Consider the following 71,611-nt stretch of genomic DNA (forward strand, 5'->3'; position numbering starts at 1 on the left):
ATTAGTCGCTCAAAGCTCCATTCCATTGACTATATCCTACCATAAGCTTGCACATCTTCTTAATCTCCACCGCTATGGGACTATGTTATATGCAAAGAATCATGAGGACTTTATATGGGTTGTAATGAAGGCTTAAGGTATGGGTGTGGAAAGTTCTAGGAAAGTGATGCTCAAAAGGAAAAGGGAAGGTCTTTTTTTTTTTTCAAACACCCTTGACAACAATTACCAATCCTCACACACATTTTAATTTCACTTCATTTTCTCTTTCTCATGAGCTACTTCATAACTCCTCAATTACAAACTCCAATTTCCTTTTTATTACGCACTAAAGACATAAATCACAATCTTTTGGTTTTTTATTTTCTTTTGTTTTCTCTTTTTTTTTCCAGTAAGGATTTAACAAATTATCTACAAGAGGAAATCGATAGGAGTTTAAAAGAAAATAATAACTATGAGGAGTTGAACTCAATGCAATCAAACATCACAAACACCACATAATATCTTTAATGTCCACTATAACTTCATCAATATAGCTTCACAATCCCCTAGTTAGGACAAGGTAAAGGGCCAAAGATGTAGTTAATCAAGAGAAACAGGCTAGGCTCAGAGGGGTGACAAAAGGGAAATAATCAATATGGGTGGCAATTGGTTATGTAGCTCAGAAATAACAGATGCCCCAATCATATTCAATGCACAAACAAGTCAATGCGATCTCAAGGAGTATCAATGCAAGTTCTAGAGAATAATAGCCAAGGAAGAGCATCACACATGAAAAGAAATACTAAAAAGATGTTAGTCTATTAGGCTCAAAATAACCTCACTAGGTATATATATTTGGCTAACAAGTATAGTCAAGTCTCCCTTGGGAGGATCAAATTGTCTTACCACAAACCATTCAAATCACAACGAGCAAGGAGAGATCAAAAATAGTTTTGAGTTATTCAAATCATGCTTAAATTTCACATAGAGATGAGCCTAGAACCAAGCTTAGTGTGTACTATCAGCAGAGATCAATCCTACATGCAACCTAAAATGCAACTTAATGATGAAACTATATGCAAAGACGGAAAATAAAAATGCCTAAATGATGAATATGTACAGATGATGTGGTAAATCCCTCCCCCAAGCTAAATGGCACAGTGTCCTCAATGTGCAAGAAGGAAAAGCATGCAAGGAGAATGGATAGAGGGAACTCATGGATCATAAGGAACGTCATGCATGGTATGATCACTGGAGCTGCCCGGCGTCCATCCTTGTGAGATGTGCCATGCGCGAAGATTGCGAAGTACCTCGGGAACATCACCAAAGGTGGCCTGGAAAGCCTGGTGCTGAGAAGTCATCACATCTACAGAGCTCTGCATAGCAGCAACAGAATCAGAGTGAGACTGATGGAGCAGCTGAATCTCGGTACGAAGGCTCCCAATATCTCCACGAAGCGCATCAAGCTGGTGAGCATAGCGGAGGACGGGAGGCTCGTCAGCCTGAGTATATGACTTGGGAGCATGGCTAGGCTCCCCGCTCTGGTCCTCAGCAGGGATCTAAGAGAAATCAGGAGCAAAAAGCCAATTCTCCGGGTCGTAGATGACGGTGCGCTTCGGGTTTGGAAGGTAAGCATAAGGGCGTTGCCCAACCTTCCAAACATACCTCTCTGCAGTGACCTCAGTGGCAATCCAACCCATAGTCTTGAAAGCCTTCAGATCAAGGCGTGTGCTACCTGGGATGACCTGGTGACCTGTCAAGCGAACGACGGGGATTGAACCCGCGCGTGGTGGTCAATAGGAAAAGAAGAAGCAATCACAGATATCATACCACCAATAGGAATGTCAACGCGGGATCGAGTAACCTCATCCAAGTGGTCCATAAGCCACATAGAGGGGTTCAAAAATCTAGCCCCATCCACAAGACACCACAAAATATAAAACTCGTGCGAAGTGACAACCCCAGCACTATCGCCCCTGGCAAAAATGGTCAATGACAGAAATCGATGTGCGGTGCGCAGGCCGGAGCTAACAACCCAGAGGCCTTAGCCCGCTGCGGAGAATAAACCACCTGACCGGTGATGAGGTTCCAAAAGGTGTTATCGTCATATCTCTCAAAGCGGCCGAAATGGGGGCCGTGAGATCCCTCGGTAGGCCAACCAAAAATAGCATTGAGTTATTTTCGGTTTAGGTGGCGAGACTCGTTCATGAGTTGGAAAGTAATGGAACAAGGGTTTTTGGTGTTAGAGCGGACGACCTCTAGGGTAGAAAGGAATTCGAGGGTGATGCGTTTGTAGAATAGGGCATGCATGTTGAGGAATTGGTGCCAACCTACAGAGTAGAAGAGTTGTTGAAGGTCACCATCGATGCCTAATTCAGTGGCTACGTGAGGGTTGTAGAAACGAGTAGGGCGGAGGCGACGACCGCTAAGGATACGAAAGCGCTCAAGGTGAGTCTCACATGTGAATTGGTATTCCTAGGGTGTCTAAAGGAGGTGGGTTAAGTGCGGGTGGAGGGGGTGGGTCACGGGCATTGCGGAGATGGGAAGAGGAAGTGCGTCGGGAAGGGTTCGATCTAGATGGTCTAGGAGGCATGATTATCACAAAGAGACAATCAACAATAGCACAACACAATCACCCAAGGGAAAATCCAACCATATAATCCACAAACCAACACAACAAGGTCTAATATTAAGCAAGAAATCGATAAAGTATAGGTAACAAGCAAGTAATCAACCCACAAAATAATGCCAAACAAAGAGTGCTGTTGACCCTTGAGTTTTGAAGATGACCTAACCACAAAAGACATAGTATATTTTATTTATGTTATTGCAAGGTAATTCATGCTCGAGCTAAGAGAATACTTGATTGAAGATTAAAGCGGAGAATTAATCAAGATCGAAGTAAAGTTCGAGAAATGAAGAATCAAGCATGGAATGAAGATTAGAATACATTAGGGTATTTATTAATCTTCTTGTTAAGGTTGAGTAATAGCTTTATTAAAGTTCGTGGTGAATTCTCAAAGGAACTTGGTTCTGTTCCCATGAAAGGAACAGACCTGGCACTATAGGAACAAGGCTTAGGAACAAGACTTAATAATTAGGGAACAAGACTTTAAAACTAATTTAGGAACTTCTAAGTAACTAATATTGTGCGCCTAAGGTATTTGTGTGCCCAATATAGTTGTTAGAGTTTTTAGGGATAATTTGACTAAGATCCATAATTTTAGGAAGTTATTTGAGTTTGTTAGGAAAAGATTTTAAATAGATTTTCTGATTTTAAAATATCTGATTTTCAAATCTTATTTTTTAAAATATATATTTATCTTTATATTTTATTTAAAAGATTTAGTTTTCGAAAAATATATTATTTCCGGTTTTTAAGAGTTTCGGATTTTTCGAAATAAAAAATCTGTTTTCCGGTTTTTGTAAAAAGATTTCGAAAAAGATTTTTCCTAAAAATTAGCTAAAGGATTTTTATTTATTTATTTCCTAAATTCTAGCTTACACGCCTAAAGTGATTTACTGCTTCAAGTTTATGGAGTTAGTGGATTTAGTGGCATAAGTTAATTATTCTCCAAGTATTTTAATTAAATTAAAATAGATTAATTATTCTCCAAGTTTTGCAAAACCACGTTATTTGTTACTGCTTCTATGAAGTGAAGTAATGGGTTAGTGGATGATGCACATGACTTAGAATAAATAATTTAATTTAATTAATTAATTAGAAATCATGGAGAACATGTGATAATGGTCTAAGTTAGTGGAAATCATGTCTTGTCTTAAATGTCTATAAATAGGCGCCTAATTCACTTGAGAAAAATTGTGTCTGACTTAGTTAATTTGTCTTAAGTTATCTAAAGTGTCAGTGCCTTTCCTTAAGAGAATTCATACTTACATTAATCGAGTTTTATTACTCTTCCATTGTTTTACAAAGTGTATTTTCGGGAAAAAGGGTTTGAGTGAACTCTTGTAAGTGGAGAAGCTTTGAGTGAAGCAAGAGAAAGAAAGAGAAAGAGAAAGGAACTTCGAGTGAAGTTTGAGAAAAACGTCATTTGTTGCGAACTGTCTTTGGGAACTTGAGTTGAGTGACTTAAGTTAAGAATCGAGAGAAAAGTAATAGGTTGTAATCAGAGTTGTTTTGGCCTATTAAGTGGAAAGTTGTTTAAAATCCTTGTGGTCGAGGTTGTTTCTTCCTACTAGGCCTAGGAAGTTTTTCCTCGTAAAATCTCTCGTGTTCCCATTGTTTGTCCCAAGTTACTTTTAATTCCGCAAAAAGTAGTGCTTATTCTCTCACTATAATTCACCCCCCTCTTTATAGTGCTCTATTATACAACAATTGGTATCAGGCGGAACTCTAATATTCAGGAAACCCTGTTGAGTTCAAGATCTTGAAAAATATGAATACTAGAGAGAAACTGGAAGAAGGGTACTCTACGCAGAGGCCACCAATGTTCAATGGTAAGTTTTACACTTATTGGAAGAACAGAATGGAGATCTTTATCAAAGCCGACAACTACCAGGTATGGAGAGTCATAGAGGTAGGTGATTTTGAAGTCACTACCACTAATGACAAGAATGAGGTAATTCCTAAATCTATATCTGATTTTGATAAAGCTGATTTCGAAAAGATGGAAATTAATGCTCTTGCTATAAAATTGCTTCATTGTGTCTTGGTCCTCATGAACACAATCGTGTCATGGGATGTAAAACCGCAAAACAAATTTGGGATCTTCTTGAAGTCACTCATGAAGGTACGAGTGAAGTTAAGAGATCAAAAATAGATCTTTTGATGAACCAATATGAACTTTTTCAAATGAAATCAAAAGAGTCTATCCAAGATATGTTTACACGCTTTACTAATATAATTATGAACTAACATCTCTTGGTAAAGTGATTACATCTGAGGAACAGGTACGAAAGGTCCTAAGGAGCCTTCCTAGGGATCGTTGGATGGCTAAGGTAACTGCCTTACAGGAAACAAAGGACTTTACTAAGTTCAATTTGGAACAACTTGCTGTTCCCTCATGACTCATGAATTGCAATTGGACAATGAAAATGGAGATATGTCCAAGCAAAAGTCGATTGCCTTAAAAGCTGATGAAAGTGAAGGCTCAGAAACAGATGAAGAAGAATCTGCTCTCATGGTTCGAAAATTCAAAAGAATGTTTAGGAACATAGAAGAGGTGACTACAAAGGTAAGAATAAGAAATATTCTAACAAACTTGTTTGTCATAAGTGTGGCATTCTGAGCACTTCATCAAGGATTGTCCCCAATGGGAACAAGAAAAAGGCAAAGGAAGGAACAGAGCAGAGATAGGAACAAAGAATACAAAAATCCTATACTCGATCTGACATGAAGAAAGCTATGGTTGCTGCATGGGAGACTCTGACTCTGAGGAAGAAGATGATCCTCAACCAAATGAAGACTGCAAACTTCTGTCTTATGGCTCTTGACAATTCCGAATCTGATGAAGAGATTGAATCTCTTGAGGTTGAGTGAGGGGAACAACACATGGTACCTAGACAGTGGTTGTTCTAAGCATATGACTGGAGATAAATCAAGATTTCTCTCACTCAGCTACAATGGTGGAAGTGTGACTTTGTGACAACAAGAAAGGTAACATATTGCCATGGGCAAAGTTGGTAATCATCGTCACATTCCATAGAAAATGTGTTTCTAGTTGATGATTAAAGCATAACTTATTAAGTATATCCCAATTCTGTGATAGAGGAACGTGTGAAGTTAATAGTGAAAAATGTTTGATAGTCAACAATAGCACCAAGGATATCATTTTGGAAGGAACAAGGAAAGGGAACACATATGTTGTGGATCTCAACCTTGTTCCCAAAAACAAATTCACATGCCTCAGTGTTATTGATGATGACTTTCTTATGGCACAAGCGTCTAGGTCATGCTAGCTTTCCTTGCTTGACAAACTGCGTTCTAAAGAACTAGTTTTAGGTCTACTCTACTAAGTTTCATTTAGATCATGTGTGGATGCATGCGCAAAAGGCAGCATGTTAGGTCCTCTTTCAAGTCCAAAAATTGTGAGTACCACAAGACCTCTAGAGTTACTACATATGGATTTATGTGGACCTATGAGAATACAAAGTAGAAGTGGAAAGAAATATGTGCTAGTAATTGTAGATGACTTTTCTAGATTTACTTGGGTTATTTTTCTTTCTAGCAAGGACGAGACTTATGATGAGTTCCTTGTCTTTGCCAGAAAAGTACAAATTTGATGGTCACAAATTACTACACCTTAGATCCGACCATGGTAAGAGGTTTGAAAATTATAATTCGATGACTTTAGCAGAGACAATGGATTAGATCACAATTTCTCCCTAGAGCACCTCAACAAAATGGCGTTGTTGAAAGGAAGAATAGAACACTAGAAGAGATGGCTAGGACTATGTTGATAGCTAGTGGACTTTCCTAAAACTTTGGGCAGAAGCTGTGAATACTGCTTGTCACATTATAAATCGAGCCATGGTAAGACCTTTATTAAATAAAACGCCTATGAGTTGTACTTTGGTAAAAAGCCCAATATTACATATTTCAGAACATTTGGATGTAAATGTTTTGTTCATAATAATGGGAAACAAAATATTGGAAAATTTGATGCTAGAAGTGAAGAAGCCATATTCTTAGGATATGCTTCTAGTAGCAAGGCTTATAGAGTGTATAATAAAAGGTATGTGTGTAGAAGAAAGTGTGCATGTTATTTTTGATGAAACAGATAAATTTGATGCAAGCACACAGGTTGAAGATGACTTCGAAATAGGATGACAAAAGACCTCAGTCTTATTGATGAGACTTTGGAAGACGAAGTCATGGGAACAAAGCCAAGGGAACAACATTCTGTTCCTGTTCCCAATGAGGAAGAAGAAGAACTAAGTGATGATACACTAGTGAATGATTCCACTATTGTTGAACCTGGTTCCCAAGTACAGGAAAATGAAGATGATCAAGGAAACCAAGTTTCCATCCAGGATTCCAACCAAAACCTTGGAAAACTCATCGTTCCCATCCTGTGGAACTAATAATCAGTGACATAAATAAGGGACTCAAACGAGATCTCAATTGAAAAACTTTTGTGCTTTTCATGCTTTTCTTTCTATGTTGGAACCTAGGAATCATGAAAAAGCTCTCACTGATGCTGATTGGATCGTAGCAATGCAGGATGAACTTCATTCAATTTGAAAGAACAAAGTTTGGCACTTGAACCTAAGCCTAAACATAACAAGGTTATTGGTTTGAAGTGGGTGTTTCGAAACAAATTAGATGAGTTTGGAACTATCATAAGAAACAAGGCCAGTGTAGGATTAGGTGCAAGGTTTCAAGCCAATCCAAAGGAATCTCATCTCACAGCTGTGAAGAGAATCCTAAGATACCTCAAGGGAACAGATGATTTAAGCCTATTCTATTCGAGGAGTGATACCTTTGAATTGAAAGGATTTGCGATGCTGACTATGCAGGAGATCTGGTCAATAGAAAGAGTACATCAGGTATGGTTCAGTTCCTTAGTCATAGTTTAGTTTCTTGGAGCACCAAGAAGCAAAACACAGTTGCTTTATCTACAGCAGAGGCTGAATATGTTGCAGCAGCAGCATGTTGTTCCCAAATGCTATGGATAAAACAACAACTACGTGACTATGGAATCTACTTTGAATGTGTTCCCATCTATTGTGATAATACTAGTGCTATTAGTATTTCTAAAGATCCCGTACACATTCAAGAGTCAAACACATCCATATTAGGCATCACTTTCTGAAAGATAATGTTGAAAAGGGTCTTATTAAAATGGAATTCTGTGAGACTGAACGTCAAATTGCAGATATCTTGACAAAACCCTTAAATAGAGATAGGTTTGAGAAATTGAGACTGAACTTGGCTTAATTAAATTGAAATGATTGCTACATTATTCCCCTTTGTGTTAATTCTTTGGCATTATGTCTGATGTGCATTTTTGATGTTTTTATTTGCTTAAATACATCACAATTCTTATATGATTATTTCATATGTATAAGTAAAAATGTCTGAAAACTGCTCACCAATGTCCAATAATATTCCCCTTATTGTTCATAGGACAATTCTATGCCTTAAGTGATAACAAAGGATTAAAAGAATTAATGGAGTTCCAAAGTAGCAAAATTTCATTGTTCCCATTCACTGTTCCCAAACGCTGTTCCCAATTCCCAGCGTATTAGAGTTAGATTTTATTTCAAAATTCGAAAAACCAAAAATATTGTGTTCAGATTTTATTTCCTAAAAAATCTGATTTTTCCTTATATCTCTCAAGTTAGTTGAAGATATTTTTTTGATTTTTTTTTAAACACGTGTAAATACACGGTTTTATGTTATTCTTTCCTTAAATCAAAACAAATTTTTTTTCCTTCCTTCTCATAAAACCGAAAATTACTCCACAAAATATGACTACCAAAAACACTCATCACTCTCTCTCCTCCCACAAAGCCGAAAAACCCTCTCCTTCATCCTCTAAAATTGAATCACCAACACCCATGGATATTTCTCCAAATTCTTCATCAAGAATTCTAAGGAAAAGGAAGAAACAAGAAGAATCGGTTGAAATGGAGGTTGAAGAAGCTCATGCAACTAGTGAGGGGGAATCAGATGTTCCCGAGAGAGGAACAACTCGTGTTGTTCGGAAAAATTCCACGGCACTAGGTATGTGCATGGACTTTTTATTGATGTTTCTTGGTGCAAAAGATAAACTTTCGTCAATTACTTAATATGATTAAGTTTCAAGGTTGGGAAAATCTTTTTGTGAAATGTTATGGAAATAGTTTGATTCCAAATTGATGGAGAATTTTGTGAAAACTTTTCCATGGATGAAGAAGGAAATTGTTCCACCTTGGTGAAAGGAACTCAAATTGATTTTAATGCTAAAATTTGGGTAAACTGCTTGGTGTTCCCGTGAGAGGAACAGATGTTATTTCAAGAAACAACGTGGTTCTATCCATTTTCGGACATTTCCTTTGATCAATTGATTGTTAAGTATGGAGTCAAAAGGAAAAACATTTCTTGACATAATCTTCTTTCCCCTTATCACAAAATTTTTTTCACATCCTCAAGAAAGCTTTATTCCTCGCTTTCCAAACGTGCTCAAGTTAGCATGTTGGATTTAATTTACATTCATTGTCTTGCTTCTCACAAACACATAAACTTTCCTTCGTTAATGATTCAACATTTGAGTCATTGCATTGAAAATGGATTTGTTGTTGGCTATGGAGCCTTAGTAACCGAAATTCTACTTAAGTTTAAAGTGAAAATTTCGGGAACTCAGTAATAAGTGTGTCCACGGGAAATATGTTGAATGTGCGTGCCTTGAATAACTTAAATGTTTGTGTTGTGAATGGAGAAGTTATTAAGGGCCGTGCTAATCTTGATGATGATGAGGATGATGATGATGTGGATGATGAAGTGGAAGAAGAAGAAGAAGAAAGAAGTTGAAGAGAAGAAAATCGAAAAGAAAAAGAAAAAGAAAAATCAAAAAGAAAAGAAAATTGAAAAAGAAAAAGAAGAAACTAAAAGAAAGGGAAGAAGGTGGTTGATGAGGTGGTGAAACCGGTTATGAAGAGCACTAGAGCTAGTCAAAGGGTTCAAAATATGAAAGTGCTTAATTTTCCTATTCTTGATGCCGAAGAAAGTTGTGAGGAAGATGAAGTAAAGGTGATTGATAGGGAAGATTATGAATCTAACCTACCTCCTTCTAGGGAACCGACTCCTGTTCCCATGGAAACAATCCTCCTTTTCCTCCATCTCCACAAAAATCTGCCTCACCCTCTACCCTAGCACCACAAGATGATCTATCCCTCCCTCTACCTCAAAACCCTCTGTTCTGTTCCTAAAGCTAAGGAAACAGTTGGTGTTCCCATTCTAGAGGAACAACCTGCTGTTCCCAAACCAAAGGAACAAACCGAAACCAAGCCTTCTCAAGCTCCCTCGACTTCTCAAAATCCTACCATTGGTTCTACATATACTCTAGCTCATGCTAGAAGGTTGGATTCTTTGTTTTCCTTGGTTATGGGTCATTCGGAAGCAATGATGGAGTTTGCTACGGAAGCTAAGGATTTAAATGGGTTGGTAAAAGGGGTTATGAGCAAAGTTGACAAAGCCTTGGATGGACAACAAGAAAATGCTCGGCTTGGTGAACTTTCTTCCTCATTCAAGCTATGAACTCAAGATTGTTGAAGTTGGAAGAATTGTGCTCAAGGGAAATGATACAATTGGCCGAAAATCATCAAGAAGTGATGGCAAAGCTTCATGATGTGGTGGAAGAAGTAGAACAACCTCCCTCTCCTAAAACATAAACTTTCTCATTTAGCTTGTTTTATTTTGTGTGGGAACATAATTTTTGTCTTTTTTTTTTTTATCCTTCTCCTTTAATCATGCTACAATGGAACTTCTTGGTTTGCTTAATTCTAAGTTTGATCTTTTTGCATGTGTGCGTCTAAATGAATGGCTAATATTCTTGGATTGCGGTTTTTGAGAGTTGAATGCTTTATTTGCTTATACTAACCAACTTATTTCTTACAAGTATGGTGGTGTGATGTGTTTAGTGAATATAATTCATCTTTTGAAATCGTGGACTATGTTTTTGAAGATGCCAAAGGGGGAAAGATAAGGCAAATCAGAGTAAATTTTTTTTTGTCATGAATTATGTTCTCATATTTCGACTTTACAAAATAAAATAACGAGTCTATAATATTAATTTAACTTGGTTACATACTTTGTTAAAATTATTTTATATGACTTATATGTATTATTTTTAGTATATGCCTTTTGTTTGCCATCTTCAAAAAGGGGGAAATTGTTGACCCTTGAGTTTTGAAGATGACCTAACCACAAAAGACATAGTATATTTTATTTATGTTTTTGCAAGGTAATTCATGCTCGAGCTAAGAGAATACTTGATTGAAGATTAAAGCGGAGAATTAATCAAGATCGAAGTAAAGATGTTCGAGAAATGAAGAATCAAGCATGGAATGAAGATTAGAATACATTAGGGTATTTATTAATCTTCTTGTTAAGGTTGAGTAATAGCTTTATTAAGTTCGTGGTGAATTCTCAAAGGAACTTGGTTCTGTTCCCATGAAAGGAACAGACCTGGCACTATAGGAACAAGGCTTAGGAACAAGACTTAATAATTAGGGAACAAGACTTTAAAACTAATTTAGGAACTTCTAAGTGACTAATATAGTTGTTAGAGTTTTTAGGGATAATTTGACTAAGATCCATAATTTTAGGAAGTTAGTTTAAGTTTGTTAGGAAAAGATTTTAAATAGATTTTCTGATTTTAAAATAACTGATTTTCAAATCTTATCTTTTTAAAATATATATTTTATCTTTTATATTTTATTTAAAAGATTTAGTTTTCGAAAATATATTATTTCCGGTTTTTAAAGTTTCGGATTTTTCGAAATAAAAACTGTTTTCCGGTTTTTAAAAAGATTTTGAAAAAGATTTTTCCTAAAAATAGCTAAAGGATTTTATTTATTTATTTCCTAAATTCTAGCTTACACGCCTAAAGTATTTACTGCTTCAAGTTTATGGAGTTAGTGGATTTAGTGGCTAAGTTAATTATCCTCCAAGTATTTAATTAAATTAAATAGATTAATTATTCTCCAAGTTTGCAAAACCACGTATTTGTTACTGCTTCTATGAAGTGAAGTAATGGTTAGTGGATGATGACATGACTTAGAATAAATAATTTAATTTAATTAATTAATTAGAAATCATGGAGAACATGTGATAATGGCTAAGTTAGTGGAAATCATGTCTTGTCTTAAATGTCTATAAATAGGCGCCTAATTACTTGAGAAAAATTGTGTCTGACTTAGTTAATTTGTCTTAAGTTATCTAAAGTGTCAGTGCCTTTCCTTAAGAGAATTCATACTTACATTAATCGAGTTTTATTACTCTTCCATTGTTTTACAAAGTGTATTTTGAGAAAAAGGGTTTGAGTGAACTCTTGTAAGTGTGAGAAAGCTTTGAGTGAAGCAAGAGAAAGAGAAAGAGAAGAGAAAGGAACTTCGAGTGAAGTTTGAGAGAAAACGTCAGTTGTTGGGAACTGTCGTTGGGAACTTGAGTTGAGTGACTTAAGTTGAGAATCGAGAGAAAAGTAATAGGTTGTAATCAGAGTTGTTTTGGCCTATTATAGTGGAAAGTTGTTTAAAATCCCTTGTGGTCGAGGTTGTTTCTTCCTACTAGGCCTAGGAAGTTTTTCCTCGTAAAATCTCTCGTGTTCCCATTGTTTGTTCCCAAGTTTACTTTTAATTCCGCAAAAAGTAGTGCTTATTCTCTCACTATAATTCACCCCCCCCCTCTTATAGTGCTCATATTATACAACAAGTGCAATGAATTTCAAAGAGAAAAATAAAAAACACTAAAAGATGGAGAAGAGAGTGGAAAGATTATACCAAACTTGAGGTGGGTGTCTAATACCCACAATGAATCCGTTTTTGACTTCCAAAAACCTTAGAAATGCTTCCTTGCTACCCAAATTGCTTCAATTTCGAGCCACAACAAAACCCCCAATGTGATTTCAAGGTTAGGGTTTTCAGAATTTTAGGTGAGATAGAGGGGAAAAAGAAAAAGGGAGAGGAAAAGAAGGCCGGCGAAAAGGTGTCGGTGAGGGAGTGACGGTGGGCGAAAAATGCCGGTGAGGATGCCGGAAAGTTGGGGGAAAGGTGAGTGATTGTGAAGGTGGTGGAGTGAGAGAGCTAGGAGAAGTGAGGGGGGTCGAAAATTTTGAGGGGGGATGAAAGAGAAATCCCGTGAAAAGGGGGTTAATGAAGTCTGCCGTCAGGTCGCACGGGCGTGCAGACCTGCAGAAAATTCGTCCCAAACAGTTTGTCTCGAGCGCACGGTCGGGCGAAGTTTCGCTGGGTCGTGCTCTCTGTCGCTGGGTCGTGCAATTTTTCGCTCGGGCGTGCAGATCTGCCAAAAGAAACTGCCAAACCGTCTGTTTCGATGGCACGGTTGAGCGAAAAATTGCTCGGACGTGCACGCTTTTGCTCGGGCGTGCGCGCTGGGTGAAGGGCGTTCCCAACCCATCTGTGTCGACTGCACGACCGAGTGGATTCTCGCTTAGGCATGTGACCTGCTAGCAGACGATCATTGACACCATTCAAAAAACTTGTGCTCTCTTTTTTTTTTTTTTTTTGATGAACTAAAAAGAAAAATGAAATAGGAAATAGAATAGAAAAGATAGAAAATTGGGTTGCCTCCCAATAAGCGCTAGTTTTTAAGGTCATTAGCTCGACCTCCTCAATAATCACTCAAATGAAGGAATGGAGAGTATGATGTCAACTCTCTCAGCAATAGGAGCACCAGCTCGATAGTGCTTCAATATGTGGCCATTTACCTTGAAAGTGCCATCTTGGCGATTCCAAAGCTCCATTGAACCATAAGGAAAATCCTTACAAACTTTGAATGGACCTGACCACCGGGAACGAAGTTTACCAGGAAATAGCTTCAGTCAAGAATTAAAAAGAAGAACCAAATCCCCTTCCTTGAACTCTCTTCGCACAATGCCTTTATCATGCCATCTCTTAGTTTTCTCCTTGTACAATCTAGAACTCTCATAAGCATCAAGACGAAGCTCATCAAGCTCAGTAAGTTGAAGGAGTCTCTTCTCACCCATCGTTTGAGAGTCGAATTAAGGCTTTTAATAGCCCAGAATGCACGATGCTCTAACTCAACAGGAAGATGACACGATTTCCCATAAACAAGACGATAAGGGGTGGTGCATATAGGGGTCTTGAATGCTGTCCTGTAAGCCCATAATGCATCATCAAGTTTAGCAGCCCAATGTTTCCGCATTCTCGCAACCGTCTTCTATAAGATAGTTTTGATCTCACGATTGGAAAGCTCCACTTGGCCACTAGTTTATGGGTGATATGAAAGTCCCACCCTATGATGCACACCATACTTCTTAAGCATAGCTTAAAATTTATTCTCCAGAAAATGCTTACCTCCATCACTAATCAAAACCCGTGTAATGCCAAAGCGAGGAAAAATAGTTTTCGTGAAGAATCTACAAAACACACGAGCATCATTAGTGGGAGAAGCAAGATCCTCCACCCATTTGGAGACATAATCCACATCAACCAAAATATATTTGTTCCCATAAGAAGAAGGGAACGGACCCATGAAATCTACACCCCACACATCAAATATCTCCACATCAAGGATAATGTTGAGAGGCATCTCATTCCGACGGGAAATATTTCCCGTCCTTTGAAAGCGATCACAGGAGTGCACATAATAATGAACATCCTTGAACAAGGTAGGCCAATAAAAACCACATTGAAGAATTTTCGTTGTAGTTTTATTAGTACTAGCATGGCCTCCAAAAGGTAAATCATGACAATGAGATATAATAGGGGATACCTCATTTCCAGGAATACATCTTCTAATCACACTATCTGCACAAGACTTGTAATGGAAGGGATCATCCCAAAAGTACCCCCTCACATCCTTAAGGAATTTCTTCTTTTGTTGAGACGAATATCCATGAGGAATAGTGTCACTAGCCAAATAGTTGGCTATATCAGCATACCATGGGATCTCTGAAGTGGCTAGAGCTAGGAGTTGCTCATCAGGAAAAGCATCATCAATTGGAAGAGCCGCATCACCCTCAGCATCCATAATAATTCGAGAAAGGTGATCTGCAACAACATTCTCAGCGCCTTTCTTGTCTCGAATCTCCAAGTCAAACTCTTGTAACAACAAGATCCACCGAATCAAGCGGGGCTTAGCATCTTTCTTGCTCATCAAATACTTAAAAGCCGCACGATCAGTGTGAATTATCACCTTCGACCCCACCAAATAAGATCGAAATTTCTCCATCGCATATACCACTGCTAACAATTCCTTCTCAGTTGTGGCATAGTTCATCTGGGCCGGATTAAGAGTTTTGCTTGTATAGTAGATGGCATGAAGTTTGCCATCCTCCCTCTGACCTAAGATTGCTCCCACTGCATAGTCATTAGCATCACACATAATCTCAAAAGGGATATTCCAGTCAGGCAATTGAATTACAGGAGCAGAAATAAGAGCTGCTTTTAACCTATGAAAAGCCTCAGTACAAGCATCAGTAAACACAAAGGGGACATCTTTGCCTAAAAGCCCCGTTAGAGGTCGAGCAATTTTCGAAAAATCTTTTATAAAGCGGCTATAAAATCCCACATGACCAAGAAAACTCCTTACTCCTTTGACAGAGTTAGGAGGTGGTAAACGCTCAATGACCTCTATCTTTGCCTTGTCGACTTCAATGCCCCGATGAGAAACAATATGACCCAAAACGACTCCTTGTTGCACCATGAAATGACATTTTTCCCAGTTGAGAATCAAATAAACTTCTTGGCATCTATGGAGCACCTTTTGTAAATTAGCAAGGCAAACATCAAAAGATGTTCCATAGACGGAGAAGTCATCCATAAACACTTTCATAGAGTTCTCAATAAGACTGGTGAAAATTGCCATCATGCAACGCTGAAAAGTGGCAGGAGCATTACATAATCCAAATGGCATCCTTCGATATGCAAAGGTGCCATAAGGACATGTAAAAGTAGTCAACCATAAGCAAATAAGCAAATAACAACAACAAAATGATAGTCAACCATTCTTGAAACACACGGGCACACACTTGCACAATATAATAATCACATTCTAAATTGAAAACATTAATCAACAAGCCTAAACATAATTCTAAATTGATGATAAATGGTACTCTTCATGGGTAATTTGCTTCGAAGAGGAGGCTTAGTCTGGGAGATCCTATCTCTCCCTTACTGTTTGTCATATGTATGAAGTATCTCTCCAGGATATTGATGAAGGTGTGTGATTTTAGGGCTTTTCAGTATCAATTAAGATGTAAAGCTCTAAAATTTACTCACATAGCATTTGGTGATGATATTATCCTCTATTGTGGAGGTGAGTTTCAGTCAATCTATATGCTACTCCAGGCTTTCAAGCTATTCTCTCGCTCATCAGGCTTGTGTATGAACGAAAAGAAGTCTAATTTTTACACTGCAAATGTAGAGGGCCAGTAATTCAGAGAATCAAGGAGGTTTCAGGATTCAATCATAGTAGTATGCCTTTTAAGTACCTGGGGGTTCCTATTTGTGCTAGAAGAATAGGTGTTGCTGAGTATGAAAGCCTTCTTGCGAAGATGTGTGCTTGAATCAAGTTGTGGAGCAGTAGAAATATATCATATGCAGGCAAAATCCAATTGATTAATTCTGTATTAATGAGTATCCATATATATTGGGTTCAAGTATTCATGATCCCTAATACAATTCTTAAAGACATAGAGAAGGTGTGCAGGGCCTTCCTATGGTCAGGTTCCTATTTCAGTTCAACTCCAGGGAACATCAAATGGGAGTAGGTTTGTAATCCAAAGTCAGCTGGAGGTCTTGGATTCAGATGCATCAAGGAGTGGAACAAAGCAGCTTTAGCTAAGTATGTGTGGGCTATTGCTACAAAGCAAGATAACTTGTGGATTAAGTGGGTGCATGCAGTGTATGTGAAACATCAGGAGTGGTGGGGTTACATTCCCCCAAAGAATAGTTCACGGTATTGGAAACAGATTTGCAGTGTTAAAGATGTAATGAAAGAGCATTATTTTGAGGCTGAGTTGCAAAGTATGATTCAATTCAAGGTGAAAGATGTATATAGCAAGATCGTAGGGGTGAAGGAAAAAGTTTATTGGGATAGAGCTATCTGGAACATATTGGCAATCCCAAAACATAGAGTCATAAGCTGGCTTGCTATTCATGAGAGGATTAAGACTGCTGACAGATTAATTAGGCCAAATGGGAATCATTTCAGATATGTAGTGCAAATTATGTTGTGCTCATCTTGAGAGCCATCAATATCCGTCCTTTCAGTGTTCATATGTAAGGAAGATACTGAATTATGTGCATGATTGGCTGAGTATTAAGACTTCACAGGTTCAATTAGCTACACTGTTGCTATTCCTGAATAGAAGAAGCACAAAGTCTAGATTGCAGAAGCAAGTACAGGCTGCTGTGATTACTACTACTATCTAATTTGTATGGTGGGCAAGGAATGAGGTAGAGTGAAATATGGTGGTATGGAGACCTTAGAAAATTTCTAAAAAGATCCAGAAATGTATAGTTATGAGAATTTCCAATATTTTACCTAGGAAGATATCTAGTAAAGATATTAATTGGTGGAAAAATGTAAAGAACAAATCTGTATAGCTTGTATAGCTGAATAGTTGTTGCTAGCTTAGTTTGGAGGAGTCCAACCTAGTTGGTTTGCTCCCCAAGGCTAGTTTTTGGTTGTAATGGAGTTTTGTTTAATATACTAATCTTACTTGGCAAAAAAAATAATTCTAACAATTAAATCTTTTTCTTAAAACTAATGCGACGGCTAGCGTTCTCAGATAAGTACTAGTTACCTAGAACGTCGGAAAAAGTTGTAGCAACAAGTCACTAGGCGTTTTCTTCTTCAACATTGAAAAATCTAATTTCGTGTTGTTTTGTTCCGACCATAATTCCCGGCGATCCAAAACTCGGATCCAATATCGTTCAGGTTAAAGTGAAGACCTAGATGTGCACAATGTACCGTCAGAATTTTAGAACGATCCAACTCTTAAATCTTTGTATATGGTCATTTTTTATAGGTGTGACAAGAAAAATCGAGATCAACTTTTGTCTTCTTTTTATCATCAGATTTTTTTCAAGGGAAAACAAGAAGTTTTATAGGATTAATGATAGAATTAATGATGGTAAAGGGTGCCTTTAGGAGCTTCAAGCTCTTCACTTTCCTTCCCCATACATGCTTATTGTCGACCAGCCATGATTTACTAAGTGGATGATCGATTTCATCACTTGGGTCGCTCCGAAAAGACTCCAATATCGACATGTAACAAAACCGCATCCTAATGCACAATAATAAAAATAAACATAATACTATATTAAACAAATAACATAAATTAATTAATGTTGTAAAATATAAACATGAAAAATATAATATACACATTTTCAGTTTAATTAGTTCGTTATAGATATTTATTAAGGTTGTTAGAATGTTTGCTGATTCAGTTTAATTAGTTTCTTTTAGCTTCCTATAGGCATTTCTCTCTGTGTATACATACTTCGTTCATTCTATTACTTCTCTTTGGATCATTTTACATCATAAATAAAAGTTTCCTATTTCTTTCTCTCTTGACTATCTTCTTCAGCATCTCATCTTTCATCCTGAACTTTAATTTACGCTTAATTTCTTCCGCTACTTTCTATGTTGTTCGCTGAACTTCCATTTCCAATGAATCACTAAAACTTGAAATTTCTTGAATTTCAACATTTTATTTGTGAGAGATTTTCATCTTCTGGGTTTCTTGCAAATTGCAATCTGGAGATTTCCTGAAAGTGCTGTACAGTTACAATTATCCGCAGGTAATTTCTTGATTATCAAGCGTGGAATCTATCGTCGTAATTTTCTTGAAATTAGCCTTTAACGTAACTTTGTTATATATATTAAGCGAGTTAAACTTGTTGTATACTCCGATCCATAAACAGAGAAAAAAGATGATCACAGAAGCACCAGCATTATCATGTCGATATGACAGTGAGCCCTGGAGTTTTGCAGAAAACAAGCAGTTTGAAGCATGTATAGCAGAAGGTTATTTCGACATCAAGGACGAGTCGACTCGGTGGTCTCTAATCGCTCGTAAACTCGGAGGAAAGAGGACCGTAGCAGATATTGTAAATCACTACAATGAACTTGTCTATGACGTCGAGTTGATTGAAACCGGCCGAGTTCCGCTCCCGAGTTACACTAACTCGTATAAATCGGACGATGACGAGGTTGCTTCATCAACGCCATCGCCAAGAACAATGAGGAAAAATTATTCTATATGGACCGAAGATGAACATAGGTACGTACTACTTACTAGTTACTACTTACTACAACCCAAATAAATAAGAATATTATAACTGAGAAATATATGTATATACTCTCAAGAATCCAATTAATGCATGTAGTATGAAATAAGAATGTGGATTGGTCTTCATATGAATAAAGATATTAAGTATTATTAATGTTGATGTTGTACGTTTAGGCATTCTTTTGGGGTTGAAATCAGATTTCTTAAATCTAGTTTCAATTTACTTAAATTAGGTCACATAAACAGGTAGTACCTAATTAATGCAAATATTTGCCAAATTTTAATCTGTGTGAATTCAAAAGTGTACTTTTTGAACTTGATGAGTTCAGTGAGTTTTTTTTTTAAAAAAATAAACATCACAAAGCATATACTTTCTCCATTTTAAAATAAATTAAACACTTATTATTTTAGGTCGTTTCAAAATAAATGATACCGATCAAGTCATATCTATACAAATATATTAAAAGGCGTGCGAAAACAAGAAACCGTGTCACGTGGCGCTCTCCCTAGGGAGTTTTAGTTCATGTAATCCATGTACAATAAAAAAATTAAGAAATTACATAGTATAGGGTTTGATCCCGAAACCTCAATTACATATACTAAAGTTCTAATCACTAGGTTAAGTTGTATTTAGTGTTATTATTATAACGTATTATATTAATAAATGAATTTTTTTCTTACCCGGGGCATAACCCGAAGTTAATAACTGGTATAGTATAATACCATGTCATGTATAAATTTTGTCTATCTATTCAAAGAAGCATCATGTCAGAATTAATCTGAAAATCGTATGTAATATTTTGTTATATAGGTTGTTTTTGGTTGGCTTGAAAATATATAAAAAGGGTGATTTGAAAAGCATTTCAAGAAACTTGGTGCCAACAAGGTCAACACATCAAATTGCTAGCCATGCTCAAAAGTTTGTTATTTCTCGCAATCAAGCATCAAATGGCAAGAAACTTAACAGATCAAGCCTCCATAATATTACTGAAAATGATGATGAAGCTTTGCAAAAGCTCCACCAAAAAGGTCTACTTCCCACTTATATATTTGACGAGCTTCGGTCAAAGTCTCACGTCCAGCAACCACCAAGAAAAATAGCAAAAGTAGCACATAATAATGAACAAGTTGGCTATTACACTTCTCAAAGCCAATTTCAGTCGGTGCCTCCACTGCCATCCTCACCACCGTCATTGCCTCCACTGCCGTCGCTACCAGTACCACGATCATCGACACTGCCGCTACGGCCTTGGCCTCACTAATCTGTCAATGGTGGGTGTATTCTTAGGATTTCCAGATCAATCAGGTTATATTATTCATTGGTTAACCAATGATGATAAGATATAGAAGTATGAATATATGATGAAAAAGACAAGTGTTTCTATTTTAATGCTGAAGAGGGGTTTATTCTTAAATGTCCAAGAGTTAGTCTCCAGAAATTCATTATCTGAAAGCTTTCATGCCATGAGTTAGAATCTGAGTTAGAACCATTAAAGTGAGAGTTCATAGGATTACGTATAACATAAATGAATTCTACCAAATTTTGTAATATTGCTGAATACAAAGTAGTAATGTTACAGCTGTAGTTTATTTGTTTCTTTTAATGATCCTAGGCTGCTTCTGTGACAACCACTTGTGTGGGATAGTTTTTGTCCTTTGTACACATACTCCTAGGTTTTTTAGGTGCTGATGTATATATATACCTAAGATGTTTGTTTGCGCCATTTTCATCACAAAATCAGTGAGAAAACATTGAGTGAAATTCAAAAGAAACTGGAAGCAAGTTACTTGTTGTCCAAGAGAGAAAATTTGAGTCTTTAAAATTCTTTATGGTTTCAGAGCATGAATTTTAATTCCTGATCCTTGTTTTGAGTGTTTTAAAGACTCTTGTCTTAAAAAAAATCATTTAACGTTTTTTGTCTTTGAAATGGCTGGTGCTGGAACCCACAACAACAAAGACAACAATTTAAATCCAAACAAAGATGCCCTCTTTGTTGCTGTTAATGAAAATGCTGCAACGCCTTTAGGAGGAATAATCTATAATGGTGGAAATTTTCTAAATTGAAATAGGAGTATCAGGATAGCACTTGGTGCTAAAAACAAACTAGGTTTTCTTGAAGGGAAACACAAGAAACCTACTACAGGAGCTGATGAAATTCAGAAGTGGACAGGGTGCGATTATATGGTGAGATCATGGAATCTTGCCACCATGAAACCTGAAATTGCAAGTAGTCTTGTTAGTATGCTGTCTACTAGCAGATTGTGGGAAGAAATAGTTGAGAGGTATCGACAGACAAATGCCCCTCAACTATATCAATTGAAGAGAGAACTATGGGATCTTAAGCAAGATAACTTGAGTGTGAGTGAATACTATTGTAGACTCAAGGAACTATAAGAACATATAGCTGAGTTGGAAGATGTTCCAGAATGTACCTGTGGGGCCATGGGGAAGTGTACCTGTGATCTGCATGTTAAAGTCTCTCAAAGAGATTTAGATAACAAACTGATGAAGTTTTAGAATGGGTTGAATGATGTGTATGAACAAACAGACAAACTTTCTTAGATGGATCCCTTGATGCCTATGAACAAGGCTTATAACCTTGTTATGCAAGTTAAGAAGCAGAAGCAACTTGCTTCTCAGATGAGTCTTGGAGTTGAGATGAGTGCCTTCACAGTCAACAGACACAGTCATAGCCTTGGACCTCTTCAAAACTTTCAAAAGAAAGACTACAAAAAATTGAAGATGCAAGAATACAAGAAAATGAAGATGGAAAAGGAATTAAAAAAAATGCAGCCATTGTGGAATGAAAGGACATGTAAAGGAGGAATGCTTTGAAATCAATGGGTATCCAGAATGGTTCAAGCAACCCAAGGGAAAGATGTGGTACAGGGAAGCTGCTAACATGTCTAGGCATGAGGAAGAAGTTGTAGGAAACACCCCTCTGAATCATGCCTCACAAAGACAAGGAAACATTGGTAAGCTTAACAAAAATGTGGTTTCTTCTTTTGTTCAAGAACTAATGAAATTGATCGGAGATAAGCAGAGTGGAGAGGGAACAAGTTCCAGCAACTTTGTAGGTAAAGTTACAGCAAATATTGCTAGCTATGTTCATGATGATATGAAATCAGACACTTGGCTCATAGACTCAGGAGCAAGTGATCACATTACTGAGAGTAGAAAACTTCTAATAAAAAAAAATGTAAATGGTAATGTAAAATGGGAGATGTTAGGTTGAATGAAGGAATCATGTTGTATGATGTTTTGTACATTAATGATTTTAAACACAACTTACTTTACGTGAGCAAGTTATTCAAACAATCTGACAAGGAACTTGTTTTTGACAAGGATGGATGCTCATTACAGGACCATATCACTAAGAAGGGTGTGGAACTTCGAAAGAGTGAGAATGATTTATACAATTCGATAGAAGGAAGGTCTGCTGACATGAAGAAGGATACTCTAGGAAGACAAGAGAAAGGAAATGCAAATGCTTGTAATAAAGTTGGAAAACTGAATCTTATTCATGCTAGATTGGTTCATGTATATGTGTCTAAGATGCAACATTTACAAATTTTGTAAGTGTGATGAATTGAATGAGTACTTCTGTGTTACATGTTCTGTTGTAAAGCATCATAGACAACCTTTTGTGCCTAGTAAGTTTGTTACTAGCAACATATTTGACTTGATTCATGTGGACTTATGGGGTCCCTACAGGGTTAAGACTATAATAGGTGCTAGTCACTTCTTGACCATTGTGGATGATTTTAGTAGAGCAACTTGGACACATCTCTTGTCCAACAAAGAACAAGTGAGAGCAACCTTAACAAGTTTTCTTTGCTATGTTGAGAATCACTTTAATACCAAAGTTCAAACTTTGAGGAGTGACAATGGGACTGAAATATTTAAGTGTGAATGTAGTGAGATTCTTGTTAAAAGAGGTATCATTCACCAGAGAAGTATTGCAGGTGTACCTCAGCGAAATGCCAGGGTGGAAAGTAAGCATAGATATCTTCAAGATACAACTAGAGCTATTAAGCTCCATGCTGGGTTGCCTGCTTACCTATGGGGTAAGGGCATCCTAGCAGCCAGTCACCTCATCAATCTCCTTCCCAGTAGAGTAATAAACTGGGAAACACCCTACAAGAAATTAATGAAGAAAGAAGTTGATTATGATCACTTGAGAGTTATTGGGTGTCTATGTTATGCAATCCCCAATAAGAAACCCTCTGACAAGTTTGTTGCCAAAAGTATCATATGCATTCTAATGGGGTATCCACACAACCAAAAAGGGTATAAACTCTTAGACTTGCAAAAAAAAAAGTATTTGTGAGCAAACATGTGGTTTTTAAAGAACACGTCTTCCCTTTTATTCTAAAAAAAGAAAATGATGATTTTATTAATGTCTTGAGACATGATGCATTGTTTAACAATGAAGATTTTGCTCGTGAATATGACACTACGGATGAGATAACTGAGCAGGAACAATTACACACATATGTTGTAGAAGAAACAGGTACAATAAGAGATACAAAACATATTCCTTGTGATAATGAACCTCTAAACCTGGAAACAATAAGATCTCACAGGGGGAGTGCACTCCCAAGAATTGTTGATCTGCTAGGGACAAGAAGAAATGAACAAGATGTCAATTTAATTATAATTACTCTAGTTGATTCTTCTTATTATTCAGCAGATTACTTGGCTTCTCTTAGCAATGTACAGAAGGCCAGGGAGCCTAGCCATTATGGAGAAGGCTGTCAAGATCAAGGTTGGGTGAAAGCCATGGATTCAGAAATCAAGGCACTAGTAGATAATGACACATGGGAAATGGTGGACCTGCCACATGATAAGAAGGCAATAGACAACAAATGGGACAATAAGATTAAATTACCCCTGAAGGCAATGTGGATAAGCCAACACTGGTGGCAGGATGTGATAGACAAGTGGAAGGAAAAGACTACAAACACACTTTTTCTCATGTTGCTAAATTTGCACGTGTAAGAATAATACTTATTGCTCTTGCTACTGCTTTAAAGTGGCCCTTGCACCAGTTAGACATCAATAATGCCTTTCTATATGAGCATTTAGAAGAAGAAGAAGAATACATGAAGCCTCCTAAAGGGTTTCAAGGTGGGAAGGAAGGACAGACATGCAAACTCAAAAAAAGTCTGTATGGCCTCAAACAGGCATCTAGACAGTGGAACCTTGAGCTTACTCAACACTTTCTTCCTCATGGTTACACTCAATGTAAACGAGATTATTCTATGTTTACCAAGAAGATTTCAGGAAAGCAAACAATCATCTTGGTATATGTAGATGATTTACTTATTAGTGGAGATGATCATGTTGAGATTCAACAGATTAAAAACAATCTTCACAAATGCTTTTACCATCAAAGATCTTGGAGCAATTAGATATTTCTTAGGCATTGAAGTGTCTAGAAATTCCAAGGGAACCATATTGGAACAAAGAAAGTTCATTCTAGATATTCTCAGGACTGGGATGGAATGTTGCAAGCCTACCAAGTTTCCCTTTCCTAAGGGAATTAAATTGTCTATTGAGACAAGAGACTTGATTGAAGATCTAGAGTCCTACAGAATTATCATTCGGAAATTACTTTATCTCCATTTAACAAGACCTAATATTTCATATAGTGTGCAGCAGTTAAGTCAATTCATGTCTGCTCCTAGAAAACCACACTTTCAAGCCGATATCCATGTTGTGAAATACTTAGTTGGGACGCTAGATTGAGGTTAGGTCTTTATTATTTAGTTAATCAACCACTACAACTCACAACTTTTTGTGACTCTGATTGGGGAAGTTGTGCCTTCAGTCCCTTATTGGCTATCGTATCTTCTTGGACAATTCTCTTGTATCTTGGAAAACCAAGAAGCAGAAAATTGTATCTAAGTCCTCAACTGAAGCAGAATACAGGTGTATTTCTCAAACTACAGTGAAATAGTCTGGATACATGGGCTTTTGGAGGATCTCTTCTTTACCATCTCTCAACCCATTGATTTCTTCTGTGACAACAAATCAGCTAACCATCTTCCATATAATCCAATCATTCATGAAAGAACCAAACATTTGAAGGTAGACTTTCACTATGTTCGAGATCATATTCAAAATGATTTTCTCAAGGTTCTTCACATTTCCTTTATTTAACTTGCTGATCTTATGACTAAGTCTTTGAGTGAACAGCAAAACAATCATCTCTCATCCAAGCTGGTGGGGAATAGTGTCCTCTGCTCCATCTTGAGAGGGGGGGTATCAAGAATATGGTTGTTATGCAAATTTTGTAATATTGATGAATACAAGTGGTAATGTTACAACTATAGTTTATTTGTTTCTTTTAGTGATCCTAGGCTGATTATGTAAGGACCACTTGTGTGGGATAATTCTTGTTCTTTTGTACACATATTCCTAGGTTTGTTAGGTGTTGATGATATATATACTTAGAATGTTTGTGTGCGCCATTTTCATCACAAAATCAGTGAGAAAAGATTGAGTGAAATACAAAAGAAACTGGAAGATAGTTACTGCTGTCCAAAAGAGAAAATTTGAGTCTTTAAAATTCTTTACTAGTTTGTAACTAGAATCTCTTCTACGACCTTCATTTCACCATATCAACCTTATAATTATTTACAGAGGATAGTTATTTTCACCTTTATAACTTATTAGCCTTGAACTGAACTTATAGACCATGAACTTAATGTATCCGAACTGATATAGTAGTTGTGAATTGAACTTTGGTAGCCATAATTAGCCCTCAGCCTAACTAAATTTTCCATAACGAGTGAAAATAAAGCCTAAACCTTATGCAACTGAACATACATCGAAGTCCAATTTGAGTATTTGACAAGCTTTTTCCATGATTTTTCATCTTCTTGAGGCTGTTGAGGCTACCAAACATCTCTAGTGTAAACATATAAGTCAAGTCCTCGAAGCAATCATTAAACTTTAGTGAGAATATGTGCTGGTTAGTTGCAGGCTGCACATGAGTAAGTGCAGCCCGTACGTTCTTTTCGGAAACCTAATGCATGATCACCAATTCACCAGTTATCACCAATAATAAACGATGCTTCAGTCAGAGAAAGGGCTGCTGGTTATCTAAAAGTCCTCTTCTCGATAGCCCTGCATTCAAGCAAAACATTTGATGAGTGCCAAAACTTGGCTTATCTTGACACCAAATATAAGAAATAGTTTGAATAAATTTCTACCAACTCTAGCATCTAATAAGGTCATAGGATCCTCAGATTCACCGTTGTTACTGTTGTTAGGGTTGCTTGCTGACTGTGGTAAAGGCCAGGCCATATCTTAATCATGAGCATAATTTTTTTCCAGTAACTGTCTGCTGGTGAATTTGCTGCGAAATGTCTACCTTCTGTTCAAGAATCATGATATTCAGGTGTCAGGTTATCCACATCTGACTAAGGTTGTGTTCTTTCCACCTTATTTCAGGTGCTTATTACTTATTAAAATTGACACACAACATATGAAACAAGAAAATTTTAAATCAGACGAAATCAAAACTTCTTAGTCAGTTTACTTATTAGAAAATGTCTAAGATTTTGTATTAGTGAAATATATACAAATTGAATATTTGAAATATACTCACAAATCTAACAAAATTTGACATTATAGCTTTTTAATCTTATAAATTAGCATACAACGATGGGCTAAGTTCAATCGAACCAGAAGACAGACTAGATCTGTTGAAAAGATGCAACCTCACAGTGCTCACAGTGTTCCTAATCACAGAACATAATTCGCTCCCATGATCTCCTATCCTTTATGCTTTAACAATTTTAGCATTATTAGTCTTTTGTCTCCTAGTGTCCATGATCATGTATTTTGTCTTGTTGTATGAGTCATGATCTCTTCTCCCTAGGTTGATACTATATATATATCACCTAGGTCAGGTTGTAACTTTTTAAGCCGTTTTGAATGAAGTGAAAGGAGGCAGTATATGGTGAGCTAAAATTCTGCAGAATTGATCCACATTTTCATGGTATCAGAGCTGAGGTTAATTACTGCAAGAATCAGCACCTACCTTTTTCTAAGGTCTCCTTTCTTTCTTTCTTTCTTTCTTTTTCTCTTCTCTCTTCCTTTCATCATCTCTTCAATGGCAAAGCTATCAGACATACAAAACCCCCTTTATCTTCATCCTTCTGATAACCAAAACACCATTGCAATCAGCAAGCTGAGTGGTTCAAACAATTACAGAGAGTGGAGAAGGTCCATGGAAATTGTCCTGGCCTCAAAAAGGAAGCTTGGGTTTGTAACTGGAGCTGTGGCTAGAGATGCAACTGATACAGAAAAGGGAGAACAATGGGACACATGTAATCACATGGTGATCTCTTGGATTATGGCTTCAGTAAGTGATTCCATTAAGAGATCTATACTCTTTATGAACACTGCTAGAGAGATCTGGGCTCATCTGGAAGTGAGATTTTCTCAGACCAATGGAGCAAGGAAATACAAGCTCAATAGAGATGTCTATGAGTTTAAGCAGAATGGGCAAGGAATTGCTGATTACTACACTGGCATAAAGGGAATATGGGAAGAGATTGAGGGATTGAACCTTCTTCCAGCCATAACCACAATGACCACTGAAGTTAATGCCTTTGTAGAAGCCTTGAACAGGCAAAAGGAAGAACTCCAGCTCTTCCAATTCCTGAATGGATTGGATGAAGACTATTCTGCCCAAAGAAGCCAAATCCTGCTCCAATCCCCTCTTCCTAGTGTGGAAATAGCCTGTGGAATGCTGCAGCAAGAAGAATCTCAGTGAGATACTCTGAAGATAGTAAAGAGTGAGATGGAACCAATTGCTATGTACAGCAAAGGGCAAGAATTGTCAGGAAAACTCAGTTTCTCTCTTTAGATTTTCTCTCCACGTACATTGTATGGTGGTGGCTATGGCAAGATCATCTAGAGGTGCGGGAAGGAATGGAGGTAATGCTGGTGGTATGAGGAAATCTGGTCCTAGTCTTGACACTCCAAATAGGAAAACGAAGACATTGGATGCAATATTGGGAATCACACCATTGGAGATTGATAATGAAACAGAGATTATTCAAGAGGAAATACTTTCACCTCGAACTTCGTTGAGAGAATTACAGAATCAATCTGAATCGAGAGTGAATTTTTCAGATTGGATAGAATCAATCCATAAGTCCAAAGAAAGTATGTCTGGAGAACAGAGGAGCAGGATTCAATTTGGAGGTAATGATCCTATTCCGATTCTCTTTGATGAAACAGTAGGTAATCAGAATGCTGAATTGATTAAAATTGGAATTGAAGACATACAATCTGAGATAGATTACTGGAATTCAGCATTATACTGTTATGTTGATGGTGCGAATCCACCTGATCATGTAATGGAAGGTTACATAAGGAGAATTTGGAGAGATATGGGAGTAGATAAGGTTGCGATGGTGAAACCTGGAATATTTGTGGTTCGATTTCGTTCAGTAGAGAAGAGAGACAAGGTTTTAAATGGAGGTATTCCTTTCTTTGATCATAAACCAGTGATGTTGAAAGCCTGGAATCCTGAAGTTGATATTCAGAGAGAGGAGCTTAGAACACTGCCAATTTGGATCCAGTTGAAGCTGGACTTTAAATATTGGGGTGAACAATGTATTTTTAAAATTGCAAAATCTCTTGGTAACCAATCAAGCTTGATCAGGCTACAATTAAGCGAGAAAAATTGCAATATGCGAGAATGTTGATTGAAGTTCAGTTGAATCAACTATTCCCTGAGAAGATTGAGTTTATCAATGAAGTAGATAATGTTATGGAGGTAGAGGTGACTTATGAATGGAAACCAGTTACATGCTCATCATGTAATGGTCTGGGACATACTAAGGAGGAGTGTAGGAAGCCTGAGGTTAAGAAGAAGCAAGTGTGGCGTGCAAAGGGGCAATTAAATGGTGTTGATAGATCTGTAAGAACTGGAATAGTGAAAGAGGTGAATTAGGTGGTAACTCAGGAGGCAAATGAATTCACAAATGTGGTCAAAAGCACAAAAGCCCAAACAGCTGTTACTAGCCAGATTCCTTTGCAGAATGGGTTTGAGATCCTAGCAGAGGAAGAGGACACTATGGTGGAAGGCAGGGAGGAACAAGGAATGCAATGTGAAGAGGCGGAAGGTGGAAGTCCTTCCAATAGGGATGGATAGTATAATAAGCTGGAATGTGAGGGGTGCTAACAGTCCTGCTAAACAAAAAGAGATCAAGAAGTTCTTGAGCTCAAGGAAAGTAGGACTTGTTAGCCTCCTTGAAACAAAGGTAAAGACAAGTAACATGGGAAGTCTTTACTTAAATCTATTTCATGGATGGTGTTTCACATCCAATTCAGCTCTGCATAAGGGAGGAAGAATTGTGATTGCTTGGAACCTGGTAGTTTTACCTTAGACATAATAGTTATGACTAGTCAGTTGGTACATTGTAGAATTCTGAATAGACAGGGGTCAAAGGAATTTTATTGTACTTTTGTGTATGCTTTTAATGATGGCAATGGAAGAAGAGAAGCTTGGAAGGACTTGGAGGACCTGGCTAAGGACATTACTGGCCCTTGGTTATTAACAGGTGACTTTAACTGTGTAATGAATGTGAATGAGAGGATTGGATCTGTGGTGAGGCACCAGGAGATTGCAGATCTTTGTAGTTGTATGAATGTGTGTGGTATGCAGGATATGGTTAGCACTGGTTGCTTATTCACTTGGAATAATAAGCAACAGGGAGAAAGTAGAGTCTATAGTAAACTGGATAGGGTTATGATCAATCAGGAATGGATAAACCAATTTCAGCACTCAGCAGCTCAATTCTTACCTGAAGGCTTATTTGATCATTGTCCAGTTGAAATAAATGTTTATCCTCAGTTGCAGATGGGAAGAAGGCCTTTTAAATATTTCCATATGTGGAGTTTTTCTAGGAAATTTGAAGAAATTGTTACAGAAGCTTGGAGTAGTCATCAGGTGGGGACTCCTATGTATCAGGTGGTGAAGAAGCTCAAGAAGGTTAAGGAGGCTCTCAAACAGTTAAATAAGGCTGGCTTTGATGAGATCCAAAGTAAGGAGCTGGTTGCTCTTACTGAATACAAAACATTACAAGACCAGTTACATCAGAAGCCTGGTGATGTTGATTAGCTGATAAAGAAAGAATTGCTGGCCATGAGTACAGTAGAGTGCATAAACAATACATGGCTTTTTTGGCTCAAAAAGCTAAATTAGCTTGGTGCATAGGTGGAGATGAGAACAGTGCACTTTCATCAGTCAATTAAAGCTAGAAGGATGCAAAATACAGTTTATGCTATACATGATGAGCAAGGGGTCTGGCAAGATGATGTGAAAGGTGTAAATGAGAGTTTTCTAAGGTTCTACCAAAATCTTCTAGGTAGAGCTATGGCTGATAGAATTCCGGTGAAGAAAGAAGTAATAGAGATGGGACCAAGGTTAACAGCAGACCATATTGCTATCCTTGAAGCTGAGTATACAAGAGAAGAGGTGAAAACAGCTATGTTCTCAATAGAGGGGAATAAAGCGCCAGGCCCTGATGGGTTTGGAGCTCATTTTTTCAAGGATGCATGGCACATAGTTGGAGCTGAGGTAACACATGCTATACTGAATTACCTCCAAACAGGTAAATTGTTAACAGAGGAAATACAACTATATTAACCTTGATTCCAAAAGTAAGCTGTCCAAGTAGTGTGGCTGAATTTCGACCTATAGCTTGCTGTAATGTGTTGTATAAATGCATCACTAAGGTGCTGTGCAATAGATTGAAAGTTGTATTACCTGACATTATTGCAGAGAACCAAGGTGCATTTGTTCAGCAAAGATATATCATACATAATATTATGATATGTCAAGACCTTGTGAGATTCTATGGAAGAAAGAGTATTAAGCCTAGTTGTCTAATGAAATTAGACATGAAAAAGGCCTATGATACTATAGATTGGGATTTTTTACAAGAGATGATGATTGAGTTGGGCTTTCCTAGGATGTTTATACAGCTGGTAATGAACTGTGTTAGAACACCTAGGTTTTCTCTGATGATTAATGGAAGTGTTCATGGTTTCTTTGCATCTAAAAGGGGGCTAAGGCAGGGAGATCCTATTTCTCCTCTATTGTTTGTCATCTGCATGGAGTATTTATCAAGGATTATGATGAAGCTCAGTGAATCAAGAGCATTTCAGTTTCATCCTAGATGCAAAACACTTAAACTGACTCATCTAGCATTTGCTGATGATATCATTTTGTGTTGTGGTGGTGAGTTTCAGTCTATATATAAGATGCTGCAGGCTTTTAAATTGTTCTCTCAATCTTCTGGGTTGTGTGTGAATGAGAATAAATCTGACTTCTACACAGCAAATGTTGATGAAATAGTAATTCAAAGAATTAAAGAAGTTCAGGGTTCAATCATAGTAGGTTACCCTTCAAGTATTTGGGGGTTCCTATTTGTGCTAGAAGGGTGAATGTAGCTGAATGTGAAGTGCTGCTAGCCAAGATGTGTGCAAGGATTAAAATGTGGAGTAGCAGGAACATCTCTTATGCTGGGAGAGTACAGTTGATAAACTCAGTGCTTCTTAGTCTTCATATCTACTGGGCACAAGTCTTTATGTTGCCTCAGACTGTGTTAAGGGATATTGAGAAGATTTGTCGAGCATTTTTATGGTATGGAAATTACTTTAGCACTGTCCCAGGTAGCATTCAGTGGGAGAAGGTGTGTAGACCTAAGATGTCAGGGGGCCTTGGATTCAGGAGGATCAAGGACTGGAACAAGGCAGCACTTGCAAAATATGTCTGGGCAATAACAACTAAGCAAGATAGCTTGTGGGTCAAGTGGGTGCATGCGGTGTATATCAAAGAGGACAGTTGGTGGGGTTATATCCCACCAAAGAACTGCTCTTGGTATTGGAAGCAAATCTGTAATGTTAAAGAGACCATGAAGCTTCACTATAATGAAGATGAGATGAAGAACATGACACAGTTCAAGATAAAAGAGGTGTATAACAAAATTACAGAAGAAGAGGAGAGAGTGCACTGGGATAAGATGATTTGGAATAGGCTAGCAGTGCCTAAACACAGAATGATCAACTGGCTTGCAATTCAGGGCAGACTCAAAACAGCTGATAGATTATGTATGATGGGGGTTATAACTGATGATCAATGTAAACTATGCTGTGAACACAAAGAGAGTCATCAACACCTATTTTTCCAATGTTCCTATGTAAAGAGAATCATGAAGTCTGTGTTTGAATGGCTGGGTTTTAAAAGTAGGCAGGATCAATTGATGAGACTAATGATGATAATGAACAGCAGAAGTGGAAAGTCCAGAGTAGTGAAGCAAATACATGCTGCAGTTATCACAGCTAGTGTCTACTATATTTGGTGGGCAAGAAATGAAGTTCAATGGAACATGATTGTCTGGAGACCTGAAAAGGTATATAGAATCATCAGAGAGTGTATAGTTATGCGTATTACAAGTGTATTGCCTAGAAAGATTTCTAGCAAAGATATAGATTGGTGGGAAAATGTAAAGAGGAAACTGTAATATGTATAGCTTTTAGCAAAAGTTTGTAGCTTTCCTTTTGTGGAGGAGTCCAACCTAGTTGGTTTGCTCCCTAAGGTTTAGCTGTTGGTGTAAAAAGTTTTTTGGTGATTAATACTACTTACTCTTACTTAGCAAAAAAAAAAAAGCAAAGGGCAAGAAAATGGTTGCACAGTGTGTGGAAGAAAGAACCATGCTGCTGAAAGCTACTGGAGAGTGATTGGATTTCCAAAAACACATCCAAAATACAAGAAGCAACTGGGGAAGAGCAGGGAAAAAGAAGGTGGAACTTTTGTGAGGGGATTTCAAAGGAACAAAATGGCTGCAAATGCTCAAACTCAGGAAGAAAGTGTGGCTCTAACTGCTGTTCAACTGGAGAAACTTCTGAAGTTGATCCCTTCAGAGACCTCAAGCTCAAAATCTGCAAAACCTGGGTATGACACTGAGGAAGAAATAGACATGAACAGCTTTGCAGGTATGATGTCTTGTCATAATACCTCTAGTTATACAAAGGGGTGGATGGTGGACTCTGGAGCCTCGGACCACATGGTGGCTGAGTTTGATAAACTTGAGAACCCTAGGGAATTCCCAACTCACACTAAAATAAACCTACCTAATGGTAATACAGCCAAGATAACACATGTAGGGAATGTGAAGATTGGAAACAACATAACCTTGAAAAATGTGATGTTTGTGCCTGAATTTAAACATAACCTCATGTCAGTGAACAAGCTAATCAAAGATAATGATTGTGGAGTGAAGTTTCTGTCTGAAATGTGTTTAATTCAGGACTGTGCAACTCAGAAAACTAGAGCTGTGGGAAGAGCTCACCAGGGTCTGTATTACCTTGAAGAGAGCAATGCTGGCAAGGAGTGTGAGAAGCAAGGATCTGTGAACAAAGAAAAGACAAGTATGTCTGTAAACAGTAGCAAATGTAGTGTTGAAAACAATGATAATGGTTTGAAAGTGTGTAATCTTTGGCACAATAGACTTGGGCATGCTCCCATGGAAAAGATACACAAAACTGGATGTTTACCTGTTGCTTGTTATGATAAAACTGTTGTGTGCTTAACTTGTCCTATGGCCAGATTTACAAAACTTCCTTATTATAGTAGTAAATCATGTGCTAGCTCCAGGTTTGAGTTGATACATTTGGATATTTGGGGCCCTTACAGGGTAGAAACAAAGGGGAAATACAGGTACTTCCTTACTATAGTGGATGACCACTCCAGGGCCACTTGGGTTCAACTCCTAAGGGCTAAATCTGATGCTTACCTGGCTATAAGAAGGTTTGTGTTATTTGTTAAAACTCAATTCAATGCTACTGTGAAAGCCATAAGATCTGACAATGCATTGGAATTCAGTGATGGTGAGTGTTTGAAATTTTTTGGAGATTTGGGAATCAATCACCAAACCTCTTGTGTGGACAGGCCACAACAGAATGGTCGAGTAGAAAGGAGGCACAGGAATGTGCTAGAAATGGCTAGAGCATTAAGATTTCAGGCAAGGCTTCCATTGAGTTTTTGGGGACATTGTGTGTTGACTGCAACCTATATAATCAATAGGCTGCCATCTCTGTGCTATAGGACATCTCACTCCATATGAGAGAATTTATAACAGGAAACCTGATTACTTTAATATGAGGGCATTTGGGTGTCTTGCCATAGCCTACAACCCTAAACTGAATCATGACAAATTTCAACCCAGGGGCCTTCCCTGCATCTTTTTAGGCTATCCACATGGAAAAAAGGGATACACAGTGATGAGTCTAACCACTAGTCACACTTTTGTCACCAGGGATGTCAAATTTCATGAGGATGTGTACCCTTACAACAAACAAAGTTCTTACACACCTCTCAGGGAACCTCTACCAATTCCTATGCCTCAAAACACACCAACCACAAACACCTACCCTACCTCTGTTGCCTATGAGTCTTATGAAGTAACAGCTGATAGTGAACCAAAACCTACTGTTAGGACACCCCCAAATTCTCATAGCTCTCCTCAAACCTCACCTACTCAGCCATTAACTTCACATGCCTCACCTTAACCTCTTAGAAAAACTACAAGAACTAAAAGGCTTCCCACATGGCTCACTGATTATGAGCACCCCCTGCCATCACCAGAAAACATTTCTCAACCAGAAGATGTCACCAACCTGGTTAATACTCCTGTTCAACCTCAATTTCATGCCTTCCTGTCTCAAGTGACTCACCATCAAGACCCCATTCACTTCAAAGATGCAGTTCAACACCTGCCTTGGGTTCATGCAATGAATGAAGAAATCAATGCTCTAGAACAAAACCACACATGGCAGCTTCAATACTTACCCCCTGGAAAGAAGGCTATTGGGTGTAAGTGGTTATACAAAACCAAGTTTACTCCCACTGGTGAAGTAGACAGACACAAGGCTCGTCTTGTGATCTTGGGTTGCAAACAAGCCTATGGCATAGACTACAGTGAGACCTTTGCACCTGTAGCAAAAATGACCACTGTTAGGTCATTACTGGTTGTTGCTGCTATGGAAGGATGGGAAGTGTTCCACACTACAACAAAATGCTTTATTTACGACCAAAAATTACGACCACACGCGTTTCTGGTCGTAAATAATGAGCAATAACATCCAGATCTGCTAACTGGTCGTAATAGAATAAATTATCTACGACGAGGCAGAATTCTAGTCGTAAAAGCTAATATCTCGTCGCAAAAAAATGAACAATTACAACCACACGGATTTCTCGTCGTAAATGATAAGAAATAACAACCAGATTCGTTAAGTCGTCGTAATTATAACAAATTATTTGCGACGAGACGGAAATCTCGTCGTAAAAACAGAGAAACTTGAAAATTCACTGAAAAACTTAAGCGGGATTTTTCCCGGGTTATACTTCAATTTTTCTATCTATTTCTTTTTTTTCGCCCAAAACAAAAGCTACCTTATCTTTCTCTCTCCACCTTCACTCCCTATTTTTTCACTTTATCCCTCATGTTCATCATCTTTCTCTCTCTTCTCATTCCTCTTCACTGTTCGTAGCATATTTCTTCAAACCCAAAAAATTTCCTCAAATTTTCTATGCCTTTGTTTTTCGTATTTCATTCGATTTTTTCTTCGAAAATTTCGATTTTTTCTGGAATTTTGTGGGTTTGAATTTGAAATTTGGTCCGCTTATTTTTGGAATTCTTGTTCTAAATCTCAATGTTTTTAGTCGCAATTTGAATTTTCCAGGTTGAATCTCAAAGTTTCAAACCAAACAAATTCAATTTTTGGGTTTGAAACTCAAGATTTGAAGATGTTGGTGTTCTTCCTTCAATAGCAGCGATTTTTGTTTGATTTGCTCTAATTCGGGTGAATTTTCGTTCGTTTTGGGTACAAATTTGTTCGATTTTTCGTTTTTTTTTGGGGTCTGTTTTGGGCCAATTTTGGGGCCGATTGTGTGGGCTGATTTTTGGAGATTTGGGTCGATTTGTGGGTGATTTTTTTGTCATTTTTTTGGTGGATGTTGTGGGTGATTTGTTGGTCGATTTATGGGTGGTTTCTGGGAGATCAATTTTGCTGTCTTCCAGATTTTTTTTTCCAGATTTTGTGGTCCTAATTTTTCTTTATTTTAATTTGTAGATAAATATGATAATGAAGACGGAGATGAAGTTTGAACGATGAAGATGCTGATGATGAAGGTGAAGATGAATGATGATGAGTGATGGAGATGCTGATGAACGATGATGAGTGTTGCAGATGCTGATGAACGATGATGATTGATGTTATTCTTTTTTGTAATTATTTACATATTATTAATAAAAATATTTATTATTTTGTTTGTAATTATTTACCTATTATTAATAAAAATCAATTTTTTTTTTTCAATTTTTTTATTAATTGTTAAAGTTGTGTAAGGATCTTTGTATATTTACTAAGTAAATGATTAAGGAGTTGCCTAATATATGGTCTCATACAAATATTTGATGGTTTAAGTGTGAATTTTGGGTTTGAATTTAAGGGATTTGCCTTATATTTGACACAATAAAAACAACAAGAAATCACGTATTAAATCATCAATTTTTTTTTTTTAAAAAAAACAATATTTACGACCAGAAATCTGGTCGTAGATGATACCAATTGCGACGAGAAATAATCTGGTTGTAAAAGAGCAATTACGACGAGCCACTAAAACTGGTTGTAATATTATTTACGACGAAGCCTTTTACGACGACTGACGACCATACGCGTTTCTCGTCGTAAAAGACTTTTAACGACGATAATTGGCCTTTTACGACGAGAAATCCGGTCGTAAATGACAGTTTTTCTTGTAGTGCCAAATGGATGTAAAGAACGCATTTTTACATGGCGACTTAGCAGAAGATGTCTATATGACACTACCACCAGGCTACATTGGATGGAACAGTCATATTACCTTGCACCAATCAGCAGCTAAACTAGGGTCAAACTCACTAGTGTGTAAACTTCAAAAGTCCCTTTATGGGCTGAAACAGGCGCCCAGGCAATGGTTTGCCAAGTTGTCCACTGCCCTGAAACTCTTTGGCTTCACTCAGTCTAAGACTGATTACTCATTGTTCACTCAGGTCACAGACACCTCATTCTTGTCTGTCCTTGTCTATGTGGATGACCTCTTAATTGCTGGTAACAATCAGTCTCTCATCTCCTCTCTCAAAACCTTCCTGTCCTCTAACTTTCACATGAAAGACATGGGCAACATCAGTTACTTTCTGGGGCTTGAAGTGGACAGGTCTAAGCAAGGTTTCTTTCTTTCCCAAAGAAAGTATACTCAGGACCTTATCAAAGAGTTCAATATGACCAAATCAAAACCTGTTAAACTTCCTCTTGAATCTCATATCAAACTCACTCCTGAACTGGGGGACCCCTTACCTAATCCAGTTGAATATCAAAGGCTCATTGGCCGCCTTATATACCTCACAATCACTAGACCTGACATCTCCTATGCTGTGCATACTCTCAGCCAATTCATGAACAAACCCACTACCACACATATGCAAGCTGCTAAGCGAGTTTTGAGGTACTTAAGTTCATGTCCTGGACAAGGTATTCTCCTTGCCTCCAATTCAGCTGCTACACTCACTGCCTACATAGACAGTGACTGGGCAGGCTGCCCCATGTCTCGCAAATCAACAACTGGTTTTTGTGTTTTGCTGGGAGCTTCTCCTCTCTCCTGGAAATCCAAAAAGCAACAAGTAGTTGCTAGATCCTCAGCTGAAGCTGAGTACCGTGCCATGGCACTAACAACTTGAGAAGTTACCTGGGTCACTCAGCTCCTCAAAGACCTCAATCTCACAAAATTGGGTCCTACTATTCTGAAATGTGACAACAAGGCTGCACTTTCCATAGCAGCAAATCCGGTTCATCATGAGAGAACCAAACACGTTGAACTTGATTGTCACTTCATCAGGGAAAATATCTCTAGTGGAGCCATTGATCCTCAATACATACCATCTCAAGATCAGGTAGCTGACATCTTCACCAAGCCTATGACCACTGCTCAACATGCCTCATTGCTTCCCAAACTAGGCGTTCTTCCCATCACACCAAGTTTGAGGGGGAGTGTTGAAAAGATGCAGCCTCACAGTGCTCACAGTGTTCCTAATCACAGAACATAATTCGCTCCCATGATCTCCTGTCCTTTATGCTTTAACAGTTTTAGCATTATTAGTCTTTTGTCTCCTAGTGTCCATGATCATGTATTTTGTCTTGTTGTATGAGTCATGATCTCTTCTCCCTAGGTTGATACTTTATATATATCACCTAGGTCAGGTTGTAACTTTTTAAGCCGTTTTGAATGAAGTGAAAGGAAGCAGTATATGGTGAGCTAAAATTCTGCAGAATTGATCCACATTTTCAAGATCAGGGTATATTTTAATAAATTCATACTACATCACTTTATTTCAGGTAATAAGAATGAATCCTAAGATTAAAACTCTTATAATGTACGACCTTACCCTGCGACAATTGCTAGGTAGACAGGTTGTTCTCACTAGGCCCTTCTATTATTACCTCCAATCTTGGCCCTGCAAGTAAATGAGTAATGTACGTATAAAAATAACCTTAATAATAATTTTAAGAAAATTAGATAGAAAATTGCATCCGAGTATACTTACTTACAACTGTACAGAAAAGTTCTCTGGGCTGTGATGTTTCTTCATATATGAAGGTAGAATTGAAATTTGGCGGATTTCTTTCGACATTTTCAAGCCAATCACTAAAACTTGAAATTGCTTGATTTTCAACATTTTATTTGTGAGATAATTTGATCTTCTGTGTTTCTTGCAAACTGGAGATTTAATTTTTTTATTGGAAGTATTTCTGAAAGTGTTATTAAAATTATCCTCAGGTAATTTCTTTATTATCAAGCATGGAATCTTTCGTTATAATTTTTATTAGAATTATGGTAAGTATATTATATTACAATCCTAGACTAATTAGGATACGAGTATAATTTTCTTATGATATTATGTAAGTATATTATTATATTATATTTAATCTAGCATATGTTTTTCTAGTTCTATCTAAATTAGGTTTTATATGTTCTATTATAAATATCCCCTCTGCTTGAACTTAATTAGCCGTTAACTTTGTTATATATTAAGCGAGTTAAACTTGTTGTATACTGCGATCCACAAACAGAAAAAAAAGATGATCACAGAAGCGCCAGCATTATCATCTCGATATGACAGTGAGCCCTGGAGTTTTGCAGAAAACAAGCAGTTTGAAGCATGTATAGCAGAAGGTTATTTCGACATCGAGGACGAGTCGACTCGGTGGTCTCTAATCGCTCGTAAACTCGGAGGAAAGAGGACCGTAGCAGATATTGTAAATCACTACAATGAACTTGTCTATGACGTCGAGTTGATTGAAACCGGCCGAGTTCCGCTCCCGAGTTACACTAACTCGTATAACTCGGACGATGACGAGTTGGCTTCATCAACGCCATCGCCAAGACCCATGAAGAAAAATTATTCTATATGGACCGAAGATGAACATAGGTACGTACTACTTACTACAACCCAAATAAATAACAGTATTATAACTGACAAAATATATATAATATATACTATCAAAGATGTCTTGGCCTAGTGGTTAAGATTGAGGTGCTCTGAAATATAGGTCACAGGTTTGAATCCCTCATTTGTGTCAATTTGTATAAATTAGGTAGTGTTAATTAATTTATAATTTTTTATGATGATTTAGTTTTTTATATGATGGTAATTTATTGATGGATTTTTATATTGTTATTATTGTTTATGTAATTTTTTCTTAGTTTGGAATGTATGACAATGAATATTAGACAATGTGTCTTTGTTATAAAATTTTCAATATTGAATATGCTTTATCTTTTTTTGTCACCCCTCGATTTTGAAATACTAACTCCACCACTGCAAAAACAGGTAGTACGTAATTAATGCAAATATTTGCCAAATTTTAATTTGTATGAGTTCAAATTTGTAGTTTTTCAAAAATAAAAAAAAATTTGTAGTTTTTCAGCTTGAGTTAAAAAATAAAAATCACAAAGCATATACTTCCTCCATTTTAAAATAAATTAAACACTTATGATTTTAGGTCGTTCTAAAATAAATGATATGGAGTCATGTATATTATAATACCGTGTCATGTATAAATTTTGCCCATCTATTCAAAGATGTATCAGGTCGGAATTAATCTAAAAATCGTATGTAATATTTTGTTATATAGGTTGTTTTTGGCTGGCTTGAAAAAATTTAAAAAGAGTGATTGGAAAAGCATTTCAAGAGAATTGGTGCCAACAAGGTCACCAACGCAAATTGCTAGCCATGCTCAAAAGTTTGTTTCTCGCAATCAAGCATCAAATGACAAGAGACGAAAGAGATCAAGCATCCATGATATTACTGAAAATGATGATGAAGCATTGCAAAAGCTCCACCAAAAAGGTCTACTTCCCACTTATATATTTGATGAGCTTCGGTCAAAGTCTCACGTCCAGCAACCACCAAAAAAAATAGCAAAAGCAGCGCCTAATAATCAACAAAATGAGAACGTCCAAAATTAAGTTTACATGTATTAATTGCTATAGTAAATATTTGTAAAGTTAGATATGTTTGAGTGGTTAAAGAATAATTAGTTGGCATCTTTTTATTAAAAAGTTAAAAATAGAATTCAAAATCATTATAGCTCTATTATATAAGCCAAGGAAGGAGGTGTGGTGTCCCCATTTGAAATTACTATAATACCCTCTAATAAATTACAAAAACTTTTTTTTATAGTAAATTTAAAAATGAAGAATCAATGCAACTTTCCATATGGAATACGTCAAAAATGGAATATGCAATCACTATCAATAACTTGACTTGATTGACACAATCAATTCACGAAATTAATTAGAATCCTCAATTAAAAAAAAAGTTAGTGATATATCCTGAGAACATAATAATTTGTATTTACAAAGTTCAAACAATATGGTTTATTAATATTTACAATAGTTAAAGAACTATAATAAAGCCGCTGATAAAGAATTATTAAATTCGACCAAATTTTTCCAACAGTTAAAAATCGGTCACCTTTAGCTAAAAAAGATAATAATATCTACAAAAAAAACCTCAATAATTTTAGATTAAAAACCACCTTTTATAATCACTTTTTTGTGAGAAACCACCTTTTACAAAAATTTGGTTAATTAGCCAGCTTTTTGGTTCTTTATTTTGTCGGAAGCCACCACTTGCCAGAATCCGGCGTTGACCTTGATTTTCTGACGTTGACCATCAGATTTTCGCCATTTTTTTTCCAGATTTTCGCCATTTCTTCCACCTTAGATGTTGGGGGATGCGAGGGAGGTGATGGGCTTAAGTCTTGGAGGGTGGGGATGATCGGGGGGGTTGTCGGCGGGTTGCGAGGGAGGAGGGGGGTTGCCGGGGGATACGAGAGGGAAGGGGGGTTGACGGGGATGCGAGGGGGGAGGGGGGGTTGCCGGGGATGCGAGGGGGAGGGGGGAGAAAGATAAAGGGGGAAATATGGCAAAAATCTGATGGTCAACGCCGGAAAATCAAGGTCAACACCGGATTCCGGCAAGTGGTGGCTCCCAACAAAAAAAAGAACCAAAAAGGTGGCTAATTAACCAATTTTTTTTAAAAGGTGGTTTCTCACAAAATAGTGATTATAAAAGGTGGTTTATGACAAATTTTCCAAAAATATACGCCTATTCGTATATAAGATTGTCGACGCACGCATCGCGTGCATATACAGCTAGTATATATGTATTATAACTTTATCCATACTATTATATTAAAAGGTGTTCCTAAGCAAGGAACTATACCAGAGGTGATATCTCTTAGTCTGTTTACTTTATATAAACATGCATATAATATAATAAAAAAAAATGCATCTTATAAAATTTGATCCCTTAACCTCGAGCTTATACACCAAAACTTTAACCACCAAACCAAGTAATATCTTGTGTTATATTTAATTATGAAGTAAAATATTAATAAATGAAAATTATAATTGCCTGGGTAGGCTGAAAAACTAGTTGTTATTAAATAGTAGTTCATATTTACCGACTAAAGCCCCGTTTAATAGTTGTCGTACAGGCCTCCGTAACGTTTGGGACGGCCCTAGCTATTACCCTTATCAAAGCCAAATTCAGCCAGTGCCACCACTGCCATCCTCACTGTCTTCACTGCCTCCACTGCCGTCGCTACCAGTACCACGATCATCGACACTGCCGCTACGGCCTTGGCCTCAAAAATCGTATTCACTAATCTGTCAATGGTGGGTGTATTCTGAGGATGTCCATATCAATCAGGTTATATTATTCATTGTTTAACAAATGATGATAAGATATAGAAGTATATGAATATATGATGAAAAAGAAAGGTGTTTCTATTTTAAGTCTGAAGAAGGGTTTATTCTTAGATGTCCAAGAGTTGGTCTTTAGAAATTCAATATCTAAAGTAAAGCTTTCATGCCATGAGTTAGAGTCAGAGTTAGAACCATTAAAGTTAGAGTTCATAGCAGTGGCGTATCCAGGATTTCCCCCACGTGGGTTCGGAATTAACGAGACGTTAAAAAAAAAAAGACCAATTTAAATTGCTTAAAAATAAAATACATCAATTGAAGTTTGAAATTACAACCGATAAATACGAGAATAATTTCTTAAATTACAAGAAAAAAAACTAAAAAAATCATTCTACGAGTTTTCATATTTTGAAAGCATTCTAATACATCATCATCACTAACTCGAGCAAAAAGATCTCTCTCAAGAAAGATGACTAAACTATCATCCAATAGTTGATCACCCATGCTATTACGCTACTTGTTCTTCACATAAGTCATTGAGGAGAACACTCTTTCCACACTTGCCGTCGCCACCGGAAGGATCAATACTAGTCTTACAAGTAAGTAAACTTGTTGATAAGAAGTATGTTTACCCGTCTCAACAAGCTTCATAGAAAGTTCATTAATATCTTTCAAGTTTTCAAACCTTGCATCTTTCCGCATATCATCATAAAAGAACTCAAGTTCATGTCGAAGCCTTGTCATATCATTACTTGGAAACTCTTTTGGATAAAATTCGGCAAGTCTAACCAACTTTTGAGTATCAAATGCGACAAATGAATTAACGGGATTCAAGCATGCCATACAAATAAGCAACTCTATATTTTCTTCATCAAACCTATTATTAAGCTCTTGAAGTTGCAAATCAATGACACTTAAAAACATCTCAACCCGAAAGCGATGCAAATTGGAAACTTTGGCAAAGAAGCGTTTAGATCTTCCCCAAGGAACATACAAATTATCCATATTAAGAACTTCAATATCATGTTTAGCATAAAAGAAATTACAATATTGCAAAAGTTATCCCATCCATGATCCCTCAACTTTTGTAATCTTTCTTTAGTCAAAGAAACAAATGACATAGCATTAACAATATCTTGGTCTCCTCTTTGCAAAGCTTGACACAATTTATCGGTTTGCCCAAATATTTCTAACATCAAATGAATCATGAAAACAAACTCAAATGACTCAAAAGAGGACATAATAGCAATAACTTTCACACGATCCTCCTTATAAATCTTATTTTCTCCAATTTTCACAAGGACCTTAATGATTGTAAAATACAATGAAGTGACGTTGTTGATGGTTTTATAGTGTGAACCCCAACGAGTAATCTCACCAGGCCTTCCCAAACCAAGCTCTTGGTTTAACCCATGCCCACTTTCAATTTCACCCAATTCTAATGCTTCTAGCACTTCTTGAGTTTGTATCTCTCGGATCATTTCTCTTCGCTTACAAGAAACTCCAATAACATTCAACAACATACTAAATTGCTCAAAAAGCCAAATACAATCATCATTTTCTTTGGCAACGACAACCAGAGTTGATTGGAGTTGATGAGCAAAACAATGTACATAATAAGCAGAACGAGTATCTTTCATGAGCAAAGTTTTAAGCCCATTTATCTCCCCCCTCATATTACTTGCTCCATCATAACCTTGACCTCGAACTTTAGACAAACTCAATGAATGGTCCATAAGCAACGTCTCGATTGCATTCTTTAATGACAAAGCAGTGGTGTAACATCCTGTCCGATACAAGGAAGAAAAGAGACAAAAGTAAATGAGATAAAACAACTAGTGGTAGCGGAAATACCACTAAGACGGAGATGCTACTCTAAGGAGTAGAATTTAAACTAAAAACAAGATGATAACCTCCAAAGATAATATTTAACTTTCGATAATCGAATAAAAAGGGAAAATGAGGTCCCATACCCTCATTCCCACCAAAGTTCCAAAACAACTATGGAAACTCCAAAAGACCTCAAAATAGAGTAATCCAAATCCAAAGGACAAAACCAAAATCAGTGGTTCAAACATTATACAAAACATAAAAGAAAGCTACTTAAGTCCAACTAAGTAACTAGTCCTAATCCCTGCTTCAAAATACTCGTCCACTATGACTAGCACCACTTTATTCCTCACAAGGTTAAACCGCACAACCCCGGTCCAAACCGTAACGATCCTAAACAGTATCACCATCTGCATAATAAATCAACAACTTCCACAATCAGTGGGGAGTAACTAGCAGTTCTCCCAGTCCAAATAGGAACAGATAATAAACTTAAAGAATTTAGAAGCAACGCCAAAGAAACACATCACCAAGATATCATACTCACAACGAGATACAAGAAATCATAAGCAACAATTAAGGAAGCTCAATGTTAAACAAATCCTGGTCAAACCATGCAACAAATGCGGTCATACAAGTCCAAACATAACAGACCATGCCGTATGTGAGTAACCTCATTGGACCATTCCCCCAAGGCCTACGTTGCATATTCGAGGACCATGCCGCCCTTTATGAATATCTAAACTCAACGGATCATACCACCCGTGAGTCAACCAATGGACCATACCGCCCAAGGTTAAGTAACCAATTCCTAGGACCATACCGCCCTTAGGATAATCAAACCCAAATTCCTAGGACCATGTCGTCCAAAGGATCAATCAAACACAAAGACATAATGTATACACGACAAGGTATACAAAAGAATCCAATCAACATTCAAACATGGTACACGACAAGGTATACATGAAATCCAAATGACCAAAACATGAGTATACGCGTCAAGGTATACAAGGGAATCCAAACAACATTCGAGATATATATACGGCAAGGTATATATGCAAATCAATTCCATAAGACATCAAAATCTACATTTTAAGGCATATAACACAAAAACGCCATCTGAGCTTAAGCAAGTACCATGGAATGATTTCACACTTTAAGTAAGCATGTATGATCTCTCTCTCTCTCTCTCTCTCTCCCATTCCACATGTAATATGTACTGTAACATCCCTATAAATACTAGGGAAGACTTGCTGATGAAAAGACGCAACCATAAACAAAAAGACATGCACCATTTTGCGAAAGAAAAACCTCGTCAGGAAAACTAACGAATGGAAGCTGGCGCTCCCTTGTGGAGCGGGAGCTCCCGGAAGGAGCTGGCACTCCAGACAGGAGCCGGCGCTCCTCACGGGCAGCTACAGCTCGTAGCTTGCGAGCTATGCTCGTACGCGAGCCAAGACCAACTCAATCCAAACCAAAACGTCACCAACTACACCATTAACATGAGACACAACCCCAACAACCAAATACTCCAAACTCCAATAAATAAACCAAGTTAGGCCAAATCATTTGAGCAACAAAAGCATCAAATTTGACAAACTAACTAGCAAGAACCAACAGCATGATCATAAAAACAAGTTCAATACATGAGAAGTAACACAAAAACAACCATACTTATTATGATACTACGTTAAACTACAATAATACAATCACCTAAGTTCTACCTAGCATGATTCTAAGTTCTCTGACGCGATTCTAACACCCCAAGTTCATAATCTATTCCCTTTCGAACTAGAATAATGCTAGTTACCTTATTCTTCGAGAGGAATGTAATACAGTGCTTCGATCGTAGTCGAAATGTCTTGTGAATAATCACCACCTTCGTCTCCTACAAACACAATCACAACGAACTAATTTGTAATGATAAATAATTCACATTAGCATTTGAAGAGCTTGCTCTTTGTGGAGTGTTATGTTGCCTTTGTTGTGAAACTTGTGGTGGTAGTGAACTAGGGGCACGGGGATGAGATTGAAGTTCATTCTCATCAATTGGAGACTCCCTTGTATTTGGTGAAGAACAAGCGGAAGACTTTTGAGACTTCCAAAAATGTTCCAAATTTTTCATCCTTCATTCACAAATTCAATTCAACATCACTAAATTGATTTTGGAATCACTAAATTATACTCTAAAACTGATCTCTAATTTCTAATGATAAATAATTCAATTCAACAAAGTAAATCTCTAATAACAATATAACATTACCCAAAATTTAAATTAAACTTCAATCACAATTACAAATTCATCCATCAAAGAGAGTCTCCATTAATCTCATGGCAATTATAAGACAATTAATAATTTCAATTCATTCAAGCATTGGTAAATGAAAGTTTAAGTAAAGGAAATTTACCTAAATAAATTCGAGTGTCATCGTGGCAGAAGAGAAATGAGAAATTGGAGTATGCGAGTGTGCGAAGAGTCGAAGACAGAAGTTCTGTCACAGAAGAGCCGACTATGCGTCGTGTCGTCGTCGCCTCATCGGAAGGAGAGAGGTCGGCGTCCCGCCGGTGACTGCCGTGAAAGTGGTCGTCTGCCGTCTGGTGTGGAGTTTTAATTTCTAAACCCTAGTTTTGTGAGAAGTGAGAAAAGAGGAGAGAGAATTAGAGAAAGTCAATTGAGCGAGTTATTGGGGGAAAATAAAATTTTTAAAAAGGGGGGGGGGGGGGAGAAGGTTCGAACTCGGGAACATAGGTCACAAGGCTGGAGAGTTTAATGACAACACGCGAAACCACTGAGCCACTCATATTCTATCCTAAATATTACGCTCTTCCTTGCATTTAACCTTGTTTCATTTTATTTTATTTTATTTTCCCAAAATTTTCTTTGTTTTTTTTTGTGGGTTCAGCAGAACCCACTAAACCCACACTAGATCCGCCCCTGGTTCATAGGATTACGTATATAAGAAATATGCTTGTAAGTTGTAAATATAATATAAATGAATTCTACTATGCTGCTCCACTTTTCTAGTTATTGAAAATATGGTTGTTATGCAAATTCTGTAATATTGCTGAATACAAGTAGTAATGTTACAGCTGTAGTTTATTTGTTTCTTTTAGTGATCCTAGGCTGCATGATTATGTGAGGACCACTTGTGTGGGATAATTTTTGTCCTTTTGTACACATATTCTTAGGTTTGTTAGATGTTGATGTATATATATACCTAGGATGTTTGTTTGCGCCGTTTTCATCACAAAATTAGTGAGAAAACATTGAGTGAAATACAAAAGAAACTAGAAGCAAGTTGTTGTTGTCAAAGAGAGAAAATTTGAGTCTTTAAAATTCTTTATGGTTTCAACACAGGAATTTTAATTCTTGATCCTTGTTTTGAGTGTTTTAAAGGCTCTTGTTTTAAACTAAAAAACTCAATTAAAGTTTTTTGTCTTTGAAATGGCTTGTGTTGAAACCAAAAACAACAAAGACAACAATTTAAATCCATGCAAATTAAAGATCCCCTCTTTGTTGTTGTTAATGAAAATGCTGCAACGCCTTTATAAGGAATATTCTTTGATGGTGAAAATTTCTTTAATTGGAATAACAGTATCAGAATACCACTTGGTGCTAAAAACAAACTAGGTTTTCTTGAAGGGAAACACAAGAAACCTACCACTAGAGCTGATGCAATTCAGAAGTGGACAAGGTGTGCTTATATGGTGAGATCATGGATTCTTGCTACCATCAAACCTGAAATTGCAAGCAGTCTTGTTAGTATGCAATCTAAGAGCAGATTGTGGGGAGAAATAGTTGAGAGGTATGGACAGACAAATGCCCCTCAACTATATCAACTGAAGACTGAACTATGGGATCTTAATTCTTGTAGACTCGAGGAACTGTGGGAACAGATAGATGAGTTGGAAGATGTTCCAGAATGTACATGTGGAGCCATGTGGAAGTGTACCTGTGATCTTCACGTTGAAGTCTCTCAAAGAGATTCAAATAACAAACTGATGAAGTTTTAAAATGGTTTCAATGATGGTATGAACAAACGAAAATAAACATTCTCAGCATGGATCCCTTGATGGCTGTGAACAAGGCTTATAACCTTGTTATGCAAGTTGAGAAGCAGAAGCAACTTGCTACTCAGATGAGTCTTGGAGTTGAAATGAGTGCCTTGGCAGTCAACAGACACAGTCATATATAGCCTTGCACCTCTTCAAAACTCTCAAAAGAAAGACTACAAAAAAATGAAGATGCAAGAATATAAGAAAATGAAGATGGAAAGGAAGTAAAAAATGCAACCATTGTGGATGAAAGGACATGTAAAGGAGGAGTGCTTTGAAATCAATAGGTATCCAGAATGGTTCAAGCAACTAGGGGTGTTCGCGGTTTGGGTTGGTGCGGTTTGGGATGTAGCCCAACCCAAACCGCAAATATACGGTTTGAAAATTTTCCAACCAACCGACCGAATTTTTCCCAAACCAACCCAACCCAAACCGGCAAAACGGTTTGGTGCGGTTTGGGTTGCGGTTTAACCATTTTTTCCTCCGCGACATTACTTTTGTAATCTAAGATAAAAAAAATTCGTTAATAAGAGTCCAAATAGATATGAAGTTGAATGCATAATTAAACATATATAATGATTTATCAAAAATGTTCAAGTTTTTTACCTCGAACTTCTTTTTTCAATTTTATACTTGTATGTCACCTTCATAAGTTATTTAATTTTATTTTTTTAAAAAAATATGTAACATTGCGGTTTGCGGTGCGGTTTTGGTTTACAAAAATTAAAACCCAACCCAAACCGCAAACCGCGGTTTGCTTGAAATCATAACCAAACCGCAATTTTAAAACCACAACCAACCCAAACCGCGAAAAAACGGTTTGGGTTGCGGTTTGGTGCGGTCCAGACCGCACTTTGAACAGCCCTACAAGCAACCCAAGGGAAAGACTTGGTACAAGGAAGCTGCCAACATGTCTATGCAGGAGGAAGAAGTTGCAGGAAACATCCTTCTTGATCATGCCTCACTAAGAGAAGGAAACATTAGTAAGCTTGACAAAATGTAGTTTCTTTTTTTGTTCAGGACCTGATGAAATTGATCGGAGATAAGCAGAGTGGAGAAGGAACAAGTTTCAGCAACTTTGTAGGTAAAGTTACAGCAAATATTGCTAGCTATGTTCATGATCATGTGAAATCAGACACTTGGCTGATAGACTCAGGAGCAAGTGATCACATTACTGGGAGTAGAAAACTTCTAATTAACATAAAAAATGTAAAGGGTACTGTAAAGTGGGATTGCCTGATGGAAGCATCAAGATATTGAGAGAAATGGGAGATGTTAGGTTGAATGAAGGAATCATGTTGTATGATGTTTTGTACACAAATGATTTTAAACATAACTTTCTTTATGTGAGCAAGTTGTTGAAACAATGTGACAAGGAACTTGTTTTTGACAGGGATGGATGCTCATTACAGGACCATATCACTAAGAAGGGTGTGGAACTTGGAAAGAGTGATAATGATTTATACAATTTGATAGAAGGAAGGTCTGCTGACAAGAACGAAGAAGGACGATACTCTAGAAGACAAGAGAAAGGAAATGCAAATGCTTGATCGTAATAAAATAAAGTAGGAAAACTGAATCTTATTCATGCTAGATTGTGTCATGTATCTGTGTGTAATGCAACATTTACAATTTTGTAAGTGTGATGAATTGAATGAGTACTTTTGTGATACATGTTCTGTTGTAAAGCATCATAGACAACCTTTTGTGCCTAGTAAGTCTGTTACTAGCAACATATTTGACTTGATTCATGTGGACTTATGGGTCCCTACAGGGTTAAGCCCATCACAGGTGCTAGTTACATCTTGACCATTGTGGATGATTTTAGTAGAGCAACTTGGACACATCTCTTGTCCAACAAAGAACAAGTGAGAGCAACCTTAACAAGTTTTCTTTGCTATGTTGAGAATCACTTTAATACCAAAGTTAAAACTTTGAGGAGTGACAATGGGACTGAAATATTTCAGTTTAAATCACTAGTAGAGAAACGTCGATTTGCGTCGGACCTGGGACCCCTATTTGCGTCAGACATAGGTCCGACGGTACAGGTCTCGGCGTAAATGACCAATAAGTGATCTGGGTCGTATCAGGAAACGAGCAGATATTTTAACCATTTGTGTCGCACGTAGCATATGGTGCGACGCAAATGTTTGCTCGCAGAGTACACAAGGTGCGACGCAGATAGTTCTGAAAAGTACCAACAAAGCAGTCCGAACCATGCTAATTCCCTTAAGATTATCTGCGTCGCACACAACACAACATGCGACGCAGATGAATCTTAAGCTTTTATATTTTGTCCATTTCAGCTTTATATTTTTGTTTTTCTTTTCATATACTAAATCTTAAACTAAATGAACATTAATAATGTAAAGTATTTTATATTAATAATCTCAAAAATGTATTACAAAATTTAGGATGAGAGACAAAAATATGTAAACTAAATGTAATCAAATTACATTGCAAATGTAAAAAAAAATGAGCCGCTGCCGAAATTTTCGACGAAGAAGACTTCGACAAGAACAAATTACACAGATCTGCAAATGAAAATAAGAATTTCAGAGAATAATTAAAAAGAAAATACTAGACCAGGATAAATGCCAAAAAAAAAGTAAGTACAAAATCAGATATAAAAAACAAAAAAACAAAAGGCCATAAATTTCAGATGCATGAACTGAATCTAGAACATTTTTTTTTCAGATCCGATAATTAAAACATAAAAATTAGATCTAAAAAATTAAAAACGGAATAGACTACATAAACGCCAAAAAAAACAGAAAATTAGATCTAAAAAATGAAAAAATGAAAAAACAAAATTGTAGATCTTAAAACAAAAAATTGTAGACTACGAAATTATAAAATCAGATTGAAAAATTGAAACAAAAAACCGAACCTGTCAAAAGTGAGGGAGAAAGATCTTTAAATGGTTTTCAAGGAGAGAGAAAGAGTATTCAATTTTTTCGACTGAGACGCACGAAGAAACTCAAAGAAGTCGCCGGAGATTATACTCGAAGAAGAAGCCAATAAGCGTTGTTCGTTGCGATTCTACCAATTTGTTCGCCGGAGATCTTCAATTTTTTCGCCTGAGGCGCGGCGCGGCGGTTTGAGTGGGAGAAAGAGAGAGAGAGAGAGAGGGTTTGAGGGTTTGAGGCTGAGAGAGAGAGAGACAATGGTTTGAGGGTGAGAGAGAGACAGGTTTGAGGGTTTGCGGCAGGGAGGGAGGGAGAGAGAGAGAGACGGGTTTGAGGGTTTGAGGGTTTGAGGGAGGAAGAGAGAGAGACGAGTTTGAGGGTGTGTTTTTAGGGTTTGAGGAATTTAAAAGGAGAGGGAGAGGCCCTATATTTAAAAAAAAGTGAGTTGGGTCTTTTGGGCTGATCTGCGTCGGATGGGCCAAAAGGTCCAACGCAAATTACACTTTTGCCACACACATGAGTTAAGTGCGACGCAGACATGGCCTCAAATTTTGTCAATTGAATGCAGCGATGTGCGTCGGATGGGCCTCAGTGTCCGACACAGATGAGTTTTATGTGTCGCACATCAATAGGGTACGACGCATATAGCTCGTATCTGGTGCTTATGCATTGATGTTTTGCGTCGCGCGCTCCATAGCATGCGACGCAAATTATGTTTTTGCGTCGTTTTGCCTTCCATGCGACGCGAATGGGGTGACGCAAATCGTCCTTTTTCTACTAGTAAATGTAGTGAGATTCTTGCTAAAAGAGGTATCATTCACCAAAGAAGTATTACAGGTATACCTCAGCAAAATGCCAGGGTGGAAAAGAAGCATATATATCTTCTAGATACAACTAGAGCTATTAAGCTCCATGCTGGGTTGCCTGCTTACCAATGGGGTGAGTGCATCCTAGCAGCCAGTCACCTCATCAATCCCCTTCCCAATAGAGTAATAAACTGGGAAACTCCCTACAAGAAATTAATGAAGAAAGAAGTTGATTATGATCACTTGAGAGTTATTGGGTGTCTATATTATGCAAACCCCAGTAAGAAACCCTCTGACAAGTTTGCGGCCAGAGGTATCAGATGCATTCTAGTGGGGTATCCACACAATAAAAAAGGGTGTAAACTCTTAGACTTGCAAAACAAAAAGTATTTGTGAGCAGAGATGTGAAACAATTACACACATATGTTGTAGAAGAAATAGGTACAACAAGAGATAAATATCATATTCCTTGTGATAATGCACCTCTAAACCTGGAAACAAGAAGATTTCACAGGGGGAGTGCACTCCCTAAAAGATACCAGGATTTCATTTTTGATCTGTCAGGGACATGAAGAAATGAACATGATGCCAATTTTATTATAGCTAATCTGGTTAATTCTTCTTATTATTCAGCAGATTACTTGGCTTCTCTTTGCAATATACTAAGGGTCAGGGAGCCTAGCCATTATAGAGAAGGCTGTCAAGATGAAGGTTGGGTGAAAGCCATGGATTCAGAAATCAAGGCTCTAGTAGATAATGACACATGAGACATGGCGGACTTGCCACATGATAAGAAGGCAAAAGACAGCAAATGGGTCTATAAGATTAAATTTACCTCTGAAGGGAAGATTAGTGGCAAGATGTGATAGGCAAGTAGAAGGAAAGGACAACAAACATAGTAGAGAAAGGTCGATTTGTGTCGGAATTGGGACCCCTATTTGCGTCGGACATAGGTCCGCTAGCACAAGTCTCGACGCAAATGACCAATAAGTGATCTGCATCGTATTAGAAAACGACGAACCGGACGCTTTTAAGCGTCCGCTTAAATCAGACGCTAATTAGCATCCGAGAAGAGGCAGATGATAAATTATCAAAAGCGGACGCTATTTACTGTCCACATCCCGGCTGACGCTAAATTTCATTAATCAGACGCTAAAATTTTAGCGTCCGCTTAGCGGACGCTAATTGAAGAGTTAGCGACCAGGGGTTTTGCATCAGACTTTTAGCGTCCGTTGACGGACGCTAATTCCTTTAGCGTCCGATCCCGCGTTTTTAGCGTCTGATTTTGGCGGACGGCAAGAACTGACATTCTTGTTGTGTGAGTCGCACATAGCATACCGTGCGACGCAAATGACCGTAGAGAGCTATTTGTGTCGCACACTACACGAGGTGCGACGCAGATAGCTCTCCCAAGTACCAACCCCCAACAGCTGAACCATGCCAATTCCATCAGCATTCATCTGCATCGAACACAACACAACATGCGACGCAGATGAGTTTAAAGCTTTCATATTTTGTCTTTTTTCAGCTTTATATTTTTGTTTTTTTTCATATACTAATGGTTAAACTAAACGAACATTAATGATGTAAAGATTTGGCGGCAATGTGAAGAGGCAATGTCAAACATTAGTAATGTGAAGAGACATATTTTATATTAATAATGTCAAATATGTATTACAAAATTTAGAATGAGAGACAAAAATATGTAAACTAGATATAAACAAATTACATTGCAAATGTAAAAAAAAAATGTAAAACTAAACTAAGACGCAGATGCCGACATTTTCCAATGAAGAAGACTTCGAGAAGAACCAAACACATATCTGCAAATGAAAATAAGAATTTCAGAGAAGACTAGGATAAATGCCAGAAAAAAGTAAAAAAATCAGATATAAAAAGTAAAAAAAACACAGAAGGCCATAATTTTCAGATGCATGAACTGAATCTAGAACGTTTTTATTTTCGGTTTTTTCACCAAATACCCCCGACAAATTAAGAAATTCACCATATACCCTCAATGTTTCAGAAATGCACCGTATACCCTTGAGTTTTCGAAAACGTGCACCAAATACCCTTTTCCTAACTTCCGTTAAGTCACAATTAGCTTTATTTACGATTTTGCCATCGTTAAACCCTAACCCTAATCTAACCTAACCAATCCTAATCCAACCTAATCCTTATCTAATCCTTCCCCTAAACCCATACCCTAACCCTAACCCTAACCCTAACCCTAACTCTTTGGCACCCCCAGCCCCTCCCTTCCACCCCACCCCAACCCCTACCCTTCACCCTCCTCCACCGCCGGCCTTCCCTAGCCCCTACCTTTCCCGCTCCCCCACCGCCGGCCTCCCCACCGCTGGCCTTCCCCACTCCCTACGCCTCCGTCACCGCCGGCCTCCCCACCCCCTGCTCGTCCATTCGCCGACCACCCATCACCTTCCCTTTCGAACACCAAACCCCCACCCTTCCTCTTCGAACAGCGACACCCCTCACCTCCTTTCGAACACCAAACCCCACCCCTCCCTTCGAACACCGGAGAGACAGAGAGAAAAACACGACGAAGGAGGGAGAGAAAAACGCGACTGCAACGTCAGCTCCGGCAAGCAGAGGAGAGAGAAAACTTCGTTGGAAATTCGTCGCGTTTGGTGTTCGAAAACAGAGGACAGAGGAAGGGGGAGACGGAGGGGAGGGGTGGGGGTTTGGTGTTCAAAAACACTTCGCGGGCTGCAGGAGAGGGAGGGGGAGGGGGTGGGGTTGCGGCAGAGGGAGGGGGGAGGGGGTGGGTGGGGGTTGCGGCAGAGGGTGGGGGAAGGGGTGGGAGGTTGCGACGGGAGGAGGGGGAGGGGGTGGGAGTTGCGACGGAGGGAGGGGGAGGGGTTGGGGGCTGCGGCGGGGGGGAGGGGTAGAGGTTGCGGCAGAGGGAGGGTGGGTGGGGGGGATGGTGGAGGGATGGTGGAGGGGGAGGGGGCTGGGTTGGGCTTAGGATTAAGGGTAAGGGTTTAGATTTTAGGGTTAGTAATTAGATTAGGGTTAGGGATTATGTTTAGATTTTAGGGTTAGGAGTTAATTGTGGTAAAATGGTAAATAAAGTTAACGGGGAGTTAACGGCAGTTAAAAAAGGGTATTTGGTGCACAAAAATGAAAAGTCAGGGGTATATGGTGAATTGTTGAAACATTGAGGGTATATTGTGAATTTCTTGATTTGTCGGGGGTATTTGGTGAAATAACCATTTTATTTTTCAGATCTTAAAATGAAAAAATGAATTTTCAGATCTAAAAAATTAAAAACGAAGTAGATTATGATAACGAAATCATAAAATCAGATTGAAAATTTTTTTTAAAAAAAACCGAACCTGTCAAAGTGAGAGAGAAGTCGCCGGAGACGCACGAAGAAGCCCATAAACGTTGTTCATTGTTCGCGATCTTCAATTTTGTTCGCCAATAAGCGTTGTTCGTTCTTCGCTATTCAGAGTGGGAGAAGGAGAGAGAGAGGGTTCGTTGTTCGCTATTCAGTGTAGGACAAGGATAGAGAGAGGGTGAGAGAGAGAGAGATGGGGTTTGAGGGTGAGAGAGATAGAGGGTGAGAGAGGGGGGGTTTCAGGGTGAGAGACCCTGCTCGTATAGTTTTAGGGTTTGAGGGTGAGAGAGAGGGGGGGGTTTCAGGGTGAGAGACGCTGCTCGTATAGTTTTAGGGTTTGAGGGTGAGAGAAAGAAAAGTGAGAGAGAGAGAGGGTTTGAGGGTGAGAGACGTTGCTCGTATAGTTTTAGGGTTTGGGGGTTTGAGTGTGAGAGAGAGAGAGAGAGAGAGACACGAAAGGAATTTAAAAGGAGTTAGGTTTGGGATTTTGGGCATATCTGCGTCAGATGGGCCAAGGGTCCGATGCAAATTAGCCTTTTGAAACGCACATTAGTAAAGTGCGACGCATATAAGGCTTCAAATTGTGTCACCTGAATGCAGCGATGTAAGTCAAATGGGCCTCAGTGTCCGACGCACATGAGCTATATGCGTCGCACATCAATAGGGTACGACGCATATAGCTCGTATCTGGTGCTTATGCAATGATGTTTTACGTCGCACGCTTCATAGCATGTGACGCAAATTATGTTTTTGCGGCGTTTTGCCTTTCATGCGACGCAAATCGTCCTTTTTATACTAGTGTGTAAGAATACTTATTGCTCTTGCTACTACTTTAAACTGGTCCTTGCACCAATTAGACATCAATAATGCCTTTCTACATGGGCATTTAGAAGGAGAAGTATATATGAAGCCTCCTAAAGGGTTTCAAGGTGGGAAGGAAGGACGTAGGCAAACTCAAAAAAAGTTTATATGGCGTAAAATAGGCATCTAAACAGTGGAACCTTAAGTTTACTTAACACTTTCTTGCTCATGGTTACACTTAATCTAAACGAGATCATTCTATGTTTACCGAGAAGATTATGTAGATAATCATCTTGGTTTATGTAGATGATTAACTTATTAGTGGAGATTATCATGTTGAGGTTCAACAGAGTAAAAACAGTCTTCACAATGCTTTTACCATCAAAGATCTTGGAGCAATTAGATATTTCTTAGGCATTGAAGTGTCTAGAAATTCCAAGGGAACCATGTTCAAACAAAGAAAGTTCTTTCTAGATATTCTCAAGACTGTGATGGAATGTTGCAAGCCTACCAAGTTTCCCTTTCCTAAAGGAATTAAATTGTCTATTGAGACAGGAGACTTGATGGAAGATCTAGAGTCCTACAGAAGAATCATTGGGAAATTACTTTATCTCAATTTAACAAGACCTGACATTTCATATAGTTGCAGCAGTTAAGTCAATTCATGTCCGCTCCTAGAAAGCCACACTTTCAAGTTGTAATCCATGTTGTGAAATACTTAGTTGGGACTCTAGATTGGGGTCTGGTCAATATTATGCAGCTAATCAACCACTACAACTCGCAGCTTTTTGTGACTCTGATTGGGAAGTTGTGCCTTCAGTGCCAAGTCCCTTACTGGCTATTGTATCTTCTTAGACAACTCTCTTGTACCTTGGAAAACCAAGAAGCAGAAAAATGTATGTAAGTCCTCAACCGAGGCAGAATACAAGTGTATTTCTCAAACTACATTGAAATAGTGTGGATACATGGGCTTTTGGAGGATCTCTTCTTTACCATCCCTCAACCCATTGATCTCTTCTGTGACAACAAATCAGCTAACCATCTTGCATATAATCTAATCTTTCATGAAAGAACCTAACATTTGAAGGTAGACTTTCACTATGTTCGAGATCATATTCAAAGTGGTTTTCTCAAGGTTCTTAACATTGAATCCTTCCTTCAACTTGCTGATCTTATGACTAAGTGTTTGAGTGAACAACAACACAATCATCTCTCATCCAAGATGGGCATAGTGTCCTCTGCTCCATCTTGAGAGGGGGAATTAAGAATATGGTTGTTATGCAAATTTTGTAATATTGCTGAATACAAGTAGTAATGTTATAACTGTAGTTCATGTATTTATTTTAGTTATCCTAGGCTGATTATGAGAGGACCACTTGTGTGGGATAATTCTTGTCCTTTTGTACACATATTCCTACATTTGTTAGGTGCTGATGTATATATATGTACTTAAAATGTTTGTTTTTGCCGTTTTCATCACAAAATCGGTGAGAAAACATTGAGTGAAATACAAAAGAAATTGTAAGCAAGTTACAGTTGTCCAAGAGAGAAAATTTGAGTCTTTAAAATTCTTTACAAGTTTGTAACTAGAATCTCTTCTACGACCTTCACTTCACCGTATCGACCTTATAGTTATTTACAAAGGATAGTGCTTTTCACCTTTATAACTTATTAGCCTTGAACAAAACTAATGTGAACTTATTAGCCTTGAACTGAACTTATGGACCATGAACTTAATGTATCCGAACTTATATAGTAGTTGTGAATTGAACTTTGTAGCCGTAATTGGCCCTAAGCGCAACTATTTTTCCATAACGAGTGAAAATAAAGCCTATAGATTGGGGTCAGGTCTTTATTTTGTAGTTAATCAACCACTACAAATCACTACTTTTTGTGACTCTGATTGGGAAGTTGTGCCTTCAGTCCCTTACTGGCTATCGTATCTTCTTGGACAATTCTCTTGTATCTTGGAAAACCAAGAAAAGAATTGAATCTAAGTCCTCAACTGAGGCAGAATATAGGTGTATTTCTCAAACTACAGTGAAATAGTCTGGATACATGGGCTTTTGGAGGATCTCTTCTTTACCATCCCTCAACCCATTGATCTCTTCTATGACAACAAATCAGCTAACCATCTTGCATTAATCCAATCTGTCATGAAAGAACCAAACATTTGAAGGTAGACTTTCACTATGTTCGAGATCATATTCAAAATGATTTTCTCAAGGTTCTTCACATTAAATCCTTCCTTTGACTTGTTGATCTTACGACTAAGTCTTTTAGTGAACAACAACACCATCATCTCTCATCCAAGCTGGGAACAGTGTCCTCTGCTCCATCTTGAGAGGGGGGATATTAAGAATATGGTTGTTATGCAAATTTTGTAATTTTGCTGAATACAAGTGGTAATGTTACAACTGTATTTTATTTGTTTCTTTTAGTGATCCTAGGCTGATCATGTGAGAACCACTTGTGTGGGAAAATTCTTGTCCTTTTGTACACATATTCCTAGGTTTGTTAGGTGTTGATGTATATATATACTTAGAATGTTTGTTTGTGCCGTTTTCATGACAAAATCAGTGAGAAAACATTGAGTGAAATACAAAAGAAACTGGAAGCAAGTTACAGCTGTCCAAGAGAAAAAATTTGAGTCTTTAAAATTCTTTACTAGTTTGTAACTAGAATCTCTTCTACGGCCTTCACTTCACCATATCAACCTTATAGTTATTTACAAAGGATAGTTCTTTTCACATTTATAACTTATTAGCCTTGAACAAGACTAATGTGAACTTATTAGCCTTGAACAAGACTAATGTGAACTTATTAGCCTTGAACTGAACTTATAAACCATATGCTTAATGTATCCGAACTTATATAGTTGTTTCGGTATCGAAAACGGTGCCGGACTCTTTGAGAGTTGTCCGACAGGAGATGGATGTCCGTGAGGGATCTGCAACAATGACAAACGTGAGCTACCCTCGGGGGTGTTTCGAGGAAACCCCTCCGACGCTCAAGGTCAGCTAATTACTCAAGAGGATTCTAGAGAGAGAGAGAGCTTAGAGAGAGAGATAGGCTATTTTTAGTATGAGAGAATGTACCTGCAGGAATAGTACTGGATGGCTATTTATAGGCGTACTATTCACCTGACAGGGCGTGTAATCTTGTGACACTTGTACTGTTGTGATTGATCTTGTCAGAGGGAAGATTCCCTTTACTTTGTCGTTTTCTATGGCCGTGACGGCGGTCTCAGCATGAAGACAAAAGATGATGAATTTGGAGTGGTCCCCCCTTTGTGAGCCCACGTCACCTTGGTTTGCTCTCGGCCAATACGCAATGTCCGCTAGCAAATTTGGGTTACACCCATACAACTAGCCCCCTAGCATCTTTGACGGTCGTGACCGTCATGGATGTTCTGACTTGGTGACGTGGATGAATTAAGGTTCCCCTACTAGTTGGTCTTTTTCTTATTTCCACGTGTCAACCTGGGGTGAGTCGTTGGTTTTTGAAAAAGTGCAATCATTACTAAATTCTGGAATCCCGCTCGTTTTTTCCTTTTTGGACTCTAGGGTACACTGCGCAAGCGACACTTGTCATGCATCCGTAGAGGCAGTTGATACGGTTTCAATCCAAGCCCTTTATTTCGGTATTTTAAAAGCGAAATCCCTTTTTTCTTTCTACTTTTACTCAACTCCTTCTCCTTCCTTCAGACTTTTCTCTGGTTTTCTCCATTTTCTTGCGCACTTTGAACTTGCTGTTTCTTGGTGCTAGATTGTTTCTTTCGCCTCGAAATTGCCAAAGCCTGCTACTTTTCTTCGTTCCTTTCACCATCTCCGACAAAAGGTCACTTTTTGGCTCTGTTTTCTGGGTTTATTCTCGGAGGATTTTATTGACACTGTTGCGACATTTTCTCCGACGAATTTTTGCTTGAGAAGCGTTTCCTGGGACATTTGTTTTTGTCGAGGTTCTTATCTTTCGGTCTGTCTCTTGTTCAGGTATCCCCTTTTTCTACCCTTTAGTTTTTCTTTTCATTTTTTGCTTTTATTTTTCTTCCTTGAAATCATGTCGGACCAGTCAGATAGTCAGAACTCTTTCGGAACTAACTTGATGACCGAGAGTGAACCCTCTTCTCCTTCTCTTCATGGCGGGCCCAGCTCGTCAGATTCTAGCCCCCCAGACGGGAGGACTCGCCTCTTGGCTGACCTTCCTCTTACTTCTGACCGGGAGAAAGAACTTAGATCTAAGTTTTTAAATGACCGTTCTTCTCCCGAATTGGCCAACTTGACCACTCAGTTTTTGACCGCTAGGATGAGTGGAGATAATCAAACACTTAAGGAACTGAGACACCAAATTCTGGCCCGTAGGACACTTAGGCATCCTCCCCCTGATGCCGTCCCTGGGTTGGATGTTCAACCTCTGAGAGAGCATGCCTGGCTAGAGAGCCTAGCTGATGCCGGGGTCGTGACCGATCCCTGCGTTTTTGACCGCCTTGCCCGAGATCCAACTCCTTCTCATCCCTCTCATCCTCATGTTGTCAATTTAGGTTCTGATAGCGACTCTATTGCTAGCATGGAACATGATGCTCCTTCCTCTTCTGGCCGTGACCATGACTCCCGTCCCCGTCAATTTGACGTTGGAGAGAGTTCTGCCATGCCTTCCTCTCCGTGACCTGAGGTGATCCCGGCCCGGACAGATGTCCTTCATTCAGGGAAATGGTTACCTGTGGACTACAGTGACGGCCCAAAGAAGACCGTTATTTGCAAGAACTGGCGGTTGGCAGCTTTAGAGCTGAATTATTGTGAGGTTGCTAGGAAATTGTACGGCTTTCCTTCTGAGTACAGCCTAGTGGTCCCGGCCGAGGGAGCTAAAGTGATAGACTGTCCTCCCGGTCATGTTGCCGTGTATGCTCATCACCTAGAGTACGGACTGCGGTTTCCATTGGATCCGGTAATAGCTAAGATCTTCCAAGCTTTCAACGTATGCCTTGCCCAGCTAACGCCTTTGGCCGTTAGGAATATAGTCGCCTATGTTTGGGTCTGCCGTTATAATGGCTTTCCCGAGACTTTGAATTTATTCCGGCGGTTGCACTGGCTGAGAAAGAACGGCTCCGCCGAGAAGGGTTGGTGGTCTCTGATGGGCCGCGGACAAGATGACGGTCTACCCAAAAATGAGTGGGCTCAAAAGTTGGCAGGGAGCTTTTTATTGGCTGAAGGTTCCGGACAACTTTCCTCTTCGCCGCCACTTCACCAAACCTTTTCCCAGGATGGAAGATGTCACTAAGTATGAGTTGACGGAGGCCGAGGTGAAGGCCTTCGAATATTTTGATTCTGTGGACGTGGTCCTTGAGGGGGATGAGGCTGAGACGAGGATTCCCCGTATTTGGCTTCCTCACGCCAAATACATCCTTGGGAATGAGCCTTTGTCCGCTGTCTTCCTGTGCCGGACTCATCCAGAAGGTGGGTAAAGTAGCTTCTGGTCCGACATGATCTTTATATATCTTTTTTACTTTTTGTTTATGCGTTAACTTTCCTTGCCGTTCTGATGTGTTAACTGCTCTATATGATTTGCTTTCAGGAAACGTCAGCTTGGATTTAGAAGAGCTGGGTTTGGACGACAAGCTACGCCCCATGGCCCCAAATCCTGACGAGCCTCTTATTGACTACGACACCGTTCATGGTCTAACTGGTGGTCCGCGAGGTGCTGGCCGGAATACTGGACGGGGCGGGCGAGCTGGACGGACTGTCCGCCGTGCCGGCCATACATCAGGTCGCGCTCCCGGCCGAGGTGAGCCGACTCCGTCCCGCTCTGCCATCCAAGTTCCAATTAACCGGGGTGGTAGCACCACCTCGCATCGCCGGCCCCGGGACCCTGAGGCTGAAGTTCCTAACAAACGTCAGTCTGTGGAAGTTAACTCCGCAGACGTGACTGTGGTCGAGGACCAGGGGCTGCCTACTTCTCCTGCCCGGGGGCGGGTGCCCGAGGTTCAGTTATCTCCCTCATCTCTCCTACGCAGCCCCGGGACCGCCGTCGGATCTAGCTCCTCCACCCGCCAGAAGGTGTACGAGCTTCTGAGCCGGCCAAGCTTTCTCTCGGACTTAGGTCCGGGAATCTACTGTCGGGCCCAAGAGTGGATTGAAACTAGTATCATCCCTCTTTGTGCGGCCGTGAAAGCTGCTCTGTTCCATCCGCCTTCCACTGCTGGCCAACTTTTTAGGCCAAATCTGGACGTGAGAGAGGATGAGTCCATTTTCGCGGACATCCCGGCCAATGGTGGTACGTTGGGGTACCGCCTTCTGAAAGGACTCCAACTGCCCTTTGACCGTCCGGCCGATAAGTTGGTGGCGCCTGCTGCTCAATTAGCTCACGACCTTGTCGTGGTAAGTACATGTATTTTTCTTTTTGGCTTTGTCTGGCTTCTTTTTTTTTTTTTTTTTTAACTTTTTGTGCTATGCTTTTAGGCCGGGAATTCTGCTGTTGAGCTTATTGCTCAATATTTGGAGTACCAGCGCCTGGCTGAGAGCGCTGGCAGAACCATCCAAGGTTTGGAGGCCGACAAGGTTGGCCTTTTTGCTCAGATCTCTCAATTGGAGGCCAGCCTGGAATCTGAGAAGAAGGCTAAGGCTGAGGCTGACAAGGAGCTGGAGGAGCTGCGCTTGAAAGCCAAGGAGCTTGAGGACCTGCAGCTGAAGAACTCCAACTTGGAAGTCGCTCTCAAAGCGTCCAAGGATGAGAAGGAGACTGCTGTGAAGAAAGCTGCTGCTGAAGCTCATCAAGTTGCTGTGGCGGACTTCAAGAGGTCTGAGGAGTTCGTTGGTCTTCTCGGCGAGCGATATGATGGGGGTTGGGTGGCCGCTAAGAGGTGTGTCTGCCACTCCCATCCAAGCTTTGATTGGGAGCAGATGGAAGTCGCCTTTGGCGAGGGCTTCACAGGCCCCTTAAGCGGATGAGCCCTATATCTGCTCCGAGGAGGTTATTGCCAACATTTTGCCTACTGCTGAAGATGATGCGCCTCCTTCATGAAGACTTTGGCGGTCATCTTCAACCTCCTCAATAGCGTCCAATAGTTTGTAATAGTTTAGATTGTCAGCCTTTGAATGGCATGTAAACTATATTTTGACTTTTGTTACTGGATCCATAAATGCCTTGTTTTGAGTGGCTGACTAATTTTGTTTGTAGTTGGCCGCCAAGCCAGTAATTTATGATTTTCCTTTGATACACATTCTTCTTTTATTTAATCCGAAGCTTTTGTGCCCGTTGCTCTATGTTAGCAATATTTCTGTTTAATTTTTCTGTTTTGCAACAATTGTTTGGCCTGTCATTTGGCCGCTAATGTTTATGTTGCCTGTTATATGGCCGCTAATGTTTATGTTGCCTGTTATATGGCCATTTAGCGTTTATTTTGCCTGTTATGTGGCCGCTAATGTTTATGTTGCCTGTTATATGGCCATTTAGCGTTTATTTTGCCTGTTATATGGCCGCTAATGTTTATGTTGCCTGTTATATGGCCATTTAGCGTTTATTTTGCCTGTATATTGGCCGCTAATGTTTACTTAGCCTGTCATGTGGCTGATACATGTACTTAGCCTGTCATATGGCTACTAACCTTACCTAGCCTATTATATGGCTGGCATGATTACTTAGCCTGTTATATGGCTGGCATGATTATTTAGCCTGTTATATGGCTGGCATGATTACTTAGCCTGTTATATGGCTGTTAACATTTGTAACAATCATTTCACTTTACTTAGCGAAAATATGGATAATGATGGACAAACATAAACAGAATATGTCGGAATGCTAACAGAGTTTTATTTATGTATAATGCCATCAAAGGCTCTTGGCCCATTACATTTCTTTCGGACTATACATAGTATTTCTTAAGGACGTCAGCATTCCAGCAGTTCTTCATCTTTCCCATCCATTCCTTGAGAATGAAGGATCCCGGACCTATCTTTCGAGCTATGATATATGGGCCTTCCCAATTGGCAGTTAATTTACCCTCTGTGTGAGCTTTTCCAGTGGCGGCTGTCCTTCGCAGAACAGCTCGCCTTCAGCTAACGGTCTCTCCAAGACCTTCTTGTTGTAGGCTTTACGGATTCGGTCCTTGTACACAGCTGATCTCAGTTCGCTTTTAACCTTATCTTGGCAAGAAATCCAGGTCCTCCCTCAGTGCCTGATCATTCCTTTCCAGGGCTTGATGTTTTATCCGGTAGGTGGGCAAGCCTACTTCTACTGGCAGCACTGCTTCTGCGCCAAATGCTAGCTTGAAAGGGCTTTCTCCCGTCGCTTCTTTCTCGGTTGTCCTATTTGCCCACAGAATAGCCGGTACCATCTCGGCCCATTTTCCTTTAAACTCATCGAGCTTCTTTTTTCAAGGCGTTCAGAATTTGCTTGTTAGCGGCTTCTGCCTGGCCGTTACTCTGGGGATGACACACTGCGGAATATGCAAACTTTACGCGGAAGTCCGAGAGATAAGCCTGAATGGGTCTACAGTCGAATTGGACTCCGTGGTCGAATACGATCGCGGCCGGGATGCCAAACCTAGTCATGATGTTCTGCCAGATGAACTTTTTTACTTGGTTGGCCTTTATCTTTGCTGTCGGCTCCGCTTCGATCCACTTTGTGAAGTAATCTATACCCACAATCAAGAAACGCCTTCCTCCCGTCGCAGCAGTGAACGGTCCCAAGATATCCATTCCCCACTGTGCGAATGGTATCGGACATAAAATGGGCTGCAAGTCATTAGCGGGCCTATTTATCACCGGTGCAAACTTCTGGCACTTATCACATCTTTTCACATAGCCTTGCGCATCAGCCAACATGCTGGGCCAGTAGAATCCAGCCCTAAGTGCCTTTAGAGCCAGTGCTTTACCTCCAATGTGGTTTCCACAGACACCCTCGTGAATTTCTTCCATTATCTTCAGGCCTCAGCAGATTTGCGCATTTTAACAGTGGCAGGCTAAATGATTTTTTGTACAACTCATTCTGGTATATCACGTACCAACTTGCTTGCTTCTGCAATTTTTGCGGCGATGGGATCTGCCGGGAGCATTCCTGTTTGCTTGTATTCACTAGCTCTGTAAACCATTCCCCTTGTTGGTCAATGCTGTATACACGGCCACTTTCTGGCAATGCTTTTTTCCTTGAGGATGTCAACCGTGACCATCCCTTCTACCTGGAATGAGTCTGAGCTAGCTAATTTAGATAGGGAGTCCGCCTTCATGTTCTCAGCCCTGGGAATCGCCTCTACCTCAAACTGCTCCAGCTGTGCTATTATTTCTTTGGCTTTCTCCACATACTTAACCATGTTGGGCTCTCGGACCTCAAATTCTCCTTTAAGCTGACTGCTAACCAACTGTGAATCTGTTTTCAAGAGGACGCTTTTAGCTCCTGCTGCAATGCACATCCTCAAGCCAGCAATGGCTGCTTCATATTCTGATTCATTGTTTGAGGCTGGGAAAGCGAATTTGATGGCGTATTCGAAGGTGTTTCCTTCTGGGCTGGTTATCACAATACCGGCCCCAACCCCGCTCGCAGCCGAAGAACCGTCCACCTCCAGCAGCCATGACTCTTTTTCTTTCATCTCTGCCTCCTCGTAAGCCTCAGTCATAAAATCCGCCAGTGCTTGTGCTTTTATGGCCGTTCGCGGCTTATACTGAATATCATACTCCGACAGTTCAATGGCCCATTTCAATAAGCGCCCAGAGGTGTCCATCCTTTGCAGAGCTTTCTCCAACGGCTGATTTGTTAGCACCTGTATTGGATGACAGTCAAAATAGGGTCTTAATTTCCGAGCCGCTACAATAACCGCCAATGCCATTTTTTCTATCTGCTGATACCGGCTCTCCGGGCCGTTAAGGATATGGCTGACAAAGTATATTGGATGTTGCTGTTTTTCCCTTTCTGTTATCAGTACTGCCGCTACCGTTTTGGGGGAGGCCGAGATGTATAACTGCAGTGTGTCTCCTGCCTCTGGCCTTGTTATTGTTGGCAGCTTTGCAAGGTGTTCCTTGACGGCCGAGAAAGCTTTGCTCTGCTCTTCTCCCCATTCGAACTTTTTATTCCCCCTTAGCAACGCGAAAAACGGAAGGGCCTTATCAGCCGACTTCGATATGAATCTCGTTAAAGCGGCCATCCTGCCTGTTAATCTCTGGATGTCCTTGACACCTTTGGGCTCCGGAAGGCTCAAAATTGCCTGAACCTTGTCCGGGTTCGCATCAATGCCTCTTTTGCTCACCATAAATCCAAGAAATTTTCCTGCTCTCACGCCAAAGACGCACTTCTTTGGGTTCAATTTCATGCTGTATTTTCTCAATGTTTTGAATGTTTCTTCCAGATCCGTCAGATGCTCTCGGTCCGTTTTACTTTTGACAATAGAGTCGTCCACATACACTTCTATATTACGCCCTTTCTGAGCCACAAACACCTTGTCCACTAATTTCTGGTAGGTTGCCCCAGCGTTTCTCAAGCCGAAAGGCATTGCCTTATAATTGTAAACACCTCCATCTGTGATGAATGCCGTTTTCTTGCGGTCCTCCTTTAACAAGCTTATTTGATGGTACCCTGAGAAGGCATCCATGAAACTCAGTAGTGCGTGTCCGCTAGTAGAATCCACTAGCTGATCTATTCTTGGCAGAGGATAGCAGTCCTTAGGGCATGCCCTATTCAAGTTTGTGAAATCCACGCACATACGCCATTGGCCGTTGGCCTTCTTCACCATGACTACATTTGCCAGCCATTCAGGGTAGTCACAAGGCTCGATAAAATCGGCCGCTATCAGCTTTTCTACTTCCTCTTTGATGGCCTTATTCTTGTCAGCCGAGAAGGCTCTCTTCTTCTGCTTTACCGGTCGGACTGCGCTGTCGACGTTTAAACGATGGACCATCACGGCCGGGTCTATTCCCGGCATCTCGTCCGCTGAGAAAGCAAATATGTCAGCATTTTCTCTTAGGAGAGTTACCAGGTTTACCCGGACCTCTGGGTCCATGTCCATCCCGACCGCGACCGACCGAGCAGGATCATCTGCCAAACTTCTTGTTTAGTTTCTCCATCAGGTTGTGGCCTCGGCTCATCCTCTGGCCGGGACTCCAACTCTTCTAGCGGCACCTCCTTACTCTTCTGGATAGTGAGTACTTCCTCTTCTTCATTACTGTCATTCTTCTCTACCTGAGTTCTTCTCATAGCCCTCCTTTGTTTTCTTGAGGGAGGATCTGGATTTTCTACCGGAAACCTTCTGGCTGGTTGCTTTAGTGTTGTTAAGTAGCATGATCTTGCCATCTCCTGATTGCCCTTCAATCTTGATGTGATCCTCATTGGAAACATACAACATGGTCAGGTGGTAAGTTGAGACGACACCTTGGACGTCATGAATGAATGGGCGCCAATGATTGCATTGTATGCTCCCGGAACTCCACTACCAGAAACTCAGTCATGACGTCTCTGGCTGACTCATCCTCCCCAATACGTACTGGGAGTGAGATTAACCCTTCTGGCACCACTGATGCCCCTGTGAATCCAATGACGGGATATCGAACCGGCTTCAAGTACTCACGGCTCAGCATGAGCTTTTCGAATGTTGATAAGTACAGAATATTAGCGGAGCTTCCCCATCCACCAAAATTCTATGTACCAGACAGTTTGAGACTTTTAGTGTTACCACCAGCGGATCATCATGAGGGTACACCACATGCTTCGCATCCTCCAGGGTGAATGACATGGCCGGCATCGCCGGCGGACTCTTCCAGGGCAAGCTGGCGTTGAAATTGACTTGATGTCGGAACTCTTCAAACTGCCTTGCGCCGTTAACACTTCCTCCATGGATAGGTCCCCCACTGATAACGTGGATCTCGCTGATCCGGGATTGAACATTTCGAGTCACGGGCTTTACAAGATCACCCTCTTTTGTCTGGGCCTTGTACTGACTGAAATACCCTCTTCTTATCAGATCCTCCAGGTTATCTTTTAAGTGCCGGCAATCCTCAGTTATATGGCCGTGATCCCCATGGAAATCACACCATTTACTTTTGTCACGATTTTTATGGAACATCTGTCTCGGACGCTGCCATTTATCGCTGTCCTTATTCATCAGAAAAATTTGGCTTCTAGAAGTGGTGAGTTGAGTATATGCATCGAACCTCTCCTTGCGTTCACCTCCTTCCGGCCATCTTTTCACGATCTCTGCGATCGCGGTCATACCTTTCATTCTCCCTTCACGGTCATTTCCCCCTTGACCATATTGACTCCTGCTTTCTTTCCTCACGGCCCGATCCCCTCGCGGGCCTTATCCTTCTTCTTGTCATCTTTCTTTCCGCCTCCCTGTTGCCTACAGCTTTATCAAATTCCTCCCTCTTATATAGTCATTGGCCTTGCCAAGGACGGGACCAGGGTTGTGTAGACTTCCGGCCCAGATAATTCCGGAAGGGTGATCCCTCCTTGAGCCCAGTCATTAAGGCCAAGACGGCCACGTCTTGCTGCAGTCGAGGTATGGAAACTGCCTCAACGTTAAAGCGGCCAATGTAGTCTCTCAGACTCTCATTTTCTCCTTGTTTGACTGACAGCAATTCCCCAGTGGTGCGCTCACGACGCCTATTGCTTACAAAGTGTGTACTGAACATGGATGACAGCAGAGAAAAGCTAGAGACGCTACCTGGCTTGAGACTTTTGAACCATGTCTGAGCTATCCCAGTCAAGGTTGAGGGAAAGACTTTACACCATATGGCATCAACTTGAGTGTAGAGGAACATGTGTCCTTCGTAAGCCGCGACGTGATCGTCGGGGTCTGATGTGCCATCATACTTAGAGGACGGCATTTTGATTCGCGTCATAGGATGATTCAATATTTCCGGAGTGAAGGGGGAAAGCTTAGGCTTGATCAAGAGGTGACCCCCAGCCGAATAGTTACTAGCACCGACGGTACTGTACTCACGGCGGGAGTGACCCTGCGTTTCCTCTTCAGAATAGTACACCTCTTCAGTTTCCAGAATTTCCTCCTCATAATCAGATCGGTCTATTTTCTTCTCCATTTCCCGTCCCTCTCTTCCTAAGGACTGCATTTTTCGGAGCGGGGTCCCGTCCGCGTTCCTACCAGCCAGAGCCGGTGGTCGCTTACGAGTACCGCCAGAGGGTTGGGGAGGAGCATTTTGTTGAGGATTACCTGTCAGCATCTGGATAAATGATGCGACCGTTTGCAATTGCTCAGGAGAGAATTGACTTAGCTGTGCCAAGTTGAATGGTACGTTGGTGTTTGGGGTTTGATCCTCGCTCCCCGGTGTCCGGTAGTGGAATTGTGGGTTTCCCAACGCACCAGTGATGACTGGCTGCGAGGAATTCTGGCCTTGCTCAAACTCAGGCTGACCATGGGTAGCGTTGTTTGTGTCTTCCATGACTGATACCTTAGAAAGGGTGAGGTCCCCTCCTTCTAGCGCCAGTTGTTTCGGTATCGAAAACGGTGCCGGACTCTTTGAGAGTTGTCCGACAGGAGATGGATGTCCGTGAGGGATCTGCAACAATGACAAACGTGAGCTACCCTCAGGGGTGTTTCGAGGAAACCCCCTCCGACGCTCAAGTCAGCTAATTACTCAAGAGGATTCTAGAGAGAGAGAGAGAGAGCTTAGAGAGAGAGATAGGCTATTTTTAGTATGAGAGAATGTACCTGCAGGAATAGTACTGGATGGCTATTTATAGGCGTACTATTCACCTGACAGGGCGTGTAATCTTGTGACACTTGTACTGTTGTGATTGATCTTGTCAGAGGGAAGATTCCCTTTACTTTGTCGTTTTCTATGGCCGTGACGGCGGTCTCAGCATGAAGACAAAAGATGATGAATTTGGAGTGGTCCCCCCTTTGTGAGCCCACGTCACCTTGGTTTGCTCTCGGCCAATACGCAATGTCCGCTAGCAAATTTGGGTTACACCCATACAATAGTAGTTGTGAATTGAACTTTGGTAGCCGTAGTTGGCCCTGAGCCCAACTAATTTTTCAATAACGAATGAAAATAAAGCCTAAACCTTATGCAACTGAACATACATCGAAGTCCAATTTGAGTATTTGACAAGCTTTTTCCATGATTTTTCATCTTCTTGAGGCTGTGTTGAGGCTACCAAGCATCTCTAGTGTAAACATATAAGTCAAGTCCCCGAAGCAATCATTAAACTTTATGGAGAATATGTCCTGGTTGCAGGCTGCACATGAGCAAGTGCATCCAGTACGTTCTTTCCGGAAGCCTAATACATGATCACCAATTCACCTGTTACTAATGTGCTGTTATCACCAATAATAGACGATGCGTCAGTCAGAGAAAGAGCTGCTGGTTATCTAAAAGTCCTCTTCTCGATAGCCCTGCATTCAAGCAAAACATTTGATGAGTGCCAAAACTTGGCTTATCTTGACACCAAATATAAGAAATAGTTGGAATAAATTTCTACCAACTCCGGCATCTAAGAAGGTCATAGGATCCTCAGATTCAGCGTTGTTACTGTTGTTGGGGTTGCTTGCTGACTGTGATAAAGGCCATGCCATCTTAATCATGAGCATAATTTTCTTCCAGTAACTGCCTTCTGGTGAATTTGCTGCGAAAGGTATATCTTCTGTTCAAGAATCATGATATTCAGGTGTCAGGTCATCCACATCTGACTAAGGTTGTGTTCTTTTCACCTTATTTCAGGTGCTTATTACTTATTAAAATTGACACACAACATATGAAACAAGAAAATTTTAAATCAGACGAGACCAAAACTTCTTTGTCAGTTTACTTATTACAAAATGTATAAGATTTTGTATTAGTGAAATATATGAAAATTGAATATCTGAAATATACTCAAATCTACAAGATTTCACATTATAGCTTTTTAATCTTTTAAAATAAAATCTACAAGATTTCACATTATAGCTTTTTAATCTTTTAAAATTAGCATACGATGATGGGCTAAGTTCAATCGAATCAGAATACAGGCTAGATCATGATATATTTTAATAAATTCATACTACATCACTTTATTTCAGGTAATAAGAATGAATCCTAAGATCATAACTCTTATATATATATGACCTTACCCTGTGACAATTGCTGGGTAGAGAGGTTGTTCTCACTAGGTCCTTCTGTTATTACCTCCAATCTTGGACCTGCAAGTAAATAAGTAGTGTATAAAAAAAACCTTAATTGTAATTTTAAGAAAATTAGATAGAACATTGCATACCAGTATACTTACTTGTGGATGCAGCTGTACAGAAAAGCTCTCTGGTCTGTGATGTTTCTTCATATATGAAGGTAGAATTGAAATTTGGCGGACTTCTTTCAACATTTTCAAGCCAATCATTATCTCCTTTGATGATTAGCCTATCATTTCCTCCCTTGAGGGTCTTCGGAAGCTTCAAGATTCCACAACTCAAGACATCAACCCGTTGCAAAGAAGGGACATTTAACACTTGACAATCACATATGCTACGCAGATTTGGCAAGTCATGGAGCACTAATGTTGTTAATTCTGGAAAAATAACTTCAGCATGTCTGGCTTTGGAATCTGGCTTTATTATAGACACAGTTCTGCGACATTGTTGGACATGTATCTCCTTTAGTTTTTCA

General features: G+C 39.3%; 7 protein-coding genes across 7 annotated transcripts in view; 3 read left to right on the forward strand and 4 right to left on the reverse strand.

Annotated features, from left to right (window-relative positions):
- Window positions 1-13,280: 13,280 nt before the first annotated feature.
- On the reverse strand, window positions 13,281-13,828 carry LOC104882893 (uncharacterized). The gene is made up of 2 exons (XM_010667308.1): window positions 13,646-13,828; window positions 13,281-13,478 (listed from the first exon to the last, which is right to left on the reverse strand). Exons 1-2 carry the CDS (start codon window positions 13,826-13,828, stop codon window positions 13,281-13,283), a joined length of 381 nt encoding a protein of 126 aa, XP_010665610.1.
- A 15,525-nt stretch (window positions 13,829-29,353) lies between these two features.
- Window positions 29,354-30,076, forward strand: LOC130589827 (uncharacterized). Its single transcript, XM_057391422.1, has one exon. The coding sequence runs from the start codon at window positions 29,354-29,356 to the stop codon at window positions 30,074-30,076; it is 723 nt and encodes a 240-aa protein (XP_057247405.1).
- Window positions 30,077-31,454: 1,378 nt separating this feature from the next.
- On the forward strand, window positions 31,455-32,483 carry LOC130589828 (uncharacterized). The gene has a single exon (XM_057391423.1). The coding sequence runs from the start codon at window positions 31,455-31,457 to the stop codon at window positions 32,481-32,483; it is 1,029 nt and encodes a 342-aa protein (XP_057247406.1).
- A 6,658-nt stretch (window positions 32,484-39,141) lies between these two features.
- Window positions 39,142-40,531, forward strand: LOC104882892 (transcription factor DIVARICATA-like). Its single transcript, XM_010667307.1, has 2 exons — window positions 39,142-39,491; window positions 40,198-40,531. The coding sequence occupies exons 1-2, from the start codon at window positions 39,142-39,144 to the stop codon at window positions 40,529-40,531; spliced, it is 684 nt and encodes a 227-aa protein (XP_010665609.1).
- A 1,558-nt stretch (window positions 40,532-42,089) lies between these two features.
- On the reverse strand, window positions 42,090-44,009 carry LOC104882891 (uncharacterized). The gene is made up of 3 exons (XM_010667306.1): window positions 43,357-44,009; window positions 42,871-43,249; window positions 42,090-42,257 (listed from the first exon to the last, which is right to left on the reverse strand). Exons 1-3 carry the CDS (start codon window positions 44,007-44,009, stop codon window positions 42,090-42,092), a joined length of 1,200 nt encoding a protein of 399 aa, XP_010665608.1.
- A 24,377-nt stretch (window positions 44,010-68,386) lies between these two features.
- LOC130589829 (uncharacterized) lies at window positions 68,387-69,412 on the reverse strand. Its single transcript, XM_057391424.1, has one exon. It carries the CDS (start codon window positions 69,410-69,412, stop codon window positions 68,387-68,389), a length of 1,026 nt encoding a protein of 341 aa, XP_057247407.1.
- A 1,793-nt stretch (window positions 69,413-71,205) lies between these two features.
- The window catches only part of LOC104882890 (probable disease resistance protein At4g27220), a 2,313-nt gene continuing 1,907 nt past the window's right edge, over window positions 71,206-71,611 (reverse strand). Inside the window, exon 1 of the mRNA XM_048635645.1 lies at window positions 71,206-71,611. This exon is cut by the window's right edge and continues 1,907 nt beyond it. Within this exon, the coding sequence (XP_048491602.1) occupies window positions 71,206-71,611 (406 nt within the window).

The sequence above is a fragment of the Beta vulgaris genome, chromosome 8, assembly GCF_026745355.1.
Source record: "Beta vulgaris subsp. vulgaris cultivar EL10 chromosome 8, EL10.2, whole genome shotgun sequence".
In the NCBI taxonomy this organism is placed as follows: Eukaryota; Viridiplantae; Streptophyta; class Magnoliopsida; order Caryophyllales; family Amaranthaceae; genus Beta; species Beta vulgaris.

Bases quoted from the DNA above. Each gene is read 5' to 3' on its own strand.
- LOC104882893 (XM_010667308.1), bottom strand. From the start codon at position 13,828: ATGCGGAAACATTGGGCTGCTAAACTTGATGATGCATTATGGGCTTAC. The intron at 13,479-13,645 runs GTGAGAAGAGAC...TCTTGACTGAAG, and splicing joins ATTCGACTCTCAAACGATGG to CTATTTCCTGGTAAACTTCG.
- LOC130589827 (XM_057391422.1), top strand. From the start codon at position 29,354: ATGACTAGTCAGTTGGTACATTGTAGAATTCTGAATAGACAGGGGTCA.
- LOC130589828 (XM_057391423.1), top strand. From the start codon at position 31,455: ATGTGGAGTAGCAGGAACATCTCTTATGCTGGGAGAGTACAGTTGATA.
- LOC104882892 (XM_010667307.1), top strand. From the start codon at position 39,142: ATGATCACAGAAGCGCCAGCATTATCATCTCGATATGACAGTGAGCCC. The intron at 39,492-40,197 runs GTACGTACTACT...TTTGTTATATAG, and splicing joins TGGACCGAAGATGAACATAG to GTTGTTTTTGGCTGGCTTGA.
- LOC104882891 (XM_010667306.1), bottom strand. From the start codon at position 44,009: ATGGACCATTCATTGAGTTTGTCTAAAGTTCGAGGTCAAGGTTATGAT. The intron at 43,250-43,356 runs GTTGAGGGATCA...TCCTTGGGGAAG, and splicing joins ACTAAAGAAAGATTACAAAA to ATCTAAACGCTTCTTTGCCA. The intron at 42,258-42,870 runs GTAAGACTAGTA...GGACATCCTCAG, and splicing joins ATCAACAAGTTTACTTACTT to AATACACCCACCATTGACAG.
- LOC130589829 (XM_057391424.1), bottom strand. From the start codon at position 69,412: ATGGAAGACACAAACAACGCTACCCATGGTCAGCCTGAGTTTGAGCAA.